Source organism: Parasteatoda tepidariorum, chromosome 2, assembly GCF_043381705.1.
Source record: "Parasteatoda tepidariorum isolate YZ-2023 chromosome 2, CAS_Ptep_4.0, whole genome shotgun sequence".
Classification (NCBI taxonomy): domain Eukaryota; kingdom Metazoa; phylum Arthropoda; class Arachnida; order Araneae; family Theridiidae; genus Parasteatoda; species Parasteatoda tepidariorum.
Window position 1 is genome coordinate 97,691,025 of NC_092205.1, and position 72,089 is coordinate 97,763,113.

General features: G+C 30.2%; 1 protein-coding gene across 1 annotated transcript; it reads right to left on the bottom strand.

Annotated features, from left to right (window-relative positions):
- Positions 1–6,328: 6,328 nt before the first annotated feature.
- Positions 6,329–43,984, bottom strand: LOC107449753 (UFM1 specific ligase 1). The gene is made up of 17 exons (XM_043051739.2): positions 43,768–43,984; positions 39,480–39,625; positions 34,218–34,344; positions 32,135–32,249; positions 30,042–30,172; positions 29,904–29,962; positions 27,753–27,899; positions 25,689–25,858; positions 23,322–23,504; positions 20,850–20,979; positions 17,311–17,563; positions 14,532–14,689; positions 13,647–13,780; positions 12,047–12,127; positions 9,664–9,755; positions 7,393–7,604; positions 6,329–6,575 (listed from the first exon to the last, which is right to left on the bottom strand). The coding sequence occupies exons 1-17, from the start codon at positions 43,842–43,844 to the stop codon at positions 6,424–6,426; spliced, it is 2,367 nt and encodes a 788-aa protein (XP_042907673.1). The 5' UTR covers positions 43,845–43,984; the 3' UTR covers positions 6,329–6,423.
- Between the last annotated feature and the right edge of the window lie 28,105 nt (positions 43,985–72,089).

Below are 72,089 nucleotides of genomic sequence, written 5' to 3' on the forward strand. Positions count from 1 at the left end.
TATGTTTAATTTTTTAATAAAACATTTAGTTTTTATTAAAAAACAACTTTAACATTTAATTTAACATGCGATTTTATTAAGTGAAATGGAATTTCAAATCTAAGTGGATGATTGGAAAGAAATGATAGTTAAATACAAATTTTTAAGAATAATGAACTAAGGAATCCATTTATCTGTTCGAAAGTTTGTAGTAACGTTGTCTATGATTAAATATTTTTTTTCAAATCTAGTCAACAAATGCTATTCAATATCCCATAAACAAAGCTGTATTCAATATTTTTTATTTAATTAATACAACTCTGCTTGTAAATAACAACCAAATTTTTTTAAATTTTTTCTGTTATAACATTTTTATTCAACCCTATTCTTAAAAATTTCATGAAAATCATCCTAAAAAGATGTCACAACTCGCTTAAAAGTTTTATTCATTTATTTTTAATTTTTTATTTTATAACCGTCGTTGAACAGTCGATCAAAATTTGGGTTCACGACTATTAATGTACAACTCCTTAGCCTTGCAATCTTGAACCCAATCCAGAAGACAAGAGAACTCCCGGATCGAGTATTCGGAGAAATTTTGCCTTCATGAAGGACATTTTGATGGAACAAACCCACATTTGCGTTACATGGAGAGGAAAATCACGTAAACCACCCTCGGTTAGAGCGACCACAAGGGGACTCTAACCCATGATCCGTATACCACTGAGGATATTTTACATCAGGCAGCCAGGTGTGGAATCCGAATCGACCAGCTATCGGTGAAATTCGAACCCGGTTCACCTCATTGGAAGGCGAACGCTCTATCAACGATGTCAAAATGTTTTTTTTTTAAAGAATTACACAAATGTTCAATGGAGATGAGATAGTATGGAGGGCCGGTCACAGTAAAACCTCAAACAAATTCCTAGCAATCCCAGAAGTACAGCAGGACCCGGTATCTTTTTGAAAATACCCCTCGGCATTGTGATACGATCATCAGTATAACAAAATTAGACAACTATGCATTCAAAATAATACCTTCAAAGTAAAGCGAGAAGTTATTTCCTTCTTTTTTTTCTTTTCAATTCTACATTAGTTTACCAGTGGCTGGGATAACCTAGTTGGCAGAGCGCTGATCTACCATTCGTAAGAACAGGAGTTCGAATCCAACTGTCCGAAGACCTCCCGTGTAGTTAAGTGTGACTGGTGCGCGTTAAATCTGTCAGGTCACAAAGTCCTCTATGTTCCTATAACAAATAATACCTCTGGGGGTGCAGGATTGGAGATTGATCGGTCTCTGGTTCAGGTCAAAATTACTACCATGTAAATGAATGGATGTATGAATGGGTACACCCTATAATGCATGGGTATGGCAGAAGTAGAATTCTTGGCCACAGATGACGTAACTTTAAAACAAGAACAATTGCAATCATTGCCTTAATGGCCTGCGCAACAACATTAGTTCTCCAGTGGCAACGCTGTGACGCAATAGCTTATTTTCGTGAAACTCTAAGGATGATTAGCCACTCAGTGTTTATTCAAAAATAGAAAAGAGTAAAATTTAGTTTAAATATTTGAATTTGTTAAAAACATTTCTGCAGTTACAATCTAGCAAGGTCTTTGGGCTATCCATAATTCAAATATGTCACATTCTTTTTTGTCTCAATATTTTTAGCATCCCCCTTTTGACACAAAGAGTCATACTTCACTGTACTTCTTTTATCACATGCCACTCTATAGGACATTAGCATTCTTATGAATATATAAAATTAAAAAAAATAGTAATGCATGGAGCTTGCAGTTCAGAAAAAAAGTACTACGTTACAGATCGTATTTCAAATTTTATTTTAAAATGCTTTTTTTTAATAACATTTTGTGATCGTAGCATTGAAACGATATCAAATATTTTTTTTTCTTTTTGCTTGACTCTTCCCCCTCATGTCACATTTTCAGAAACCCCCCTATCCCCTTGTCATATGTCACTTTATATTATGTAAACAAAAATATTGTCTGAAGCTCAAAATATTGTCTGAAGTTTTAAAATGATTGAAATTTTAACAGAATTACTTTTAAATTTGAAATTACACCGCCGGACGAGTGGCCATTATTTCTTTATTACAATGTTTAAATATGACTGATATTTTAACAGAATTACTTTTAAATTTAAAAATACACCGCCGGACGAGTGGCAATAATTTCTTTATTGCAATGTTTTAAAATGACTGATATTTTAACAGAATTACTTTTAACTTTAAAACTACACCGCCGGACGAGTGGCATTAATTTCTTTATTACAATGTTTAAAAATGACTGAAATTTTTACAGAATTACTTTTAAATTTAAAAATACACCGCCGGACGAGTGGCTATAATTTCTTTATTACAATGTTTTAAAATCACTGAAATTTTAACAGAATTACTTTTAACTTTAAAACTACACCGCTGGACGAGTGGCAATAACTTCTTTATTGCAATGTTTTAAAATGATTGACATTTTAACAGAATTACTTTTAAATTTAAAACTACACCGCGGCGAGTGGCCATAATTTCTTTATTACATTGTCTAAAAATGACTGAAATCTTAACAGAATTACTTTTAAATTTAAAAATACTCCGTTTGACGGGTGGCAACCAATTCTTAATAAAACTATATTAAAATTTTAATAGAACTACTTTCAAATGTTTCTCTGTTATCGTCATCTTATTGATTTCAGTGCTAAATATTTCCGAAAGCATTTTAGCAATTCCAGTAGTTTGCAAAGTCTCAAAATAGGTATCAGTAGATCATGTAGGCAATCTACACATTATGATTCGTTTAAATTATTTGCATCGAGGAATGGTTGACGTTATAAAGAAGAAAAATTTCTTTAAAATAAAACATGATAACAGCCGTATTTGAAAAGATTTTTTTTACTTTGCACTTTTAGCAACAGATTTTCCATTAAAATTTGCATAATTTTCTATTTTTAACAATAAATGCATACTTAAAGTGTTTATTTTGTGGAAGTCACAGGTATATAAATTTTCTCTATCATACAAAACTTTATACTTTTAAATAAAAAAAAAAGCAATATGTCTTAAAATTTTGGACCGCTGTTAGAAAGCTACTAGAAAGTTTAATATTTAATAAGTTGTCTTCTTTTACTCATCTAAAATAAATATTCGGACTCCAATTTCATTGAAAAACAAAATTTTTTTTACATAAATAATTACTTTAAATAATTCTATTGTCATACCTTAATCCAACTGCTTTAATTAGTAAAACGAGACAAATTGTAGCCTATAGCTCACACGCAATTAAATAAATGGAATTTACCTACTTTTATTATAACACCAATCCCTGCTAACATTTAAAAATGCTATAAAAGATATCATTTTTTAAAAATAAAAATAGTAATAAAAATAAAATAATAATTTTAACTGTGCAGGGACTTAATATTTTTAAAAGAACTTTCGTATAATGCTTAAATTATTTATATGAAGTGGTGGTCAAAATCATTTATGAATCATCTTTATTAAGTAAGTATCAAAAGACTACAAAAGGTAAATATAAGGAAAACAAATAAATAAACAGAACATTGTTTTTATTAGGTCTGCAAGGACGCCAATGCTACTAGTATTTGAGGAAAGTCTGCTTTCAGCTCTGCAGAGAAAAAAAAACATAGGTCGACAAACAGCAATCATATCTGGCAAATTTTTTAAATTGTAAGTTAATATTCGCTCGTCGGAAAAAATTTAAACTTAAAAAAAAATTGTAGCTATATTGTTTGAATTTTATATTTTAAGCCGATGGACGCACTTTTTTTGTCAAATTGAGAAATTAGCATTTTGCCGAACATAATTCTTCACTTAAAAAAAAAAAAGAATCATATAGAGAAATTTTAGAAGTCTATATTTATTTACAATACATATTAACATCCGAGTCCCCTGATTAAAATAATCCTTTTTTTGGTCGTAAAATTAAACTATATAACAATTTAAAAAAAATAGAATTTTACAATTTAATGGGCGTAACCATTTCGAAGTTTGTATAAAACGGGGTATGATATCTTTAGAAAGAATACGCGGTTGCCAAAAATATGATTTTATTTACAAAACTGAACTATCACGAGACACAGAAGAGAATATTGAATTTAATATTTAAATTATTCTAAAGTCATCAATCGATGCATACAAAAGTAAAATTTTCATATCAAAATGTTCTTTAAACGTTTCGTTAAATGCAAGCGAAATTTAAAATCTTTTTATTATCGAATAATTTTTGCGTTATGAGAACGAGACGTGAGGAAAATTCCTGAAAGAGCGGTGAATGCGTAATTTTTTATTACAGAACTAATTTTTAAGCTTGCAATGTATGGTAAATTGCACCACAGAGTACTAAATACATCGATCACAGAAAAAAATGCGATCTTAAATTTACATTAAAAAGTTGTTGTAGTTAATTAACGTCACACTAGAGCTGCACAATGGGCTATTAGCGACGGTCTGGGAAACATCCCTGAGGATGATCCGAAGACATGCCATCACAATTTTGATCCTCTGCAGAGGGGATGGCACTCCCGTTTCGGTAGCGCGGCGACCTGCACGCGAAGTCGAGCACTTTACGGTAGAACAGTTTAACGAGGACCAATACCGAGGCACCCTCGGTCCCTACGCTGACTAATCCGAGTGGTCACCCACCCGCACACTGCCTGCAACCAGTGATGCTTGACTTCGGTGATCTACCTGGAACCTACATTAAAAATAATTTGCATATTATGGTATAATAATCTGTGATTATAACATCTCAAAAACATACTTCAAAAAATGACGCGAGAAAAAAATGATAAAGTATAAAATACGTTTTAATATAAATGTTTTGAATTCATTTGTTTGAGCCCCCAGTCGGGGAAGACTTGACTTCCTGCCAGGCAAAGTCTGGCGTCATTCTTGAATATGTTAACTAAGAAGTGCGAGCCGTGGTGGCTCTCACTTTTTAGGCATTTATATACTACTAGCGTTTAAAGGGCAATGAGAGAAGTCACACAAAACATAAACCCAGCCATTGATTCAGTCTGATTTTTTACAGTCTTGATCTACAAGAGCCGCTGTGACTCAAGGAATAGAGCGCTCGCCTCCCAATGAAGTGACCTAGGTTCGATTCCAGCGTTGGCTGGTTGATTCGAATTCTGCTCGCGGCTTGCACCCACCACAATGCGGAAGCAAAAGATCACCAATGGCAGACGGATCATGGATTAGAGTTCCCTTGCCTCCAGGCTAACAGAGGGAGGTTTTCCACTGCACGTAACGCAGATGCGGGTTAGTTCCATTAATATTATTTTAAGATCTCTGATTTTTAAGAAAATATTATGCAGATATATATTTGTTTCTTGTTTGTTTAAAATCGAAATATAGTTTGCACGCGAAAGGATTTGTACACTAAAAATTGTTTGATTATTATTCATGATAATTCAATTACCTTACTTGATCTTTTTTTTACATTCACAATGTAATTCTTCATTGTCATCACCCTGATCGTCACAATAGCTGTTGCGGATAGCGGCGTCGTTTTGGAGGACGAAACCCTCCTCGAAATGAACATTACTTGACTAATGATTTATTGTGTGGTGAGTAGGATGTAGATAGTTAAGTTTTCATTATTCATTTAAACGTTTAGACATTTATATATATACATTAGAAGGAGGTAACCAATAACCCCCCTTGAACATACATTAAAACTACGTCACTGGTTGCGCTAGTGCTTAACTTTTTAAGAGTTAAATGTGAACAATCCATAAACTAGACTTACTGTTTTTACATATAGCACCTTTTAATTACTTTTCAGGAACTAAAAAATATTTTTAAGCACTAAGCACATAAACAAAATATTTTTTAAAGACTTTACATGATCATGATAATATAACTAGTTTCTGACAAAGAGCTCTTTTTTTTTATTACATTAGCCATCATAAAAAGAAAGAGAGATTTTTCAGTTCAATATCAGAGGGAGAAAAATGAAGTCAGAAATTGCGAATCTCTTGCAAAATGCAGCGGAGTTGCACACAATTCCCACTGAATCCAGGTCAGTATATGCCGATGCGGGATACGCTACGAAACGACAGTAAGCCGAAATGCTTGAATGATTTGTGAAAAATTTGAATAGAACAATGTGAAAGCCACGCTTTTGCATAATACGTGACGAAAATCGTCATAGTAGAGAAAAAAATCTCATTTTCGAAAAGGGAGAATTAAGCGCTTTTTAAACGAAAACGCTACGCACCCTGATAAATTAAAGAAAAGGAATCATCCTTACTTTTTAAAGGTAGTGTTAGTGTCAGATAATTAGATGAAATAATGAACAAATAAAAAGATTGAATATAAATAGATAGCTTTATTAAACAATAAAATAAATAGCTCTATCAAATGAAAACGCCTGGCTATAAAAAATTTATTTATTTTATATCATTCAATGTACAGAAGGGTCAGTCTCAGATATGGAAGACTTTTTATACGTAACGGCTACCTCTTTGATTTTCGACATTTTCTCAACTAAAGTAGTTTCGATCGTTTTCTTCTCTTCTTCATCGTCACTGGGTGTCAGTTTCTTTATGACGAGTTCTGAAATAAGGGAAAAAAAAGATATATAACTAGAGAGAACACTTTCATACACTTTTCTATAATCATAAGTTTTTCTAGAATCATTAGTCATTTACATACCCACAGAGTAATTACTGTATGACAACAAGATTTTTTAAACCAGTAAGTATATTTATTATGTAACAGGGTGCGTAGCCCAATCTTTCAACAAAAAAAATGAACCTTTTTAAGTACTTTTTAAGCACTCAAAAAATATTTTTAAGGACTATACAACACTAACAAAATGCAAAATAATTTTCAAAGACTTTACATGATCACGATCAAATAACTAATTTTTAATTCAAATAATTGTTTTCTTGATTATATTAGCCATTAGAAAATGACCGAGAAATTTTTCGGTTCGATATCTGAAAATGAAGCCTGAAATTGAGAATATCGAGCAAAATGCAGCAGAATTGAAACATATGAGCGCGACAATCTCACGAAACACAGCTCAGTGGACGCACATGCGGACATGCAAGTATTTCATCAAACATGCAAAATGATCGGCCCTTTCATACGCTATGGACCGACGGCACGTTGAAATAGATTGTGGTTGAAGGGATTGGATAAATTTTGAAAAGAACAATTTAAAAAGCACCCTGTTGCAAATCACGCGGCGAAAATCGATAGGGTAAAGAAAAAAAAATCTAGTCTTCAAAAAGGGTAATGTAAGCACTTTTTAAAAACACCGTATGAAAAAAAGCACTTTTTAGCATTTTTTATAAACGCTATGCACCATGTATAAAACAGCAAAGAAATAAGTAGCATTAAATAGTGAAAGGCGGCAGTGTATTACCTTGATAGGTAGCCAGGAGCTCGTAGACTTCGAAAGGCACTTGCCTCTGTAGGTAGACAATGATGTGTGGGACAAACTTCCCAGATGCGTGCAGCATGTTGTGCGTGTGGGTCTGGAAGATGAGAAGGACGGCCACGTGCAGGCACAGGGCCGGTTCACTTGCTTCTGACAATTGGGTGAGGAGAGACTGCCTGTGATTGGCCAACACTAATCTGAAAAATAATTACTTTCTTCATTCCTTATAGTAGAAGATGTTAAGATAAACATTTTACAAAGGATTGGAACCACAATGGCTAACCATCGAGGCGTGATGGCTCGGGGGGATAGAGCGTTCACCTTCCAATGAGGTGAACCGGTTTCAAATTCAAGCGATGGCTGGTCAATACAACGACCACAATGCTGACGTAAAATCAGGGCCGTTTTATCCATTAGGCACTGTAAGCAACTGCCTAGGGACCCCGTGCTACAGAGAAAAAAATTGACAATGTTTCTTAAACAGTAAAAATTGAATTCGAAATTTCAATGACGATTATCTTGCTCTGTACATTACATCGACGCTATTTTAGTACATTTCTGAACGCATTCCAAATTAGATATTAATAGTATGGTAGTTAGTTCATATATAACGCAGTAATATAATCGCAAGCAATTTTATCGCGATAATTTTAACGCCGACTAATCAGATGACTATACAGCAAGAGCAGCTTTTTTAACACAACACGCTTGAAAAACGAGCAAAATTCTTTGTTGTGAATGCACACTTACTGTTCTGATACCTACCATAGGTACGTATATTCTATGGCCAAGCTACCAAAGAGTATGTAAAAATAAGGTTGGCAGTACTGGTTCGTTCGTCGCATGATTGGGGAATTCCCCGATCCACTAAATACATACGTTGTATTGTGTCATAGACAACATTTTTGAAACATTTTTAATGTAATCGTTGAATTTTCACTTCGTGCAATTTGTTTGCGAGTTTTACGGCTGTGAATGAAAAGAGAGTTTTACAGTTTGTGTTTCAAAACTTACGAATTTAGAGCTAAGTATTGGATATTNAAAATGATGTATTGGAAAAGGTTAACTTTCAGGATGTCTTGAACGATTTTGTAACAAAAAAAGTTAGAAGAGTTAATATTTAAGCTTATTGTATGATTTTTTTTAAATGCATATATTAATTACTTATATTCTTTTCGTTTGATTCAATATTTTTATTGAATAATGTGATAATATACTATATATAATATACTGTGATATATAATAATTAGGAAGTTAGAAGACGGTAGGGGAGGGGGCCCCGAGACGAGCATTGCCTAGGGGCCGCGACATACATAAGCCGGCCCTGCCTAAAATATCCTCAGTGGAAGACGGATCGTGGGTTAAAGCCCCCTAGCCACAAGGCTAATGTGTGAGGTTTTTCTCTTCACGTAACGCAAATGTGGGTTAGTACCATCAAAATTTCCACCATGAAGGCAAATTTCTCCCAATACGTGATCCAGGAGTTCCAAATCAGGTTCAAAATTACGAGGCTACGGAGTTGAACATTAGTAGTCATAAACCCAAATATTGGGTCGGCTATTCGACGATGTTTAAAATAAAATAAAATGGCTTACAGTCATTTATTTTATATGGTATATGAAGTGAAAGCATTTCCAACGTTACTAATAATATTCGGTGGAAAGGTTGTAACATAAGTGATGAGCAAAAGGTTAAAATAATAATAGTTTTTTTTCATTGGCAGTTTTTCGTAAAATTATTTAAACTTGTCATAATGTAATCAGTAAAAAATAAGTATATAAATAAAAGGTAAAAATAGTAGGTATGGTTAAATTATGATCATTAATATTATACTAGATGGAAGATAGATATTTATAGATTTCAGATTATTTGAACTAATTTTGAGAATGAATATCTTTTGAAATAGTCTAATAGTTATGAATCTAACACATGTTCTAAATTATCAGAAAGTATAATAAGACACGTAATAAAATTATTTCATAGAAAAATACTGAATTTAAAAATAAAAAAAAGAAACAAAAAAACCCTAAATCTGTTTGCAATCAAATTATGAAATAGAAAAACAGGTTAAACAAAAATATTAACACAAAACGATAATAGTATTTTTATGAGAAAATAAAAGAAATTGGTTAAAAAGAAAGCAATGTGTTACAAGATCAATGTAAATCATATCAATACTGATAAAAACAATAAAAAGCGGTTGGTTGTCTTCATTTTATTATTCTTGCATACAATAAAAATAACTTCAAAAATTACCTTTCCTTCTTTTTGTCTGGTTTTCTGACAATCATATCACAAATTCCAGCACCTAAAACAGTTTCTACTGCAGGATGAAAGTCCTCCAAATTCTAGAAATGACAACAAACAAGAAATAAAGAAAATTTATTAAGTTAACTTATAAAATGAAGAGAGGAAGTGGTGGGAAAAAAAAACTTAAAATTTATATTTTATCTGCCTACAAAATATTGATTGTAACAGTTTATTTATATGGGCCTCAAAAATTATTTTTAACTTCAAAAAGATTCCACAAACTTGTTTATAAAAATATCTAAATACAAGCTGTCGATTATAAGCTGGTAAAGATTAAGGCATTTCAGAATGGCTTTGAGTTTCAGTTTCTTCATAAAATTTTCGAAATACATTTTAACTTGCATTTAGACACCATTCTGAACAAGAAACAATTCCAAAATAATTAAGATGACTGAAAATTCAAGAATTTATTTATAGCAAAAACAGAAGATCTGCATTAATTATTTTTTTTTAAAACCAGGGTAGTGTTTTATTGGGTGAGTCGGTTCTTCTACTGGAGTAGTCGGTTTGAAGGTTGGATTATTCCAACACCCAGGTAAGAGCGTTGGTCATACTCCAAAAGGAAAGATAAATTGATCAAGGTATCCTTTATTTTTCACTTTGGCGAAATAAATGTTACGAAAATACATGAACTGGCAGAAGGGTATATCTCCCACGTGGGTCCAGGTTCTCCCTGTTTGCTTCAGGGAGAAGATATTACAATAAGCATTAGAGAGTTATTTAAATTTAATATAAATTTATATTCAAAAGATAATTGCAAATTAATAAAAAGAAAGATGAATACGAGATCCACAATCTGTGAGCGCACAGGGGGAGAGAGGAAAAAAGGCAGAGCCTTGGTAAGAGCTCTACGGGGTAAACTGGTCTATCTCCAAAAGATAGTGTATAGCGGTTGTGAGAACCTCTACAGTCAACACACTAGGGGGTAAGCCCTTGAGATTTCGCAAACGCCAAAGAAGTCGCTTCAGTTGGAGACAGCCCAGTAGGCAATTGGCACAACAAACATTATGATGATCACCTCACAGGTAGGAGGAATATATTATATTCTGAACACATGTTTAACTGATAAGTATCTATGAATTTCAACGATAAAATGTCCAACATTTAAACAGTTTAAGAATTACTCAGTTTAAAAGATCAGTGTTGGAAAAAAACATTTCAAGAACCTTGCTTTGTAAGTTACATGATTGTCTTTTTTGTTTCTAGATGTTTAATTATCAACAGGAACTGGCACATATTGATATTAATAAGTTTTTTAAATTAGTTTGACTCAAAGAAATGAAGAGGTAAATTAGGATAGATATGAGAAGTGATTGCTAGAATAAGAAATTGTCTGTTAATTTTTCGAAACTTAATTAGAGATTCGGACATTGAAATAAATATATTGAAAATATTAGGTTTTAAAAAAGAAGCCAATAGCAATAATGACTGAAAAAAAAAGATAGAATCATTATGTTACAATATTATCGTATAAAAAAATACTGAAAATCAATAGCAATATTAGCACAAAAAAAATTAAAACATTAAAATGCAGCATGAAGTGATTATTTAAAGGCACACTTCTTATTTTGCGTGTAATAATAATATTGTATTAACATAAAGGAATTTTAAAAACCATATGCAATTAAGATAGAGGTGAATTAGGAAAGATATGTCAGGGGATTGTTGGAGTAAGAAATTAGCTACTAATTTTCAGAAACTTATACTAAATTAGAAATTCGGGCACTGTAATAAATAATATATTAAAAATATTAGGCTTTTAAAATGAAGTGAATAGCAATAATGACTGAAAAAATGATAATATCATTGTATCAAAAATAGAATACTTAAACGATGGGATATAATATGAGAGGATATTGACATGTTACTTTATTGCATGAAAAACAAATTGTTTAACGCCATCAAAAATTAGCTTCATAATATCATATTTTAATAAAATATAAGTTGAATAAAAAGAAACAATTTTCCAAACGCTTGCAATTTCAGAATTACTTTTTACATAATAAATTTTACATTCGTTTTTGTCATGGAATAAATTCTGGCCAAAGCCATTCATTTCAGAATTTTTCTTTAATGCTTTGATTTGAAGTTAAGGTGAAATTGCACTATTACAACTCTTGTAGGAAAAAAAAGGTGTTTAAGAGAGGCATAAATACCTTGTTAAAAACATTTAACAAACTTCAAAATAAAATTTTATAAAAAATTTGAATTATAAAAAATTTGTCGGAATATAATTTTTGTTTCGCATAATTCCAAAAAATTAGCAGAGAAAACACATGTCTGAAATAACTCTAAGACGTTGAACAAATTAAATCAATAACTCACATACCTTTGCATTTAAAGAGTTGTGAAGCTTTATTAGTGGCTGTCGTATGTCTTCAGAAAATTTATTTATAATCTTTAGACGTTGCTAAAAAAAAAAAAAAAAATAATGATAATGTAACAATATAAAAATAATAAATAGTCAGGCAAAATTTTGATATAAGTAAATGTAAGTTAAGATATTGAAATAAAGGCAATGACATAATTAAAAAATAATTTAAAAGCTTGATATGTACCGAGTTGAAAAATTTATGCAAAATCATGAAATATGATCATTCCTTACCTGCAAGTTGACAAATGTGTCTATATTGAAAAACTTTATTTTTTATTTTATTTTATAACCGTAGTTGAACAGCTCATGCAATTTCGGGTTTATGGTTATTAATGTTCAACTCTGTAGCCTTATAATATTTGAACCAATACACAAGACAAGGAAACTCCTGGATCAGCACCCACTCAGGCATGGTTTGTTATGGGAACATGCGTCAGTCACCATTTGCTACAAGGGGAGTCTTCGGCTGGCGGGATAAAACTCACGGCCTTCGGACATGGACCAAGTGCCTTACCAATTAGGCTAACATGGCCCATAAAGCTTAACATAAATATTTAATAAAATAAAAATTTTATGAAAAAGTATTCTGAATTTATTTTTTTTAAGTGTTTAGTTATGCCAAATTAGAATAATTTCGATTAAACAGTGTACATGATTTAAAATTTAGAGAAGTGATTGTAATATTAAAATAAAATTTGGTTTTGAAGATGGTGCACAAAAATTAGAAATTGGCAGAATCCCCGTGGCAGAATTGCAGTGATATGGCAACATTGTTGCAGAACCTTAGAGTTCTTGCAAAAAGATTTTCCTCTTGAAAAATAAAAAAATTTAATTTTTTTTCTATAGAAATTGACATGTAATATTTGAATCCTGCATTTAGATAATTAGTTTTTGGTTACTGATATTGATTTTCACATGGTTTTTAAATATCCTGATATATTTCAAACAATATGGAAAATTTAAATCTTGCATTTGAGTACTTATTTTTTAAGGCGTTTTTTTTTTGAGGTTTTGGAAGTTAGCGGTATTAATTTCACCACAGTTTTTACATCTGATATTATTCATTACAAAACCTAATCACGAATTGAAACATGCATTTGAGGAATCTGATTCCTGTGATTTCGTCATTGATCTTTTTTTCGGCAATTACTTCTAAGGAAAATGCAAAGAAGCAAATAATTTGCACATATCTCCCCTCAACAAAATGCAAGAATATCACCCATAATATTAGAACAAAAAATGATTATATATTCAGTAAAAGAAATATATGTATAATTTTTTTTTGTAAGCACAACACTTTTGTTATTTTAAATCAGTAATATATATATTTGTTATTATTAAAAGTATCTTGTAGAAAGATATTAGTGGATAGTTTTGTCGCAGATAGCTCGAAAAAATTCTGCCACAGGGGATTGGATTTGGAAATATGTTTTCAAAGTTAAAGCTCAATGTGGTTTAGAAGATGGTGTTTAAAAACTTAAAATTGATGATTTGGCCGTAAAATGGGTTGGAGAGAACGACTAATAATCTGGATAATAGAGAGTGAATGGAGTACCTCAATAGTGAAAGATGTTTCCGATTGAACAGCTGCCACACCATGTTCCTGGGCAAGGTAATTGACAATCATGTTCACCAGGTCAGAGCACAGAGTTTTCAAAAGATGTTTTAGAAGTTGTGCACAAACATCTTCTGTGGAAACAATAAAATAATATTTAGCTGCATAAGGGTGTTTTAAAATTGTATATAAGTGTGATTAATATTTATTTTATACTGGTGTGTAGCCAGATTTTTTTACAAAAATTCACACCTTTTAGGTATTTTTTAAATACTCAAAAAATATATTTTTAATCACTCCCCCCCCCCAAAAAAATCATAACTAGAATCTGCACAGTAATGAAAAAAAATCTCTATCGTTTAAAGTAACATTTATTAAGATAAAATAAATAAAATTCAAAAATATTTTCAGTAACTTGACTTAATCATGATAAGATAACTAGTTTCTCAAAAACATTGCAAAGAATGTAATTTAGAACAACAATCGATACGGCAAAGAAAAAATCTCTTTTTAAAAGATAGAAAATTAAACACATTTTACTAACCCCGAATAAAAAAAGCACCTTCAAGTACTTTTTAAAAATGTTACGTACCCAGATTTAAACATTTTTTACATCTTCTAACTAAATTATTTTTTGCTAGATGCTTATCTATAAAGAGATGAATTTAACATACACATCAAAATAGTGAGTTGTTAAATATTACAATTTATAAAAAAATTTCAAAACTTTTTTTCTAATGTTTCCTTCTCCCACAAAAAAAAAACAAGTCCCTTTTTAGCCTTTATTGCAAACCACTGTTAATTAAAATCAAACCACTTTGCAATCATTTTTGAGACAGTTATAATGTTTTTGACAAAGACAACTTAAAAAATATTTAGAAATACCTGAAAATAGCTCTGTTGCTTTTTCAAACATTAAAATGTGGCTTAAGAGAGTTGTAAAATTGTTTTGATAGTCAGCATGTTGCTTACGACGGCTGGATCCTGCAGATGTAGATTCAAATAAAGCTTTTGCAACCTCTTGGTACTTCTTTTTAAGAGGTCTGAAATCAATATTAAACTATGTTAAAGATATTTAAAATATATTTGAAGAAAACTAACAATTAAAAAATTGTTAGTATTTATATCTATATTTTTAATGAAAAAAAAAGGTTTATTCTCAATCACTGATATATTCTTTATAATGGGTATCGGGTAACAAATATAAATGAAACAAATGCATTAAAGATAAATAATTTTTTACACATCTATTTTGGACATACATTTCTCGATAAATTTTTTTAGTAATGATTTAAACTATGGATAAAAGAAAAAAAAAACAAATTTAAATTTAAAAAACAAAAATAAAACCTTCAGTTTCAATAAATTTTATATTCATACATGCAACTTTTTTTAGGGGGAAAAAAACTAAAAATCAGGAACAAAGTAACAAATTAAAATACACAAATATTTACCTGGAAAAAAAACATATTAAAATTGATGTATTCTTGTTTTCAATTCAAATCAAAAGTTTTTTTTTAAATGATTAATAATAAAATAATCAAAGTAGCCAAAGAAGAAAACAAAGGAAATAAAAAAAAGTATTAAACAAAACATAAAAAAGTGACATAAAAAAATTATTATACAAAGTATTGTAAGTATTAAAAAAAGTATTATACCAATTAAAAAATATGAATGACACGCTTATTACCAAAATAAAAAAAAAAACAGTGTACATAAATATATATATATTTTTTATCAAATCTTTTTTTGTTTCATAAAATTCAAATATCCTTATAAGCTAATAAGTTTATTTGGTTTTATCACCACATTAGAGCTACAATAAATAGTAAGTAGAACTTTGAAAAAAAATTTAAAAGAGTGTGTAGCAAAATTTTTCAACAAAAAAAAGCACCTTTTTGGTACTCTTTTAAGACCTCAAAAAATATCTTTACACACTTTTTTAAAAATGTATATAACTAAGATATGCACACTAATAATTTTTCTTTCTCCACATTTGAAAGTTCTCCATATATATATAAACACATACAAAGATTTCACAACATAACATGATAAAATAACTAAGAACTCAACTCTTACATACATATTTAAGTAGAGAATTAAGCAAACTAAATAAAAATTTTAATAAATTTATATCACAAACGTATGAATGGTTTTGTTAGTTTTTTACTTGGTACAGTACTTCTTTAATGAAATGATTGAAATGTAAATAGAATGAGGATTGAAGATAGAGAATTTTGTAGGAAGTAAATTATTATATTCACATTATTTAACAAGGCTGAAAAAAATTGAATTTTTATCTTATATTGTTTTTAAATCAAATAATAAAGAGTTTTTTGAATTGATAAATCTGAATAACAAATTTTTTTTACTGAATTTGCTTTAAGTTTTGGTAAAGAAAAGCGCTTCACATTATACAAATGTCTTACCTCTAAAAATTATTGAGTTTTTTTTTCTTCATAAAATAACTCAAAAGCCCTAAAATTTTAATAAAAAATCCAGTAAAATAAGATAACAATAAAAGGTTTATGCATTTAAAGCAATAAGTGGTCAGTCCCTCAGGTAAAAACTCACTGCTTTAGACTCAAAAAAAATTGGTGAATTATGTCACTAATTTATGTGACATAATTCCCAACCCCCAAGTCAAGTTCAATTGTGGTTACTGATCTATAAATAGAATGATGCGAGAACAGGGGTCTGTCTAGGTTTTTCTGAGAGGTACCTATTTTGTGAAAATTTAGGCATAATGTGAAAAATTAATAAATTATATTAAAAAATCAACATAAAAGCATAGTAAAAATATAGATTTATCGTTTCTTAAGGATACAAAATAAAATTTTAAGATAAAGTATTTTGTGAAACTACCGTTTTTCCTAAAGTTGAATTTGTGAAACTACCATCGTTCCTAAAATTTAATTTGTGAAGGTACCGCTAAACGGTAGTAAATTCGGACTGGATAGACCCCTGGAGAACGTCATCAATTTGCCAGTGAGGAGGACTATGGTGCTTCACCAGCAAAGAAATTTTTAAAAAAAGAGAACAATTTTTTTTTCTTTGTTTGTATTAAGGAAAAAGGTGTAATAATCCCTATGATCAGATAAAATTCGTGAGATTTTCGGTTTAATTTCAGGGGACAAGAGATAAAACCTGAAATCTCTCGAAAAATGTAGAAGTATTGCATGAGAGTGTGCGTGAAACTTTTTCAAGGAATCTAGCTCAGAGTTTGTGCTTGAGGAGCCATGCGTGATACAGCCAACAAGTAAAATGATTGATGTTTTCACATGCCGAAATGTATTGTGGTTGAAATTATTATTAAAACGTTGAATAGAACAGTGAGAAAATTGCACTTTTCACAACATTGAAGGCAACTATTGGCGTGGTAAAGAAAAAATCTAATTTTGGAAAAAGAGAAAATTAAGCACTTTTCATAAACATCCAATAAAAAAAGCACTCTTAAGAGCTTTGATAAAACAAAAATAAGTACCTTTAAATTTTTTTAAAAACGGTATGTAACCTCTTTTATCCTAAGAGTAAACCATAAGTTTAACTATCACATAAAATGGTAATTCATCTCGTAATTTTGAAGAAATAGTGCACAAAAAAACTAAGGGTATTATAAAATCACCATTTTTCTGTATGTTAGTCGCATAAGGGTTAGCTTTACCTATGTATTTCAACTGCTATATCCGTGATTAACTCATCCGGGCAGTCACGAAATTGTTCCAAACTCTTCACGTGTTTCTCTACTTCACTCGCAGATAAAAATTCCAAGTCCAACTTCTGAGGTTTAGATTGTGACTCAGTTTCTTCATCGCTTCCATAATCATCAGTTTTTTTCTCAGTGAAGTATTTACGCTTCACGTTCTTAGTTTTCGTCTCCCTTCCTTGACTTCCAGTTCCACTACCTGATTTACCACCTGCTCAAAAAGAAAAAAAAATCCTTTATCAAAAAAGACGACAAAAAAAACCCACTTAAATCATTATTTAAAATAATAAAGTTAAATAATTTTGGAGAGAGGAGTTATCGACAATGTCAACATTCATCTATGAGAAGCAACCTTGCCAAAGAATCCAGTTAACATATCTAATATACTAGTGAATTGGGATTATATATTTGTAGTGTAGTAAATAGGAATTATATTTTTGTAGTGGTAGAAACACTACAGTACTCCTCCACCAGAATTATACCTGTGATAGAATTCGATGAAGGGATACCACTAGTTGATTCATTGCTGTTTTGTGAGAAGCCTGGAGAGCTGTATTAAGATCACCATACTTTTTGAGTGCTAATCGTGAGAGATGTATTAAGTTCACGATAGTGGTCACTCCCGAGTTGCTTTTAGCAGTCGAGTGCATATGCTTTACATCGTGTGTTATCGAGACTGAAAAGCAACAGTGTGAGAAGGACAATGTCACAGTCAGAATTCAACTGTTCAATGTGGACCATCCATTGAAGTAGGCACATTCAAATCAAAGTGGGAGTTTCTATTAAGGTAGGCGTGTCTACATCAGGTCCGAAAGTCACCAGTGTGGAACATTTGTTATCGACAATGTCAACCTTAATCTATGAAAAGGTACCCCCCATAGAATCGAGTTAACATGTCTTATATACTAGTGAATTAGAATTATATTTTTGTAGGGGTAGAAACACTACAAGTACAAGTAAATGTTTTTTCCTTTTTTGCAGACAATGCTTGTCAAAACTTAATGGAATACTTCTCACGAGTTATGTTTCGAGACAACTTAACAACTAACTTTAGTTACTGGACAAGCACAAATAAGCTGAGCTAAAAAGCGAATAGAAGGGCTAGGTCACTACTTTGAAGAGACTTGTCCCGCTCTGGGCACCTGATATTAGTCATTGAGGTCACGGCAACGCAGTATCAACTTTTCGTTTTAAAAATAAATTGTTTTGCATGTTCATGTAACTACCATTCTTTTTTTTTAAACTGATTTCAATACCAAAATATATAGATATCAGAAAATATAAAGATGCCATCAAATGAATTATAAAATGTACTAGAAGAATGCATTTTATAATTCATATGTTCATGGTACAGACGTTCAAACTCAGAACTCTATCGGGCCTTTAGAGAACCTGATGTTGTCAAGTATGTAAAAATCCAAAGAATTAAATGGGCTGGTCACATCATTCGAATGAACAGAGAGCGTTCGACAAACATAATTTTTTCGGCTCAGCCCATCGGATCAAGGCCCAGAGGTCGACCAAAGCTGAGATGGGCCGACTGCGTGGAAAGAGACTTTTCAGTCTTAAAAGTCTCAAACTGGAAGACAACTGCCAGGCGGAGGCAGGCCTGGAGGAAGTTGATTGAGAAGGCCAGGGCCCACCCGGGGCTGTCGTGCCATTGAGGAAGGAAGGGACTAGAAGAATGCTGTGAATAAAAAAAGGATTATGTTATCTGATTAGATGTCACAGAACTTTTATTAGAATTTCACCATTGAAATCGATACCCTCTGGCAAATTTAAACAGATAAGAAGAAAAAAATGTACAAGGTCAAGAAAATAAAACCACGAAATTCAAAAATATTTATGTGCTTTAATTACAACGCCTTAATTTTAAATATTTAGGAGCAAGTGTAATACTTTCATTATTATATGCCCAAAGATTATATTTTTACTTATTAGCATTTGAGATTTTTGTTTCCTAGTGATAATGTATAAAAAAATTTGCTATTATGCATCAAAAAATAGATTAAAATTAGTCATCTCAATTCATAAACTATTGTTATCGGACAATACGTAACCACAAAACTGTTCATACATGCTCTCTTTCATCTAACAGTAAAAGTTTAAAACCAAAATTAGAAAACAATAATGCTGATGACTATCACTGAGATATTTTTCCAACTTTAAAATGTTATTTTTTAACACCATTAGGAATACCAAGAAAATGTATGAATACTATATTTTTGAACAGAAATGATTTGTTAGCAGTGTAAAGTTTGACAGCTATTATCAGAGAAAAGTGTCGAACATTTAACTCAATTCTAACTGAAAGTATAAACAGCAAAGTTTTCATATCCTTTAGTTATGATTATCGAGATGTGTGTGAGGTGTGGAATCATAGTTTCAGCTTTGAGTAAGGAATGGACCAGCCATTCTCTTCAGCCCTGACAAATAAGTGTATCTGCAAAACCAGCCATCACTATTTACAGTTAGGCCATCATACGGAGGAGTATTTTGCAAATTTAGAATAATATGATATTGAAATATATTTTTTTCGGACAACGAAGTACAATAATTGAAAATTATGTTACTTTTCAATTATAGCACTTTAAAGATTAAAACATCAAGAGAGATATTTACAAACTATCTTTTTATGGTTTATTATTTTAACAGAAATGGAATTTAAGGATAAATCCCAACTGCAGATAAATGGGGTAGTAAAAGCAGTCTGGGCACACTTCTAATCACTTTGCCACAATCAAGTTGTCGACCCTTATCCTCCATAACACCCCAGGCCCACAATTAAGCTCTTCATATACAAGTTAAAATTATAGAGAAAACAGGGAAATAGATAAATATTTTTAAAGGAGAAAAAAAATTTCACAAATCTAAAAATTAAAAAAAAAAAAATTGGAAAATGAAATAAGAAAAAGATATAATCTCGTCATCAGCTCAAACGCTTATATCCAAATAAAATAGTGTTTTCTAATATTGTATTAATATAGCCGAACTAAAATACATCAATACCATAGAACAGTGTTTCCCAAAGTGTGGTAAACATACCGCCAAAGGTATGGGAACAGTTTAGCGAGGGTACACGTTCTTATGCAAAATATCTTGCAACAAACAAAATTTTCAAAAAATTTTATTTAAAAACAAAGCTAGCCATGAAAATTTACTATTGGTATTTTTGTATTCAAGAGTCGACAAACTTAGTTAACTTTTAAATTTTTTTTCCATGTTTCCTCTATATTTTTATATTTTAAACTTATTTTATGAGTTCTATGTATGTGCAGCTTATGCGAAGTAAATAAAACACTATTTCTCTCTCTCTCTCTATATATATATACACAACATTTAACATATATATATATATATATATATATGTCAAATGTATATATATGTAAATAGATAATAACATATTAAATTTTTATAGGTTGGTAAAATAGTATTAAAATAAAATTGTCTGTATTTTATTTTAAAATAAACAAGAAAATAGGAAATGAGAGAATTACCAGAGGATCCTTTCTTTTTCTTATCTTCTTTGAATTCTTGCCTTCCTTTTGAAGGAGGTGTTCCTTTTTTTGCTTGAGCACTTTGGACATTTTGAGGAGTAGTAAAAAGATGTGGTTTATTTGCAATGTCCTACAAAACATTTAACATACGGAATAAAAATATAAAAAGGGAAATTACACTTGTACATCAAAGCAAATTATAAATGACACCAAAAATAAATTTTCGTAAAACATAAAAATTTCATGAAATGTAAGAACAAGAAATTAATTGAAATTTGATTTTAAAGCAAAGAAACTTGTTTAATAATTTAAAAATGAAAATGTTTTAAAATAATTTGAAGAAAAAAAGGTTAATTGTCTTATAAAAATAAATAAATATCATAAATGTTAAACAGAACACTATTTATTTATAATTAGAACTTTTTGAAAACATGCTAAAAATCTCATTAAAAAACATAAATATAACATATTTAATAAGAATGTTTTGAAAAAAATAATATTGTTAATAAGAGCAAAAAACATATAATTAACACATTTAATATATAGATGAATTTTTCTACTTTTTATTAATTATACCATTTAGTTAATAATATATTTTATAAAAAATAGAAAAATGCATAAGAAAGTCATGAAAAAGAAATCCTATAATTTGGCAGGAACAAAACACATTATAAATTTTCATAAACATCAAAATTAAAGTGAAAGCATAAAAATAAAATTTTAAACCACTAAATATAACTAATTAAAAAAATATCGAAACTGCCTTATGTTTTTAAATCATCAAAATAAAAAATAATAATAAATAAAATTAGCAGAAATAAGTTGTTACAATAAAGTTCTTCGTAGACTGTAGAGCCAAGGAGTAAGTAAGTAAGTTGTTTACTGATAAATACAATAAAATATGAGTGTAAGTAATTTTTCAATTTGATTTCAACTTGAAAATTTAGAATTAATTTGTGAAAATTAAAAATTATATAAAAAATCAGCACAAAAATATGGCAAAAATATAAATTTATCATTTCTTATGGCATACAAAAATAAAATTTTAAGAAAAAGTATTTTGTGAAGGTACCGCTAAACGGTAGTAAATTTAGCCTGGACAGACCCCAGAAATTATACATAAAATTAAAAGCTACTTCTGTTTCAGAGCTTTGGTAATACTTTAACTTTAAAAAATATTTAAATAAAAAAGGAAAAAAAATCAAAATTACATAGAAATAAAACTTGTGAAGATCCCCAACTGAGCTGGTGTTTTACAAAGCTGTGATTTCTCTATCGAAACTAGAATTTCTATTTTATTAGTTGCTTTTTTTAACCACTCACAAACCTCAAAAAAAGGTTGGGATGGTTTAAAGCATCTTGAAGTGCCTAATAAAACACATATTTATGTGTTTTTTTTATTTCGTTTTACATTGGGCAATGCTCTTTTTTTTGTAATGACTACTGCTATTTTTATAATTCCACACAATTTTGATTCATTTTCCTAAATCAGGGTGTCCAGCCAAATCTTTCAACAAAAAATAGGCACCTTTTAAGCACTTTTTCAGCCCTCAAAAAAATATTTTTAAGCACTATATATATTAACAAAATACAAAATAATTTTCAAAGTCATTACATGATCATAATAATATAACTAGTAAAAAAAAAAACTATTTCAGTCCTGAAATTGAACTGTTTTGAAAAACACTCTCATTAGAAACTATTACATAAGCGTCATTGAGCAAACTAAGATTCAGGAAAGCCACTACCAATGAACACTCTTTAGTTACTTTTCATTAAATAATTAAATGTTTTTCTCCTATACAAAACTACAATTAATTAATTAAATTTAATGAATGAGTTAATATTTTGCATTTGAACTGGAAAGGATGAATAAAAAGCATGTTATTAACGATTGAAAATTTGAACAAGACATAGATAGAGATTGTGAACTAATAGTAAGAATTGAAAAAAAGCTCATAAAATTTTCTTTCAGCACATTATGGTTTGCTCATTACTGAAAGAGTTAAGCGTGATTTTCAGGAAGGGCTCAGTAATATTTTAAAATAACATTTCTTTCAGTTATTGCATCAAAAATAAGTCATGCTGGTTAATGTAACAAAACTCTATAACTTTTGAAAATGAGGGTTATTTTTGGGCGCCATTTACCAACATCGCATTGCAGATTTTAAGAGCTTTTTGGTGTAAATAAGTCGTCATTTACACTCAACTCCAATTTTTAATACCTTCTATAAATTTAAAAAATAACGCGCATAACACAATATGTTACAGCTAATTCTTGTACAATACGTAACAGCTAATTCTTGATAATTTCAGTTCTTTATTGTTTTTTAAAAAAAATTAATTTCTAAAGTAAAAATGACACCAAGATTTATTTTCACTCAAATTATTTGAGCAGTTTGAAAATACAACACTTGTAGATGGTGCACTTTTACAGATCACGCATGAGATTAAAATGAAGTTGTAACTCACATCTTTTGCTTTATTTGTCATGAGTGGTTCAAATGACTGTTGACAAGACTTGATGAACTCATCACTCACGACGATTGTATCACAGTAGACATGAACAACGCTCCCCTGCTTTGCAATGGATTTAGTCACAGTCGCAATTATTCCCTGGATATCCTCTTGAGTGAACACTGATGGTAACAGAGACTGAAACAGAGACTCTTTTTATTTACAGAGTATTTCTTTATGTTTCTAACACAAACTATTGCCTTTTACTACTGTTACATTTTTTAAATTTTAAAATTTACTACGTTTGAATTGCTTAAGGGGACGCCACCCTGAGGAAGAAAATTTTCCTTTCAGATTCCCTTTCATCACTAATTTAAGATTTAAAGTGTAGAAAAAGACAGTTCAGACAAACCTAGAGTAAGCCGTGAAGTTTGAAATACTGAAAAGAAAATTTGAATTATACAAATGAAAATAAATGATGAGATGATAACTTAGGATTACGCAATGGAGAAGTTCTCATCTAATAATTTGCTTGTTTGCTGAACTTACTCTTTGTTTTTAAAAATTAGTAATGATGGAGATAGAGAATTTGCATCGAAAATTTTCTTCCCCGGTATGGTGTTTTCTTAAATAAAAATTAATAGCAATTTTGAATATTATACAATTTTTTTAGATTCAGTAATGATTTTAACCCATAATTATGTTTACATCAAGATTGGCAAGTTTTTGACAATTGATGGTTTGAACCATCTTATCAAAAACCCATTTTTTTAGATAATTTTTGACAATTGCAAAAATTTAAACTTATGGTGCAAAGATAATTTTTAAGCTAATGTGAATATGAAGTTTTTATAAATAAACATGCATATAGAATTACAAGAGAACAATTATGTTTTTGAATTATTTTGATGTTAAATTATTTTTTGTTTTAAGTATTATTGTCAAAAACCCAAATTTAGGTTTAGAAAAAAAATTCACAATTGTAAATAAAAATGTGTAAAATTTCAAATTTATACGATCCACAAATAAGTTTATTTATTGAAAATAAAAATATAATTTTATAAACATTTAACAATTATCTCAATCATTATATGTAACATTGATTTTCACTCACTCCTATTTTAACTCCACCTTTCCCCAAAGCGATTGATTGAAAAAATTGTCCTAATTCAAACAAACATTTATATTTTTATATTGTATTTAGATCTTTTTATGTTGTTTAACGGAATATAAAGTCATGATTTATACAAAATATTCATGTACATGTAAGCAGAGTCGCGGAAAATTCTCAAAGTCTAAAATTTTTGGAAAGTAAAGTTATAAAAACAAAGAAAAGAATTAATTTGATTTCACACAATTCTTGTATAAACGAGCATGTGTGTTAAAAATAATAGAAATAAAAATATTTTTAAACATAATGATTTATTAAATTAAATTTGAATACAATAAATACTTATAAATACACAAGTTGACACATAATACTTTTTTTAGGAAGAAAAATTTTGCAAAGTGACACTTTTTTTAACAATAAAATTTTTCTGTAGGAAATTGTTTCCCACAAAGCCTCATTTACGCCATCAGATATATTCTTTCCCCCAACGTATAAGTAATAAGAATAATTAAGAATAAAAAAAAAATTATAAGCTGAGATCAGATAATTATTACTTATCGAGTTAGGATTCCCACAAAAGGAGGTCAATCATTTAAGGTTTCATAGTCAAAAATAACTTGAGAATATCCGATCTAGACTAGAAAATGCAAGTAGACCTTGAAAATTATTGTAAAACAATCTTACGACATAATTAAGCCTCAAAACTATTTTTTTTTTCTTTCAAAGAACTAAATGTCTTTCGAATAATTATTATTCTGCAACATTCTTGAATTTAAGTTATCTTTCAAAAATGTAACTACAGAAAAATTTCCCGAAATAGGGATGTTTAGCCTATCCAGGCTATGCATGAAATAAACTTATTATTTTAAAAGCAATGTTTAGAATGCAAGTAATATTTTGAATCTAAAATTAAATTTTAACAATTATTTGAAAGAAAATCTAATCAAAAAACTAATATTTAAGATTATTCAGAAATTAAATTGTTTATTTTTATTTATCACAATTGTTTACTTCAAAAATTATTAAAAAACAGTTTTGTTTAATATTTTCAAAAAATTTAGGTAAATTAATTTTTAAAAGAAAATTTCCAAACAGAGAGTTTTTTTAAAAAAAAATTAGATTATGTTACCATAAAGTGAGTTTAAGGCAGAAAACTTTCATTAGAAAAAAGAAAGCAATCATCAAAGTAATGCGATGTATAATTTTTGTGAGGAAGTTTAACAGATGAAGAGAGTTTCTAAAGTATCGAAGAAAAAAAGCGTAAAACTTACTAGTATATCCACCCATGTTTTTGTGTTGAGGGCTTCATCTATTGCAGCTTCAATTTGAGACAGAATATTCTGGCCAACACAACAAGAATTAAAATATGTCAACTCTTTAAACTTCTTTTTAAGATAGGTTTTAGGATCCAAAATTCCAAGCCTGGCAACAGCATCATACTCTGTAAGAACAGAAATGAATCAGATATTTCAAAAATATACCATTTCTAAACAAATTCAAATTGCAGATAACTCTTTAAGGACCTGGTGTTCCAAAGTGATTTAGTCTGTTCAACACTATTTACTCTGGTAGTAGATACTACTGATGACAAAATGTGTCCTGAATTAAAAATCGGACTCTGGCAAATAGGGCTGTCTATGGGTAGAGAATATTTATTAAATCTAGGTTTCTTTCTAGAAAGTTCTTAATTTATAAAACTCTTGACATATGCTTCTGAAGATTGGATAGTGACAAAACTGGAGGAAAATTGTATCGCACTATTTTAGAGAAAGATTTTGTGGAGTATACTCAGTGAGATAAATGAGAACAATAACTGGAGAAGGAGATATAACTTAGAACTGCACAAGATTCGCAAACAACACGATATTATTAAATACATAAAAATAAATAGAATGAATTGGATGGCTCACGTGATTCGAATGAGTGATGACAATACAATAAAAAAGACGCTGCTTTTTAGACCCACTGGAACAAGAAAGCGGGGAAGGCCGTGGTTGAGATGGGCTGATTCGGTGGAGTCTAATTTTCTTGCAATTAATGAAAAGAATTGAAGATCAAAGATAAATCGGAAGCCGTTATGGAGAAATCCTCAGAGGAAGACATTAGCCCACATTGGGCTGTCTGGGCAACTATGATGGTGGTGATTACTAGAGGAGTAGTCGAACGACGATGAAAGTCATTAAAAGCGAAAAAGAGGTCACGCTTATTTTAAGAACATGTGGTTTTAGAAAACCGCAAAATCCTGTTTATTATGTTACATAAAAATTTTGTACTTAGAGCTCTTTTTTTCTTCTTTGATTAAATATACTAATAATTATTTATAGTAGTAATATTGCACAAATTTGCAACAGCCTCAAAAAATTATAAATTATTAAATCCATAATTTATCTATCTGATTCCAACTACTCTAATTTTATTAACTAATTAAAAATGTAAGGACTGAAAGTTTTTGTAGAAATACATTTGATATTCCCTGAATCAAATTTCTTAATATGAAAAAAGAAATTCAATTCTTGCTAAATAGTTTCTTTTCATTATAGTAGTCCAAATTCAAGAAAAGTATCAGGGCGTTCTGTTGTTGTATAATTTTTTCAATTATTTAATACACTATTTCTATAAGATTAATTTATCATTAATTCATATCGAATCATTAAGAGAATCTTAATATCTTTCTATAAAAATTGATTTCACTCTAGGATGCATCTTTAAGGTCATAATTATAATATTATGTATTTCATACAGTGATTCTGTGGGGCAAAAAACTTATTACAAACAAAACGAAAATTAGTGAACAATGCTTTCCATAGATGCATCACATTTTTTAATGCAGACCAAAACCTAACTTTTAGGGTACAAATTTAAAATATTAATATCTTTTTTTTAAAGATTTACAATGAAAACTAAATATTATATGATTATAAATTTTTTTTATGAAAAAAAGAAAATAAATAAATAAAAATGCAATTAGCAATAATTTGGCAAAGAGATAAAATCAAAATTTTCATATAAATTCAAAATCTGTTGATATTTTCCTAACCTGATACATTCTTCTTTTTCACATGCACACACAGACATACATAATGCCATAATTTAAAATAACAATTGATCCAAAATAACAAAATGATTCAGAATAAATCTCCCATGAAGAGTCAGTTCACTTTGTACAACTAAAGAACATCAAAGATCTATCAATAGATTTGGGCCTCAAATTTTTGATTCATTTTTGTCATTTAAATACAGCATTTTCATACACTGACAAGCAAAAAAAAATCATATTTGCTGATTTTTTTAACAATAAAATACCGAAACAAATTGTAAGAAGTTAAGATACTTACCCAAATAACCATTCTGCTTGAAAAAAGAATCAATATACTCGTTTTGGGACTTAGCATAGATGTCTGGCACATAAATAGCCCTTTCTGATCTTCCGCCAGATATGCTGCCAGCTAACCTTCCCTCGTTAATCAAATCTTCAACAACACCTGCAAAGCAAGTATATTTATGCAACTAAATTATGATCAATATCGGTTGATTACAGAAAATTAATAAAAAATATTTATCAAATGATTAAAAAAGCTTTCATTTATGAAATTCTATACAGAATTTGGATGTATTGAACAAAAATAAAAGTATTGAGCACAAAAAAGGATAGATGAAACATTTTTCAAGAATATTAGTTTTTAAAGACATGTTGTAAATTGCTGCAAACAGAAAAAAAACTAAGAAAAACAACGAAAATTAATAAATGTTGCCTCCTTTGGTTGAACCATATTTTTTAGTTATTAATTTGAGTCTAGTTCTTATTTGAACCCCCGTTGCGGAATTGTGGTGACAGAACGTTATCAAGTTCATGCAGAAAGATTTTATCTTTTATTCAGAATTACATCCAAGTGGGGAAAAAAATTCCTAGTGATTTTTCTTATCTCGTTTGAGAATAATGAAAAATAAATGAAGTAAAAAATTTTGTTTTCTGTAGAAATTTTCGTTTTATTTTTTCATGCAGTTATTACTACTGATTTCCTCATAGCTTTTAAAATCCGATATTTTTAATACGATATTATTTATTACAACAACTGAATCTTGAAATGAAAACATGCCCCTTTTTGAAGAGTTCGATTAGCGTGATTGTGGCGTCGACCTTTTTTTTCTTCCTTTTTCGGTAGTTACTACTACGGATTTCACGACTATTTTAATGTGATGATGAATCACAAAAAGCCAAAAAAGGAAATAAATGTGTTAGCTTCCTACAAAATGCGAGAATATCACCCATAATATTAGAATAAAAAATATATTGCATATTCAATTAAAAAAAATATTTTATTTGATCTGATTTTATTTATTTACTTTTTGAACTTAACGTTTCGGTCACTTTAAATTAGTAACATGTATATTTGTTATTTTTAAGTATCTTTCAGAAAGATATTAGTATTAGAGAGGTATGTTGCAAAGAGGTCAACGATTGATCACAAAGATTTTGAAAACAAATATAACTAGTACTTTAGCCTTAATTGCATACACAGGGTGCATAGCCAAATCTTTCAACAAAAAATAAGCACCTTTTTAAGTACTTTTTAGGCACTTAAAAAATATATTTAAGCAGTATACACATTAACAAAATGCAAAATAATTTTCAAAGATTTTACATGATCATGATAAAATAACTAGTTTCAGACAAAGAACTCTTTCTTTTATTACATTAGCAGGGATCTGTCTAGGTTTTTCTAAAAAGTACCTATTTTGTCAAAATTTAGACATAATTCGTGAAAAATTAAAAATTATATTAAAAAATTAAAAATTATATTAAAAAATTAAAAATTATACTAAAAAATTAAAAATTATATTAAAAAATCAACATCAAAATATGGATTTATCGTTTCTTAAGGGATACAGAAATAAAATTTTAAGAAAAAGTATTTTGTGAAACTACCGTTTTTCCTAAAGTTGAATTTGTGAAGGTACCGCTAAACGGTAGTAAATTCGGCCTTCACAGGCCCCTGATTAGCCGCCATAAAAATATAGAAAGATTTTTCGTTTCGGTTTCAGAGGGAGGAAAATGAAGCCGGAAATTGTGACTATCTTGCCAAATGCAGACGAGTTGCACATAACTCCCACTGAATCCAGCTCAGTATATGCACATGCAGATCCACAAGCATTTCATCAAACATGTAAAATGATTGGCGCTTTCATATGCTACAGAACAACAGTATACTGAAATGCATTGTGTGTGAATGATTGATGAAAACATTCAATTAAAAAAATGTGAAAACCAAGCTTTTGCATAATACGTGGCGAAAATTGACAGGGAAAAGAACAAAATTATCATTTTCGAAAAGGGAAAATTAAGCACTTTTAAAAGCAAGTAATAAAAAAACACCTTTAAGGGGATTTTAAAAAAAGAAAATCGAAGATAAGCAACTTTAAGCACTCTTTAAAAACACTATGCATCCTGATACAAAATAAAATGTAAATATGGAGCAAGTACTTACAATAGAATAACTTCTCGGGGAACTTGAAGTGATTGATTATACTAGACAAAGGCATCGGCCTGACAACAAAATATTAAAAAATAATTTCAGCACAAAGTTTTAAAATAGGAAAACAAAACATGATTCAAAAAAAGATACCTGGTGATGGCTGATAAAGCACCTCTTATCCTGGCTGTATGCTGAGAAACATACGAATCTGTGAAAAATGTTCTTGAATCATTGGTGTCAGCCTGACCATGGACTATGGTACCAAGTCTATTATGAATGACCTAAAATAATTACAGAGTTATATTTAAAGATTTATGTCATCAACAAAGTTACTTTTAAAGACAATAAAGTTTCATTACTGAGATTATTACCCGCAACAATGAATTAGCAAAACTGATAACCTACATATACAAGGTCGCTACTCAAATCTGGAAAAAAAATTCTTCATGTTTTCCTTGTACGTATTATACACAATGTATTAAAAGGAAAGGTTGCTCTTGTATGAGCTTTATTGGGCTAATTATACTGCTTTTAAAAACTTAAGAGTAAAAAAGGAACATACTTAAATTATATATAGTTAATAGTTTAGTATAGCTGGCATATCTTTCTTAAATATACTTTTGAGTGGTTACCATTTTTTAAAAGACGAAAATAAAAATAACAAAATTTCCTGTATTTCAGCAGTTTGTAAAGAAAAACTCAAAGTTCCTGAGATTTTCCTGTTAATTTTAGTGAACTTTTAAATTTTGGTGAAATTTGGTGATTTTTCTACTTCTTTAAAAGGGACATAGAGACATCTTTGAGAAATTTTCTTTTTATTGTGAGAGTTATTTTGAATCTCTTACGCTGGAGAATATAAAGCTTCATCTAAACAAAATTTCTTATCTTTTCTTCATTTAAACTTAACTTCACATTTCTTTAAATAAGTCTGAAAAATTTTTGATTTCTGTTAAAAAATATTATTATAATTTTCTGCTAAAAAAAATTACACTTTATAAAAACACCCTATGAAATAAGCACTTTTAAGGGCTTCTTAAAAACGAAAAAAAAGCACCTTGAAGCACTTTTTAATAACACTATGCTAAATATTAATCAAATTTCGAATTTGAGTTATTACTTCAGGAAGTGCTTGAAAAGAAAAAATTTTGAGACTTTGTTTCAAAAAATCTTGACTCTTTAAGCACTTTCATTTTCCTTTTTTAGAAGAATTCGTGACTTTTGTGATGGCTGGACACCCTGTTTCACACATTTCTTTAAAATTGGAACTTGGCAGTAAAATGAATAGTGCATATCTTCTAGTTAATCGACTGGTCTTTTCCACCTTCAAAAACGAAAGTTTCCTTTTCCACGTAATTGCTGGTTTATCAGTATCTTGCCATGTAAACTATGAATATTGCTATTTAGTGTATGGCAAAATTAATGATTGCCACTAAATATAACAAAGGGCGATGAAAAATACTGTCTGCCAATCACCAGATTCTCTGTCTAAATTACATCTCATGCATATTCAATTATTATTATTATTTTGGATAAATATAGAATCTCATAAGGAGAGGGTATACTTTGTTTTACACAGTAAAGAGACTGAAGTAAAAAACGTGAATTAAGCACAAATAAATGGACATACTATAGTTTCGGTTCCATGAACAAGATCCTTCTTTAGTGTCTAAACCACCCCCCAAATAAATAATAATTATTATTTGGGGGGTGGTTTAATTTAAAAACTAAAGTATTTTTTGAAACTGTAACACGTCTTTTTCTGTCTGTTATTTGTGCTTTATTCGCGTTGTTCTGCACTTCAAAATACAAAATTATTATGAATATTTTTTAATCTGTAATTTACCTCATTTTGCACTTGTTCTTAAAATTTCTCTTCATTTTCTAGAAACGAACCTTGTAACGTTTACTACATTTTGAAAAAAACTTCAAAAGAAATGCTTTAAATTATTAATATCAGCAGTTTTGAATCATTTTAAATTTTTGAAAAAAGGCCAGTGGTTTTTAAAAAATGGCTACAGTTAAAATGCTGCGAAGCAAATGCAAGAAGCAAAATTCCCTGATTTTATCTTATAGAATTTAGTACACAAAAATCTGATCATAAAGTCGAAAGTTATTTAAACTGTAAATACTTTTTTTAAAATTTTGAACACTGTACAATTGTGATGTTTTTTCAATGTCAAATACATTAATTCTAACGAAACTATTAATTGCATTTTCTAGATACATTTAAAAAAGAAATATACCTCTGTCAAGAAGTCTCCAGGCAAATCGTACAATTTAGTAATTTCAGCTATTGTGATCTCCCCCACTTGATGTAGCTTCTCATTTACTTCTTCTGCTAAGTGATCCAGATAATCACTAAAAAGTTTTACAAATTTTAGGATTTTTGTTGCTCTCTAATAATATTTGTTTCAGCAATCAATAAGTTCAAATGAAATGAATGAAACCTCCAACAAAACTAATTTTACAGGAGAGACAAAAGACTGAATAGGTAAGTATAAGCTTGATAAACAGATTTTTTTAAATTTATTTCTTGATTTTAAAATATGGTTAGTTACAGAATATGCTATTACAATTCTGAGATAACATCACTAATATTTTTAATTTAAAAAGTGATTAGAACTTGTCGAAAATATATCCTAAACATTATTGTTATCAAGCAAAAATATTAATAATTTGTTACTTAGAAATGAAATTAAAAATACTTCATTTAAATGTCAGACTACACATTCATGGTATTTATATAGATTAAGAAATCTCTTAGATCATGAGTATCTAAATATTTTGGAAATACTATCTGTGCTGGGCCACTTACAAATTTCTTCATAGAAAAACAAAAATACATTTGCTTTACTTTATAAAAACTTTTTTAATGTCTCCAATTGTTCATGTGGTTTATGGTATTTTTTCTAAAATATGCTTCTATAGCCTGAAAGTAACATTTATGATGTTACTTTTTTTTTGTACGGGAGTAGATGTTAATTTGCATAAACTACAAATGAAAGGAGAGACTTCACATTTAGGAGTAGTGTTTTTATAAGTAAAATTGCTATAAGGTGACACCTGAAACTGTTGTTTCTTCTGTCTTGATTTTCCATAAAGCATATTGATATCACATTTTTTTAGTAACGTTCTGGCCAGCAGCTTTTCAAACCAAATAATAATAAAGAAAAAGAGCAAAACATTGCAGAAATATCAAGAAAAAATAGACTTTTATTTTATTATTCCCCGTCTTGAAAATTTCACTGCAATTTTTCATGCTCGTGTACAAATATTTTGATCAACAATTTATAAATCACCAATTTGACAAAATATTTCCCATTAAATTAAAAAAGCTAATAATTAATGATTAATTTGCATTTTTTAAGGACTATGCTGTAATGGTATAATTTCTAAAAAAATTAGAACAAATATTTTTCATTTCGATGAAACTGTTCATTTTTTTATGTTGAAAAAAAAATTAGAGAGAGGAAAACGAAGTTGATTGCATATTCTGGAACACATCAACAATTGTGAAATTATTTTTTTAAGAACAGTTGTTTGAATTTTTGGGGTATTTCAAAAATTCTACCTAAAGTGGGAAGAATCTAATGCCTGTTTAAGTAAAAATTAAGATCTAAATTTTCTTTCAAAAACTTTTTATGATTTAAATTTCAATGACAGTTGTGGGGAAAGGATCGTTTGACTATGTTAACCTTCATCTAAGCCAAGAATAAATAGAGTTAGCATATCATATATACTAGTGAATTGACGTTTAATAATTGTAGTGGTAATTACCCCACAATACTCCCTCCCCACCAGAATTTTATGAAGGATAGAATTCGATGAACGGATACCACTATTTGCCGTATTTGCAAAAGACCGGGAGAGCAGTATTAGGTTCACCGGGTTTTGAGCGCTCGTAATAAGAGCAAGCTGCATTGAGTTCACAATTGTATGCGTGGCCTCTCTCCTGTTGCTATCAGCAGTCGAGTGTGTTCAGAATCCCATTGTTAAGAAGGAAAAGCGCGAGGACGATGGGGACACAATCACAAGTAGCAGAGTCAACTGTTCAATATGGACCATCCTCATATCACGTCCTTATTTCACCAATGTGAGGAGGATGTTATCGACAATGTCGACATTCGTCTATAAAAAAGTACCCCAAGATTGAATCGCGTTAGCGTGTCATATATTATTGAATTGATGTTTAATAATCGAAGTGGTAGTTACCCAAGAACAACAATGCTCTCAACAAACTTAGAGCAATTTTGGTGCATCTAAATCATTAACAATTAAAAAAAAATGAATACACAATAGAAAAAAAAAGATATCTAAATAAAATACCTCGTGATGAGTTGTCCCAACACCATCCATGTATTAGATTCACTGTTGAGGAACTCGTTTGCTTTTGTTTCCACATGGCTGTAATCAACACCAATGATCTGAGCAAGGTCAACCAAGTTGATACGTCCTTAAAACACAAGCATTACAGATTAACACTGATAGTCTCACAACACACCATGAAACAGACAAGTGTTTGTATATTTCAGCTCTGACACAAACAATTAACTTTCAGACTCAAAATTTTAAAATATAGTTGTTTTTAACAGAGTTGGCAAGGTTTAAGTATATTAATCCATGGTTTAAACCGACCTGTCCAAAACTGTCTTAAACTGCTCAAAACCATTTTATTCAAACTATGCCAAAATTTTAGAAAAAAATATTGTGAAAATAGAAGGTTCATTTTTGAACAAGAAACAGAATGAAGACAAGTTTTTGTTCTATTAAAAAATATCATTATTGTTAATATTGCATTATTTATCCTTATGCTAAAAAACAAATTTATCAGTATTAAAAGCATATTTATTCATAATTAAAGGATAAGGTGTTCACTTTCGTTGTTCATTGAATTGTGGAGCTTCAAAAGTTATAAATCTTTTCCTATTATATTATACTATTTTCCTCTAATTAGTTAAATCAAATTGTATAAAAGTATCAAATATTTATTATTATATGTAATTATTATGTATACAATGGTTACATATATAGAATTTTTATCTTTTACCAATGTTCAAGGTTTTGGACACTTTAAGGCAGTTTTAGTCAGTTTAGGACAGTAAACCCGTGTGACCTGTCCAAAACCAGTTTAGGACGTCCAAAACACCAACCCTGTTAAACATAACACATAGTGGACATATTAAAAATAAAAAAAACTTTTACCCTCATACAAATAAAAGCTGAACCATGTCATAATTCTGTTGACACAATTTTTACTTCATAAATGTCTACAATGTTATGAATCATCCGTTTCAAACTGTCTTATATAGTATGAATTTAAGTAATGTAGAGAAATGCACTTAACTCTAAGATCATTAAGCTCATCAATATCTCCAAAAGTACAGGTACTAATGTTGTTTGATGTATCAGTTAAAGAAATTATTTAAAATACCCAAGGCTGGTCAACAAATATGCACTTCTAATTTCACAGAGGTAAGCATATACTATAGATCAAACGCCCCTGTTTAAAACCAGCCACTTCCAAAAACAGTTCAATTACCCAAAAAAAGTTGACATTTTTTTTTTCCTAAGTAATTTTAAAGGGTCCACACAAACATCAAAATTTCAGATTTTCTTTAAAAACTAATAAATTCAGCATTTTTTAACACTCATTTATATATTTCACTAAAAATTATTATATAATGTTCTATCAATAATTATCAGCATCAATGAGTTATATTGTTTTCGAGTTTCTCCAACAGTATTTACATTCACAGAGTTCTAACTAGGAATAAAAAATAGGGCACTTTCAGTTTCGAAAGAGCACTTACTTAACACTGTAAAAATTTATATAAATGTGTAATATTATGTAATGACTGAATTTGATCCTCAACAGTTTTAAAATTACCCACCTCTACGATATTATATGTATATTTCAAAAAGTAATTTTCATTCATTATCAAAATAAAAGAAAATTTGTAGTTTATAATTAAATTAAATAAAGGCATGTCATCCCAGTATATCACATTCCAAAACAAATTAACACCCCATCTTTACAAATGACTTTTTTATAGCAACAATTACACCGGTATACAAGATATAGATCAGTATTCCTTTATAGATCAGTATTTCCTAAATTACTTGGTACAATGAAATAATATTTCATAGTTGTTCACAAAGTTTCATAAAAATCCGCTGACCATAGGTTAACTGCACTTTGGTTGGATTGTTTGACTCAAAATGGACTAGAAGAGATGATACAGCTGCCTTCTTGGAGTAGCAAAGTTCCACCGGAGGAATAGGAAGTTTTAAAACCAGTTTAACCAATATTCCGGTTAAAATGTAAAGTAGATATAAAAACCAAACTTAAAATAAATAAAGCAAAGATATTCCAACTTAAATTTCATATGTCTCCAATTGTNTAATACACTAGAACTTGACTCAAAACTTTTACTAGATATTTCAGAATGGAGTAATTCTGAATCTTAAGTCACATCATTTATAAAGCTGCAAACTTTAACTAACTAAACTAACCTGTCTATGCATTTGTAAATTTAAATTGCAATATTGTATACAATACAGAATATTCTTACAACTTCAATTTTCTTTTCAGGGAGGCTGTTAAAAAAAGGCGAAACCATAGGTTAATAAAAAAAATATTAAATATAATTATATCTTATTTTTAATTAGAGCACTGAATGTTAAGATTTATTAAGAGGACGCCATACCATGAAAGAAAATTTAGGCGCAAATTCTCTATCTCATTCATTACTAATTTAAAAGAAAGAAAAAATAAGTTCAAGCAAATCTAGAGTAAGTCCATGAAGTTTCAATTGTTGAAAAAAATACTTCAAAATATTAAAATGCAAACAAATTATTAGAAGAGAACTTCTGTGTTGTGTAATCCTAAGTTATCATCTCATAATTTATTTTCATTTGTAAATTTTCGTTCCAGTATTTGAGACTTCGTGGTTTTTTTTAAGTTTGTCTGAACTCACTTTTTTTACACTTTAAATTAATAATGAAGGAAAAAAAGAATTTGGAACAAAAATTTTCTTTTGTGTTATGGTGTCTTCTTAATACTAGTTCAAAATAACTTTTTGATGTGACCGATAGATTCATATATCAGAAGATTTCCATTGGTACCTACACCAAAATAATTGATATGAATTGCCAAAATAAGGACTAACTTGAAAAGTATAGCCAATTCCGGGCAGCATTTCCTTTTTCAACTCTTTGGGAGATATTTCTGCATTGTGATCTGTTATACAGCAACAACAATTGCTAAATAGACTTTAAACTTGCAAATGTATTTTTTTTTTTAAAAAATGTAGAGGTTAGCCTGAGGGTGGTTATAAGTTACTTCCCTTCTGTGATTCTTTTCTTCAGTTTCTCATGGCTACTGCCCAGAAGTCACCAAGACTTGGTGATTATTTTGTAATACTGAATTTTCGAAAAAAATTCCCACTGAATTTTCGAAAAAAATTCAAGGACTTTTCAATGACTTTAAAGGACCTAAAATTAAATTTTTTAAGGACCTATTCGGTATTACAACTATATGCTAAATTACATGTCAACTAGATTTTACAATTACGTAGAAGCAGAAATTGTATATTAAAAATATACAAGCACAATATTTATTTGACAACAAAATTTTTTTATTAAATTTATCATCTAATAATACAAATGGTTGATAGTAACATTGCTGTTTTCAAATCACTTTGAAAACCTCCAATTGACATAGGATGCTAGCCAACATTTAAAAGCTAGCATCAATTAAACTTTTCTTGAAAACTTTAATGAAGTGAATTAGAATTAATGAAATTGAGTGAATGAATAATGCATATCACAATAAACAAGAATAGTAAATATTGATAAAGTTTGAGTAATTGCACAGTTAATAAAATATAAATAGTCTTTTTTCAATATATTAGATCAAATTTTAGGTTACAGGAAATGTATATAATTAGATAAAGTATCAAAATATATCCATTTAACATACCTGTTTCAATTTTAATAACAAATTAGCTATTTTCTTACTTCAGAAAATGAGTAATGTATTTTGAACATAAAATCTATTGTAGAACAATATTTTACAGAAAACTAACTAAGACTTACCAAGCTTTATTTTCTTTAAAATATATCCATAAAATGTGAAGAGTGATTTTTAAAATTTTGTGAATAAACGTAATTTTCACTCAGCATAATTTTTAAATCTAGATGTACTATATGTAAATCAAAATTATAAGAAAGGTGTAGTAAGTCTCAAAGATTACGTAAATCACGTATCAGAATGTGTGATTTGTAACTTGAAATTGAATTGCGGTTTATGTTTCTTAAATCGAAACAATATGAATAGCAAATTATACAAAACGCACGAACTAACAAGATGTAAATCACAGTGTGATACACAAATCACTTCAATATGAATTCTGTTGCATAATTAGCTAATAGTTTTAATGTGAATTGTGATCATTATGATGCAAACTGCAATTTGTGAATCAAAAGGTGCTTAATATAGAACAGCTATGTGTGATTCTTAAATCATTTTGATGAGAATTGCAAGCGGTAATTCTTAAATCTCTCTTTTGTGAATCGCAACGCGTGATTTGTAAACTACTGGAATGAAAATTATGAGGCATGATTCTGAAATTATGTAAATCATGATGTGTGAATCCTGATGAGTAATTTGCAAATCCCTTTAAAGCAATATTCAATAAGTGCTTCATTAATCACTTTCACTTAAATAGCAATTAGTAGAACATTTTATGTGAATTCCAATGTTTATTCATAATCAATGAAACCTGCAGAACTACATTTTATTTATTAGCAGTAAAAACTAAACATAAAAGTTTGATTATAAATGATAAAAAAATTTATTATCCTTCGTACGAAAATTAAAAGAACAAACAGGATAACAATATTAACCTGTGGTAATAACGAAGTTAACACATTGAACATATTTCTAAATCGATATACATCATTCGAAAACTATGACTACAAAACCTAAAATTTGCTAGAAATTTCAGCTTTCAAAATATCTGAAAGATGAACAATAATCTGGTGTGAAAAATCCAGGAGAGAAAAGTTTTGCATCTTCTTTAACCCCTTCTCACTTCAAGCATTAAAAATTGCATCTATCAGAATTTCTATAATTTTCCTTTGAATTTATTTATTATTTTTTTACAGCTTTTTTGTAAGAAAGATTAGTATTATTTTAATTCCTAAAAAATCAAGCACTTTTCAAGTACCCTATGGCAGAATTCAAGGCCCTGGTTGTTTCCAACAAAATTCAAAGACTTTCAAGGTTTTTCAAGTACCGTGGGAACCCTGTAATAGATAGCAACAAGGAAATATCCCACCACTTTCACCAAACCATATTATCATGCTTTACCAGCAGATCAATTGCCATTTTACAATTCTTATGCAAAGTATATAACAATTTTCATATTTCTTACTTAGTTTAAAAATGCCTGGCATTGTATACAATGCCTAGATATGTCCTGCTTTGAAGTTAAATAATTTTTTTTCTGTACTTGATCCTGAGAAGAGAAATGGTTTATTGTGTCACAACAGAGAGAAGGAAATAATACAATAAATGAGCTATACCTCCATGAACAATGAGTTCATCTTTGATTTCTTTTAGCAATCGAGAAGGAGTCAAATATTCTTTACCATCGGTTGTAAATATAACTTCTATCAACTTCAGTTCAATTAACTTTTTCACAATTTCAATACAGTTTCGTTCTGAGAGTCTGTAAAAGAAATTAAGGATTAATCTTGGTAGTCAGTTAAAAGTTATTTCAACTAAGATGAAATAACTTTCTAACTCAAGAAGAACTAAGTCGATAAAAAAAGTTATTTCAACTTAATTCTAATTTACATCACAGAATTTATTAGACAAAATGGCAATATTTGGGAGGGTTGTTAAGTTCGCAATCTATAAATGAGATTTGGAGCTTTAAAAAATAAAACTTGGCATAGGTTGTTATATAAGTAGTGCATAGGTGCTCATATAGAAATATTGTGTTTGTGATTTTCACTTTCTGCATTTTATTTCGTTATATTAAATTTGTTGTTACTAAAAGAGTAATTTCGATGACCCGTTTTAAGCATAAACACTAAATAAAATTCTTACTTTATAGTTGAAGATTCTGCGAGATTCAGTGGGTTTTGCTATTTAGCCATTTGCTTTTTTAAATTTAAGACCAGATTTCATGATTGAGCTTGAGATTTGTAAATTTGTGAGTGTGTTAAGTTTGTAGTTCATGGGCATTTTTGTGAATTCACTTATGATTTATATGTCTTTTTTTTCATGATATGCTTATGTATTTGACCTTTTCAGGCTATAATTTTCTATGCTTTTGCCTATGCCATTTTATGGTGAGGTATTTTATGTTAAAAATATGTAACTTCCACCATTTTTCATTTTATTTATTCTTTGAAATAAAAGAATTGAAAAGCAAAAGTTTAATTTTTTTTGCACCCAGCTAACTGATAAGCACCCTTAGTGACAATTGTAAAAACATCCCTTTAGCATTGGCAACATTGCCAAAAGGATGTTTTGTGTCATTTCAACATTGACAACATTTTTCAAAGTCGTGGATAGCATCTAATGCATTATAAGACTTAATCTAGATTAAAAACCCATTTTTAAGAGAATAGTTTAAGGGTGTAATGATCTGAGGCAAATTAACCGCTAAATCTATGCAACTTCCAGGCAGCGGCCAAAGAGAAATTTTAAAAAAATATTGAAGCAGGCAAACTTCGAAATTTTTTTAAAAAAAGGATTTACGAGTATTGATTTGCACAGTTTTGGAACAGTTGTGGTTGACATATAGATTCAGGATACATAAAAATCCCCTTTAACCCACTGGCGGTTCTGCACGTAATAAGTTGTATTTTAACCTGCAGTCTTCTCCACATAGCAAAACCGGTTTTTCCATGTTAATAGATAGGGGGATTGTGTACGGGGGAGAAACATTTTCCCAATTTTGCTAAACCGCAAGTGGGTTAAACTCAACAAAGCAGAGAACAGAGATATTTCAGAGCTGCAGTAATTTTAATCAACAGGGTACGAATTGAATTTTAAACTTTCAATCAAAACAAAATAATAACATGTAGAGGATATGAGACTACCTCTTGAGTGTGTCTGGTTGATTGACTTATTTTAGTTCCTCGACAGACAAAAAGTCTGCTGCAGATCGCAATGGAAATCTTCACTTACATAACATTAATGTACTTCAAGGGTTCTGAAAATTACCAGCTAGCATATGCATTAATAACAAAACAACACAAGACACAAAAATACAGAGGTAAACAATTATGAAACCTCTGGGAGATATTTTTTGTTGAGATTGGTTTAAATTTATTTTAAGCTGCATACCAGCCTGTTATGGAAACTAGATATCATATAAGTCTTTTTTTTGTTTTGTTTGTTAAATAAATCTTTTCTTTTTATAAATATTGTCTCATCAGTACAGCTTAAATATATTTCAATGGAAGCAATGAGATTCATTTTAGAAATGTTTTATTAAGCTTTCAGGTACAGGGTTGCCACAGAAAAAAATAAACAAAAAGTAGCTTTTAGTAGCCTAAAGCATGAAAATCGTACACAAAAACTAGGAAAATTCTTGCCTAAATAAGAACAAAAATTCGTCAAAATTATGACTAAAATTTTTGTTAATGACTTAATTGTCATATACCATGATCCATTCAAGTTGGTGGCAAATATGATAATTTTTATATAANTGTGAAAAATTAAAAATTATATTAAAAAATCAACACAAAAATATGGATTTATCGTTTCTTAAGGGATACAAAAATGAAATTTTAAGAAAAAGTATTTTGTGAAGCTACCGTTTTTCCTAAAATTGAATTTGTGAAACTACCGTTTTTCCTAAAGTTGAATTTGTGAAGGTACCGCTAAACGGTAGTAAATTTGACCTGGACAGACCCCTGTATACATATATATGAAAAGTGATTTTCTCAAATTCGAAATTCACGCATCGTAATATCATCTGAAAGTTCTTTTATTTTAATTCATGCGGAATATTAGAGTAATAATCATTGAAAAGGCAATTGAGAAATGAAATAGACTTACAATGGAATAGGTGCAGATTGATCGAATTAAAAAGCGAAAACTCAAATTTGAAATTCAAAATTTTCAACATTTAAAAAAAAAAAGAAAAAAAGTTCAGTGTGTGCAGAAACTATTTTGTGGGTGCAGATTTTCTACTCAATTTATGCAGCTTTTTTTTTTTTTTTTAAATCGCTTGGAGTACAAAAAAGTCTCCCAATATTCTCTTCTTCCTGAAAATAGTTGCTTTTTTAGCCTTTTCAGGCAATAAAAAGTTGCTATAGTCACCTCACGCCAAATATAGTTGCATTTTAGTCACCTGGGGCAACCCTGGGTAAGAGTTGGCAATATTATTATAGCTTTCATTGCTCGAGCACACAAGTTCGATTTAGGAGAGTTAACAACAAAGTTAAAAGAGTTTGCTACAAAAAATTTAGTTACTGTTGATTTGAAAAATTTTATTAGGAAATCTAAGAATTATGATAAAGTGAGGATAAAGGCAAGATGTATCAATTAAGGAAAAACGAGTTAAAGAGTTACGACCACAAGAGGAAATCAACCAAGACAAGAAGAATTTGAAAAGTGAAAAAGACAAGACCACTTGGCATTTGAAGAACAAAAAAAAAAACAAAAAAAGAGAGAAAAAAAAGAGAAAGCACAGCGGCTTAAGGAAAAAAAATTTGAAATAGAAAGTATAAAATTTGAAGAAGAAAATGTGAACCGGAAAGAACCAACTTGAAGTAGAAAGAAATTGTCAAATTGAAGAATATTAATAGAAGCAAAAATGAAATAATATGAATAAATTTGCAGGACATACGTATAGAAATAACAATGATGATTTTACAGTAATTATTATTCTATTGAAGATTAAAGTTAAAAATTGGGCATCCTGTTTACATTTTATAATCAATGCAGAAGATTTATGCAAATTGAAGTTTAAGACGAATTAGCATTATTTACCTAAGGGAAGAAGAAATGAAGTGTTCGAATTATTTATTACAGTATAAGGACATACAGAGAAAATCCTCTTAATTTTTACTTAAATAACATTTTTTTTTTAATTTTCTTTATTATTTTAGCTGTTTTAAAGATTGTCTAGTTAATTGTAAACAGTTCTTTTGCCCAATTTCAATCTTATTTTTATTTCCTTAAGTTAAAATTCATTCTTAGAAAAACTCTGCCAATTTATTGTTCAAATTTTTAGTAGAGAAGTTTGAAATGTAAACATTAAAAAATTTTGTGCTACTTATTGTTTTGTTAAGTTTCATTTAAATGTATTTTTATACAGAAAATTTTAATAACAAAGAATTTTAAAATATTAATGTGTATTTCAGACATTCGTTGCAATATTTTTTACAGGAAATTTCTTTTAAATGCATAAAAGTGCTGCTAACTTTTTGTTCTTTGGGTGCAACATAATGCTTACGTAGTATAGATTGAGATGCCTAAAAAAGATTTATTCTTTTCTTTAGAATTTGAAATAAATAAAAAATTTCCCCATGTACGACTTAAAGAAAATTTTTCAAGATTAAAAAAATTACCAGCTAGCATAAGCATTAATAGAAAAACAGTACAATGAGATAAACTAGATAAAAATAAATTACTAAAAAAGAGGCAGACAATTTTGGAACATTTGAAAGTTAGATTTTTTGTTGTTGTTAAGATTGCTTTATTTATATTTTAAGATGTGTACTTATCTGCTACGAGAATTCAAATTATACAAGTCGATTTATGTTCTAAATAAGTCATTTTTTATACATATTCAGTAATTAGGTAAAGGGCATACACATATTTTAGGTTATTAAATATAAATAATACTTTTGAATAGTAGAACTTAGCTGTGCACGCTGAAAATCAGCTGCTAATCGCTTAACTTCATCCCAATCAGCAGACATGTTTTGTTTTCGTAAACGTCAGCAAGAGATAAATTGTTTCTTACTGCAGTTTTCAGATTTTTTTTTACGGTTGAAATATGAAGTTGAAGTATTTGATTGGATTTTAAGGTACCGTTCCCACTGCATTCAATCTATTTGCCTGCTCTACTTCCGTTTAGAAAGCTTACAGCTGCTTATTACAGCCTATTTTACGAAACGATATTTTCAAATACTAGATAATTTTGTTTTTAGTAAAAGAAGATAAATTATATAATTTCTGAGTTCATATTTGCTGTATTTCATAAGATAGGGATATTGAGTACTTTTGAGGAGTTTTAAGTGAAAATTTGTTTCAGTTATAGTATTATTAAAAAAAGTGAACAGGTTTCTCTAATTGGAAAGAACTCGCTTTTTTGGCAGGCCCGATTTGGCCTCTTTTTACTTTTGTTCTAGACAAATATTTAGAAACATTTTCATGCCTACACTAGTTTTCTGAGTCTTAGTGAAAAATCGAATTCAAACAAGTAGACATCGACTGTGAAATTCTCCCTACTTACAAGAATAAGTGCTTTTATCTGATATACATTTGTTTTCCTTCATTACCCTTGAGAATTGAGACTCAGAGTGTGTTCTTTGACGCTCAATTTTTATTAAACTGCTGATCCCCCCTTTTGCTGCCGCTCACCGACCCTGATGATTGCCTCGCAATAATTATTCCTTAAAAGAAAAATGTTTATATTCTAAAGTTAAAATTATTCATTTACATATACTTACTAAAAGTTCTTCCGTTTGCTTACGCTTCACTGTGGACCAGAAAACTATGATCTTTGGCCAAAAGTAAAAAATTAATTCTTCGACTAAAATATGTGTAGACAGTTTTAATATAGCCCAAAATAAGCATTCATAATGATTCCAAACATTATAATTTACTTTTTGGACCGACGAGAGTACAATTTAATGAAAAATAGGTTAAAAAAACTGTTTTAATTGTAACTTTTAAATTTTTATTTCAGAAATATATATATAGGAATTTCACCTTACTGTTACATTTTTATCAGAGTAATTAATCTGAAATTATAGTACAATTTTTCCGTTTGTTGGATTAGTTAATACTCTTGGCAAACTTATAGTTTATATCTCATCATTTGACATTTTACAATGTTTGAGTGACTTTCGAAAATTAGTTCCAAAAAATTCCACGAGGTAATTAGCTGAACTTTTTTTTTTTTTGCTGTCTTTGATGTTTCTTTCGAAAAAAACCTGCCCCATTTTGTCCGTATTGCAAAGATTCACTAAATATACCGAAAAGCAAAAATTATGTTTGCTTTTCATGTTTTCGCGTTATTTCATAATTCGCGTTATTTTCTAATATTATTTCAGAAATATAATTAGCTTTTCATTTTAATATAAAATTACGAAAAATATTATATTTTCATTGATATATTTAATTATTTAAAAGTGCTATATTTTTACTCGTCATATTTCAGCCGCCTTTTTGTTTTTGGGGGCATTTTTAATGTATTTCAAAATTTAAACAATGAATTCAATTTACCTGCACATAAAAACCTCTAAATACAAATTTTGAAACAAATTTTATCGAAATACTTATTTTGGCCACGAAACCTTGGATGCTGGCCCACTGTGCGCTTGTGCCTCCACTTCCATGTCCAAATATTATGTATTAGTATCTATAAATATTTAGATCTATTGGTGAACAGAAGTACTTTCTCCAAGTAATCATTTTTTAAACTAACATTTATATTGTTCAAACATTATATTGCAAATTTTAATTCACAACCGTAATTTAATATTTTCGCTTACCAAACTGGCGGATATGTTAAATACCAATTTTGCTTGCATCACATTGTGTATGAAGCTGATCGTTAGGTTCTAAATCATTTAAAAAAATCTCTAACGGTGATTTATAACAATATATTAATGTTTGCACAAAAATAATTTTAAAACTCTTAAGATTAAGACACTTTTTCAATAAACTTTATTTTAAAATGTAGTCCAGAATTGCGCTGAAATAATAAAAGAAATCAATTCTCTTAGTTTTAAATTCTTGAATTAAAAGTGTAATAATAGCAGTAGAGAAAAATACATCTTAAATTAGGTATACAAACATATTTATAGAAAAACAATACCTTTTGACTTTTTATGCTGATAACAATATGGAAATGAGTGAGGAAAAACTGCATCCTACCACGTGATTTTTCCTGCCAATAAAAGTGCACCGACAACAGTGGAAAACTGTGTCAAAAAATTATGTTATATAGATATATTTCATACCTTTTAATTGTATTAAGTTCAAAACGAATGGAAATATATTAAGCATTTTAATTTTTTATTATAAAATACAGAATGACACAGCACTTTTTGCTACTGTAAAAGTAAAATGTTTAACCCGCGGCTCACTTTCATTTACAAACTTGCTTTTTTTTGCAGTTAATTAGATCGAAGAAACAGTTATTCATCATTGAAATTTATGTAATAAATAAAATCAAATTTTTGAGGTATGAAATTTTTTTTAATTTGGATTTTTTGCTTTAGTATCAAGTACCGATAAAATCTAACAGATTTTTTAGTAACTATTAATTTTTTTAGAATCAAAAATACCAAAAAATATTTTTACTTGTAATTAGAGAGCTTGAAAAATATATAAGAGGGATACCGGTGTTCCGTCTACGTCAAAGGTTAAAGAATTTTTCTCACTGTGTATTAGTTGGTTAACGAAATAAACTAAATTCCGTTTCTTTATCTAATTTTATTCATTGAAAGCTCTTTTGAAACTAGTTACCAAATTTAAAAAGTTTTTATTTAAATGAGATTAATAGTTTCTTAAATTTTAAAGCAATTTAAAAACTTTCAAACTTAAACTTCAAAAAGTTAAGTTTTATGAATAGGTTAAATAGAACAAAATTTAAGGAATAAAATCAACTGTTCAAATGGTTTACTTAGTTTCTTCAGAATTCTTATTTTCCAAATGCTGAAGGGCTGGAAAGAGACCTTGTCAAAACCTTTATTAAATTTCAGTTTTAATTTTCCATTATTACGCGAACGTAATATTTTAGTTATATAAATTCTCCATTATGATAAGTAATCTACTGACTAAAGTGTACACATTTCCAATAAAATTAATAAAGTGTTTTTAATTCTTTGAAGGAGAATTTTTATTAAACATGTCGTACTATAACTTACACTTATTTGAAGTTGATTAGATCTAAGAAATAGTAATTTATCACTGAAGTTTCCTTAATTAACAAAATCAAACTTTTGACTACAAATTAAAAAAAATTAAAACTGCTCTTTGGATTATATATTTCAATATAGATTTCAGATTATTTAGTTAAGATTAGACTTATTTTATGATTAAATATACCGGTATATATTTTTACTCTCAATTAAAGTGTCAAAAATATATAAAAGGGAAACTGGCTCATCTGCGTTAAAGGTTAAGGAATTTTTCTCATTGCGTATTAGTATAAACTAAATTCTGTTATTTTACGTAATTCTTTTTATTAATTGAAAGATCTTTAAAGTTTTTGCATTCAAAGATTAGACTAATAAAGGTTACTTACAATTTAATTTAAAAACTTGCAAAAAAATTTTTGAGTAAAATTTTGTGACTAGGTTCAATAGAGCAAAATTTAAAGAATTAAATTAACTGCTCAAATGGTTCCCCTAATTTGATCAGAATTTTCCAAATGCCAAGGTGGAGGCCAGAAATCTTTTTAAAACAATTATTAAATATCAATCATAATTTTCCGATATTACAGGTTGTTCAATATCTCAGAAATATAGCGCCTACTTGGCATATTTGTCTTGGCATCCTCGCCACCGTTTCTTGTAACCAGTGTTTCCAGATAGGGCTACAAGTAGCGGATTGGGCTACTTTTAAAAGTCCCCGCTGCTGAAAATCGAATTTGGGCTACCCGCTATTTTTTGGGATACTCATTATTTTTCAAACGCTACGAATCGTAAAAATGCGCTACTTTTTTTTCTTACAGAAATATTTTTTTTTTTTTAATTTTTTCCCGTTCCCATTATAAAATGATTCCGAAAAGTGTGCAGTTTCTTTACCTTTTTTAAAAATAAAATTTTTTATTGTTGAAAACGCATATGCTTCAGTTGTGGATTCATGATTTGTTTTGCTGCTGGGAGTCTATTATCTTTCCATATCTATGTTTCGAATCGCAAGCTCGTGAAAGCGAAAGGATATATGGGTGATTCTTTGGAAACATGACAATTCGGAGAAACAAAATTTCTTCAAATTTAAAGTCTTCAAAATAATTTTTTTTTTGTATGTTTATTTAGTTACATTTATTAATATCTTACAGACGGCTGTGGTTTATTGACATTTTCTGAAGAAAAAAATAAATAGAAACTCACCAAATTTTGAATGCCAGGAAAATGACTAAAAGGTCAGTAAAATGACATTTGCTTAGAAGTTAAGAAAACAGTCATTTTAAGCTAATAGTAAGTAACACAACTTAAAAAACTAAAAAAAAAAAATTTAAGAAGTTAATTTTAACTTTTTTATGTAAATAAAATCCAAAAATAATTATTGGGAAAAATTTTAATAAATGCTTTAAATACAATGAAAGTTAGAGAGCACACCCAATGAGTTAGTTTTTAATTTTTCAACACTTTAATTTGCAAAGAAACAGTTAAAACAAAGAAAACAAAAAAAAATTTGTAAAATTTCATTAATCTTGAAGCTTTCAGANCATAAAAGTGGTGCTAACTTTTTGTTCTTTGGGTGAAACATAATGCTTACGTAGTATAGATTGAGATGTCTAAAAAGATTTATTCTTTTCTTAAGAATTTGAAATAAATAAAAAATTTCCTCTCGTACGACTTAAAGAAAATTCTTCAAGATTCAAAAAATTACCAGCTAGCATAAGCATTAATGGAAAAACAGTACAGTGAGATAAACTAGATAAAAATAAATTACTAAAAAAGAGGCAGACAATTTTGAAACACTTGAAAGTTAGATTTTTTGTTGTTGTTGAGATTGCTTTATTTATATTTTAAGCTGTGTACTTATCTGCTACGAGAATTCAAATTATACAAGTCATCTTATGTTCTAAATAAGTTATTCTTTATACATATTCAGTAATTAGGTAAAGGGCACACACATACTTTAGGTTATTAAATATAAATAATACTTTTGAATAGTAGAACTTAGCTGTGCACGCTGAAAATCAGCTGCTAATCGCTTAACTTCATCCCAATCAGCAGACATATTTTGTTTTCGTAAACGTCAGCAAGAGATAAATTGTTTCTTAACTGCAGTTTTCAGATATTTTTTTACGATTGAAATATGAAGTTGAAGTATTTGATTGGATTTTAAGGTACCGTTCCCACTGCATTCAATCTATTTGCCTGCTCTACTTCCGTTTAGAAAGCTTACAGCTGCTTATTACAGCCTATTTTACGAAACGATATTTTCAAATACTAGATAATTTTGTTTTTAGTAAAAGAAGATAAATTATATAATTTCTGAGTTCATATTTGCTGTATTTCATAAGATAGGGATATTGAGTACTTTTGAGGAGTTTTAAGTGAAAATTTGTTTCAGTTATAGTATTGTTAAAAAAAGTGAACAGGTTGCTCTATTTGGAAGGAACTCGCTTTTTCGGCAGTCCCGATTTGGCCTCTTTTTACTTGTTTATTACTGTTTTCTTTTAAATCAGGGGTGGCGAGCCTTTATACATCAACGTGGCATTTTTTCTAAAAAATTGTTTAATGAGGTCATAAACGTGCAGCCAAATAATTTTGACTTCGTGATTATTGTGAAAATAATAATACTAAAAATACTATCAACTCAAAACTCTTTATTTATATTGAAGAAGAAAAGAAACATTTTGCAATGTCTCAGTTTTATACGCGTAATTCAACGTAAAGTAACAACAGTGTGACTTCTGTTGTTGCAGATTAATAATTATAAATAACTTATATTAGGTTGTAAGATGTTAGTTTAAGCAGGACTGTTAATTTTTGTTTTGCTAGTTATTTGTTGTTAGCTTGTTTTTTATGGTTATTAATTGTTCTTGTAGCATTAATTTTCAATTTTTTTTATTAATAATGGTTTATTATTTTGTTTGTTTCTTGAGAATTTTAATTTAATTGGGTATAATATAAAAAAATCACAACAACTTCCACTTCGTGGTTGTTGTTTAATAGTGGTTGTTGTTTAATATTTTACGTGCGCTAATTTAATTTAATTTGAAAACATTGATTTTTTTTAAAATATGGATTCTATGGAATGATGTCCGTTAAGTTTAATTGGTTTGATGTCTCACGTTGTCAGAAGCGAAAAAAGAACTTTTTATTTGATTAATAAACTGTAAATATGTTTACTAAAAACATTAAGTTGCTTAGATGAAACAACAAAATCAATTATTACAAAACGAACTTTTCTATTTAATACAATATAATCTGGTGAGCAGCTATTTAAAAGATCGAACATTCCGTTTGTTTATTTGTGGCTTGATGTCAGGCTAGCAGAAAATGCCGTTCACTGGTTAAATTTAGTGGGAATAACACAACCTGTGACGTAGGTGATAGTATACCCAATTGTTACATATGCTTCATAGTGCAATGACTGTGTAATAACAATTCATAGTGCAATAACAATTGTGATCGGTACCGTGCCCAAAATATTTTGTCACCTGCCATTGGTTCGCCATCCCTGTTTTAAATGTATTAAAGGGGTGCTGACTTTTTGTTCTTTGGTTGCAACATAATATTTACGTAGTATTGATTGAGATGTCTAAAAAGATTTGTTCTATTCTCGAGAATAAAAGGATTTGAAATAAAATAAAAATTTCCCCTCGTACCACTTAAGAAAATTCTTCAAGGTTCAAAAAATTACCAGTTAGCATAAGCATTAATAGAAAAACAGTACAATGAGATAAAAATAAATTATTACCATCAATATTATCTTGGTCCATCAATAGAAAGCGCTTAAAAGTTTTGACTTAGGTACTTCTGTTTTTGAAATTTTTAAGCTTAACAGAAGCTGAAAAACGGATATCGATTCCAGCGTACAAATCTACAGAACTTTGTCTTAAGTATGAAATTTAAGTCGATCCGCAGTTCTGCAGTCTAATTTGCAGTTGAATGTCACTCGCTTTTGTGGATTGTCGGGAGAATCGAAAAGTATAATCTTTTATGGTTCAAACACAAGCGTTTATAAGCGTAAGGTAAAAATAAGCTTTGATAAGTATGATTGAAAATTTGATAACTTTTTTTTTAAAAAAAATAATTAATTCTCACACATGCTTACGCTGGCTTGCGTACTCATTAGGAAGTACGGTTATTCGATATAAAAGCATTGAATGCTGATTTTTGTGTCGTCGAAGATTTTCAGAGATTTCGGGGAACGAATCTGTGTTAATTTCTCTATGAGTAAATTTTGTTTCTTTGCTACCATTCTCTTGCAAAACTTCATCAAGTTGAATGATACTGGAGGAGTGATTTGATTTAATTAATTTATTATCATGCATCAAATGAAAAGCTATACCTTCCTACATATAGATTACCATATCTTCACTTTATTCGATTTGAACCTTGTCAAATCGAAGAACAGATAGCACAAATTCGATAAAGTTACAATCAGGTCTAGAACGGAATTCGAACCCGTTATCTCCGCGCTTCAAGGTATTTGGCAGGACCATGTATCTTGACTAAAACGATTAGAGAAAAAGCATAGACTTAATGGGAAGGTAATTGAGTATCTGATGTGTAATGAGAAGCTGAAAGCCTAATGTCTCAGTCGGCAAAAGAAAAGGTTGCAAGTTCGTGTCTGAAGTCACTGGAGGACCTCAGCTCTTTAATGGAGTAGAACCAACAGCAACTGCATGAAGATAATAACTTCAAGTCGGATAAACAGCAGAAATCAAAATCATCACCTTCTTCGCACCATAAGCATTGAATGAAAGGTAAACCGAAGTAAACCAACAGCAACAGTATATTTTATTTTATATTCGTTGTAGAACACCCGACCCAATTTTGGGTTTACAACTACTAATGTTCAACTCCGTAGTTTTGTAATTTTGAACTAATCAAGAAGTCAAGCAAACTCCTGGATCAGTAAGTACCCTATGGGTATTGATTTGTTATGAGAACATCGAGGACTTTGCGACTCGACAGATTTAACGTGCATCAGTCACCATTTACTACACGGGGAGTCTTCGGTCTGCGGGGATCGAACCCACGAACTCTTGGACATGGGTCTAGTGCCCTACCAACCAGGCTAGCCCGGCAATATATTTTATTTATCATCTTACAATTTTATGCAACACATAATTTCCAAATCTTAACTTGAATATAATGTCCCTGTGGCTTAACATCTGGAAGAGTACACACATGATTAAGCGGGTGGGGAAAGTGGTGCAAAGATCGGGTGATTACTTCCATGTGTCCGATTTAAATTATGGTAATGCAATGCGCGAGAATTCGAATAATCATTGAAGATTAATCGCAGACCGTCACCATTACCACATTCGTGAAGCTCTAGTATGATTTTAACTACCAAACTGCCGTTCTGCTTTCTCGTCATTTTTCACACTCGTCCAGCCGTTTCGAAACTTCTCGATTCACACATGTGCGCTTTTGTAGTGGATCAGTATCCTTGTGCTGTGTAGAAACCCTAAATCTTTGTAACGGTAGTATCTTGTTTAAAGCACTTGAAACTAGTTATTCTTTGTTGATATGTACTCGTTCAGCTTTGACTCTTAACAGAATAAATAGATACAACAATAACTTTTCGAACGCAAGATTTGATATCTTCAGACGCTATACTGATCGTGTTGTTAAAAATCAAACTTTATCTATTTTTTGCTCAAAACACTAAGTAGTAGTAAATCTTCAGGATTTTAATATACACCAGCCTAAAGGTGAAAAAAATCAGCTCTTAGAAAAATGTAGCTAATTTTTGATAAATTTACTTTTTTAACTGTGCCCTCTTTTGAAAATTATAAATTAATAGTTTAAATTTTTTACAAGCTTGAACTGAAAGTAAAAGGTAGTGTCAATTTTATGTAAAATTGCAGTCGAAAATTTAATGTAGTGAAAAACTCAATGCGCAAATCTGCCTTTCATATAAAATTGTTTTAAGCTATATTTTGTAAAATTAAAATCTTAAAATTTTTCAAAAATTAAGTTTCAGGTGCAAATAGAGACTTCTTAATTTTAAAATAAAATCATTTTACAAAAATAAATTTTTTGAAAATTTTTTAAGATACTATTTAAAATGAAAAAATTTAATTTTAATGCATTCAGGTTCAGTTTTTTTGTTCCGATACATATTTTTATAAGGAGAATTTTCAATAGATTATAAATATTTACGACTCTTGTATGTTAAATATCAAAGATATATGATGGCTTATTGTACACTTTAAGAAATCCGTGTTAATATTTCGTTTGATGTGTAAATAAAGCGCAAGTTTAATGTGAAATGTTGCTAAAAACTCCATTGTAAATGTCATTAGAGCTCCATGTAAAATAAGGAAAATATTGTATAAAACTAATTTGTAAATGAGAGTGACATGTAATGCCTAGTTGCAGTTTGAAATATGTGTAATTATAAAATGCTTTAATAAAAATATTTGATCGACAAATTGGTTAGTTTCATTTTTCGTATGCATAAGAATTTTTTTTTTCCGGACTAATAAGTTCAGTTTTAAATGTACCACTTTGCAGATATGATCGATATTTATCTTGAGATTTTATTTGAAATTTGTATTAGGGAAATGCTGTGTGCGTTGAACTCATCTCTAAATACTTTACGGATAATTATCAAAGCAAATGTAGATTTCATCAATACCGAATTTAGTTAAATGTTGAGACACTAGACAAATATTTAGAAACATTTTCATGCCTACACTAGTTTTCTGAGTCTTTGTGAAAAATCGAATTCAAACAAGTAGACATCGACTGTGAAATTCTCCCTAGTAACAAGAATAAGTGCTTTTATCTGATATACATTTGTTTTCCTTCATTACTCTCGAGAATTGAGACCCAGAGTTGAGACCCTTTGACGCTCAATTTATATTAAACTGCTGATCCCCCCCTTTTGCTGCCGCTCACCGACGCCGATGATTGCCTCGCAATAATTATTTCTTAAAAGAAAAATGTCTCTATTCTAAAGTTAAAATTATTCATTTACATATACTTACTAAAAGTAATTCCGTTTGCTTACGCTTCACTGTGGACCAGAAAACTATGATCTTTGGCCAAAAGTAAATTAATTTTTCAACTAAAATATGTGTAGGCAGTTTTAATATGGCCCAAAATAAGTATTCATAATGATTCCAAACATTATAATTTACTTTTTGGACAGACGAGAGTACAATTTAATGAAAAATAGGTTAAAAAAACTGTTTTAACTCTAACTTTTAAATTTTTATTTCAGAAATATATATAGGAATTTCACCTTACTGTTACATTTTTATCAGAGTAATTAATCTGAAATTATAGTACAATTTTTCCATTAGTGGATTAGTTAATACATTTGGAGTAAGTGGTCTCGCGACTATTTGAACAATTTACAACAAAGAACAAAATGGAAAGTAGAGAAAACCAACATAAATTTAAATGCGATGGTTTTAATAAAGGAGGATAATCTTCCTGTAAATCAGTGGGTCTTGGGACGAATTTTAAAACTATTTCCTGGAACGGATGGAAAGGTCAGAGTAGCGGAGATAAAAACAAGCAAGGGAATCGTTAAACGTAGTATTAGTAAATTGTGTATTTTGCCATTGGACAATTAAAAAAGATGTATGTTAATTTACTCGTTATGTGTACCTATAGCATTTATTCAATCTTTGGAAATTTTATATTGGAATATGTTTATATACCATTGTTATGGTAATTTGTATGTTTATTGAATATAATTCAACGGCGGGTGGATGTTCAATATCTCAGAAATATAGCACCAACTTGGCATCTTTGTCTTGGCATCCTAGCCACCGTTTCTTGTAACCCCAAAACAATTGAAAATTAGTTGTTCATCTTATAGCAATAGCGTGCTCGTAGCACCAATCATAATAAAATCTTAGTTTCTTATATCTATTTTAATCATTTGTTATCAGCGAACCAGCATAGAATTCAAATCAATTGGTATCGAGCACAGGTAATTTATAAAATCAAATTTTTGAAATACGACTGAAAATTTTGTATTTGGATTTTATATTTTAGTATAAAGTACCGATTCTTTAGTAACTATTGAATTGTTTTTTGAATTCAAAATATATTTTTCGTTATAATTAGAGAGCTTGAAAATATATATAAGGAATACCAGTGTCCGATCTGCGTCGGTTAAAGTTTTTTTTCTCTTTGTGTACTAGTATGTTAACAAACTAAATTCCGCTGTTTTATGTAATTATTTTTATTTATTGAGAGCTCTTTATCTACCTGGTTACCAAATTTAAAAAATTTCTGTATTGAAAAATAAGACTAATAAAGTTTCTTAAATTTTAGAGCATTTTTAAAACTTTCAAAATGAAAAACATCAACAACAAAAAATTTTTAGTAACATTTTGAGAGTAGGTTCAATAGAACAAAATTTACTGAATAAAATTAACTGTTCAAATGGTTTACCTAGTTTCTTCAGAATTCTAGTTTTCCAAATGCTGACAAGGTGATTGCATTGACAAGGCTGGGGAAAGACCTTGTCAAAACCATTATTAAATCTTTATCTTAACTTTCCATTATTACACGAACGTAATATTCTAGCTATATAAATTCTCCATTATGCTAAGCAATCTCGACCAAGATAACTTTCTACTGACAAAAGTGTACACATTAACAATGAAGTTTTCTAAACTGTTTTACATCCTCGAAATACAACTCCATTAAAACAGCAAATAGTTCCCATTGCGCTTAAGACTTTATAGCTTTCAAAGCTTTTAATTGTTCTACAAACGCAGATCCTTATCAAAGTATTAATTCCTTAATTGAAATTCTTATTTCCTGGCATTTCTGAGGCCAATGGAAAACACACCTCAGTGACCGGCATTAAAAAAAAGAACGATTTGTTTGCTGGAATTTTTAATCTAAAAACATTTTCAAAAGGGAACAAAAATTAATGTTTTTGGCTGTATTAAAAAAAAAAATCCGGCACGTAATTTAAATATTTATTTTCAGAGCGACACATAAACGAATGATAAACGATCTTTGAAAACCGTGGTATAAATGAAAAGGACGCATAAAAAAAAGTGGCGCATAAGCGAGAGGTCACTGTATCAAAGTTTTATCCCACCTATAACAGCATTCTTTTAAAAAAAAGTACGTTTTCTTCATTGCTTTTGCACCATGGCCGTCGTTAGAGAGTCCCACTCTATATTTAGACATCTCTAAAAATCAGGGATGGATTACACATTAGGCCAGACTAGGCCTTGGCCTGGGGTCCCCAACTGTTAGGGGCTCCCTTAAAAAAAATTTTTTGAAAATAAATTTACAAAAATTAAGAAAAACAATGATTTTTTTTAGAAAAAATCAATTTCAAATATTCTAAGTTCTAATTTAACAAAATTGAGTTCTAATTTAACAAAATAGAGTAAAATTTAATTTATTATTATTTATTTTTATTTAAAATTTGTTTTCTTAAATGAAAAGATGTATAAATACTTTTATATTTGAATAGATAAAAAATATACGAGAAAAAAATTAATCTAAGGGTCCCAAAAATTTGAATGGCCTAGGGTCCCGAGTGTGCTTAATCAGGCCCTGCTAAAAATATTCGTCAATATTTCAGACCTATGTAGAATAGTTTCGGAAATTATCATCGGTTTAAAGTCTTTACTGTTGAACAAATTAAAGACTTTAAAAATTATTATATATANGAGCTGAAATGATTTGTTTTGATTTGTTAGTTACCAAGGATGGGCCCAAAATGGATGTGCGCAAGGTAATATTATACTGGATAATTTTAAAAATTGATCATAAATAGTATTAAAAGATAGATGTTTATTTAAGAAAAAATATATAAAATAGAAAAGAGAAACATGAATTGCCTGTTTTGCAAATAATTTTAGTCGCGGATTTGCACAATGTGGATTAGCACATAGAAAAATTATTTAAATTTTTTTTGAAAATTAAAAAGTTTGTTATTTTTAACTTATTATTCCCCCCCCCTTTTTTTTTCATATGTCTATAATTTTTCTTTGTTTTATTCTTCATTTTGAACTTATATATATATTTGCGGGTATTTATCGCATTTAAGATTTTTATTCCCTTATAAGTAAAATTTACAGAACTATCATGATTATTTCATTTAATTTCGTCCCTCTCGAAAATTCGGCTCCTGTGACGCTTATGTTGTTGCAGATAATGCATAAGGAATGGCCCCTGTAAAGACCAAGCATAGACTTTTCCCGAAAAGGCACTTTTTTCCAAACAACATACTTTTGTGCAGTAACAGATTTTTCCTGACACTTTCACCATATACGATTTTTATCAAATACATTTTTCTCGGGTTGAAGACTTTTTCTCTGAAAAAGACACTTTTCAAAAACCTGAGACTTTTCTCTGTCGAGAGGCGTTTTTTTGTTTTAACATGAAAAATGTATTTCTGTAATGAAATATTGCATTATTGTCCTTTGTTATGTACAGTGAAACATCCGACCTTGTTGTTATATATTACTTGTTTTATCGAAATTTTAATGGTAAATTCGCTTTGCCAATGATACGTAAAATACGCAGAAACATTTTTACAAAATCTAAATAGAAGACTGACTTTGTCAATATTACGTAAAAAAATACTAAAACATTTTTCCCGAGATAAAATGGTAAATTTATTTTGTCAATATTATGTACACTAAGCAAAATCCTTTTACCAAAATCTTAATGGTAAAATGCACATCAACATTAAAATATACGAAAACCTTCGAATCGAAATTTAAATGGTAAATTTGCTTCGTCAATAATACGTGAAATACAAAATCTAAATGGTAAATTTTTTTTCGTCCATCTTCTGTAAAACATATGAAAATAATCTTACCGAAGGGCTGCTGGTAAAATCTATTCCGTTAATAATACGAAAAATATACCAAATCTTTTTTATCAAATGTCGCAATGTAATCATTCACTGTAAAATCATTCGGCCAATGGTGAGCAAAATGTACGTAAACGTATTGACTGTACCAATTTACTAAAAATTAACGCTAATTTACGTATCATGCTACATGAGTAGAATCTTCTAGAATAAGCTCTAGTATTTCAACAACTTGGAATACATCGGATCTAGAATTCTAGAACAAATATTTCACCAGTTTGAAGGTACAAGATGCTACATTCGAAAATTATTATTTAAAACTGAATGTAATAAGATTCACAGGTCAAGGAAATAGTAGTTAATATATATTTTTATAAATTTCTTGTTTCATTGAATTGTGAATCTAAAAATATTATATATTGTATTTTATTATAATATTAGTTTCAATTGTTTTGTAAAATGATTTCTCAAGTTTTAGTGGGAATACTTTAGTACAATATTTACAATTTCTAATAATATGTGTTTTTAAAAAGGTTAATTATGTATTCTGTGTTTTAAAATTTATAAGTAATGGAAATATAAATCATTCAATGTATGAAGTTTGTATTTTATTCTATTATATATCTCGAGCTGATTTCTTAATAATAAAATACACTTACGAAAAAAAACCTTTACGGTTTCTTTCGAAAAATCGCCCCCGGGTTTTTTCGGGTTGGGATTAAAATTCGATAAAATCACTGTAGCAGGTCAAGTGGTGTGATTTAAGATAAATAAACTGCGTGATTGACAAGAAAGCAAAATCTAGTGTTTCTCCATTGGTAGGCAACCAGGTTGAGACAATAAAAGAGAGAAGAAAAAAAGAATGATTCGTTTGATGACAGCTAGGAAAAGCTGATTTATTAATAGAAAATTATCTCGAAGTTTCTCGATATTTTTTTGCCTGATTTCTGAATCTCTTTTGAAAAGAAAATTTGAATCAATTAATAATTTATTTATGATCTTCCAAGATTTTGAAATTTAAATACATGAGCCTTTTTCGCTACTTTATTTATGTTTCTACGTTGTACTTTCTTTAAATAAATAAATATTTCATTTTAAAACCAATTTCAAACTAATTAATAGAGAGTTATTGGGGTAAACATTTTTACACGTTTTATTCAGTGTTCTTCTAGGCTAACTAGTTTAAAGAGACAAGAAAAAAGTCCCAGAAGAAAATGTAGATTATAATTAAAGAGTGATTATACATAACACATTATAAGCGATCATAATTATAATACACATTCCCAAAAATTTATATGTTTTAAGATATTTCTTTTATCTATAACTGAAGAAATTAGTTAATTCTAAGAGGCATTTTAAAAACATTGAAATATGTGTCTAAAAATATTGTAATGATTAAAAAATTGCTTCATTTTGCCAAATATTTTAGCCACGTGGTTTTCTTTAAACAAAGAAGATTTTCACAAATAGTAATCTCCTGATGTTTCGCTAAATTTTGAAACTGATTTTCGCACATTCGCCATAAAACGTCGGTGTTCTTTCTTTACAATTTATCATTAAATACCATTACTATAATTTCCTACATTGCTCATTATATATTTCTTTATTGTCTATTGCACATTATTTATTGCCTATTCCTTTATTCCAATTCCCTTCTGTACCGCCAAACTGTTCATTAAAAAATCTATTCGAGAGAACTTTTGGTACAAGATAAGAGAAGCAAATAAAGACAAGAAATGGATAGAGGAAATCACAAATGTTCCGCAAGGGACAAATATGTTGCTACTTTTCCCCTCGCTACTGGCCACGATTGCCTCTTCAAGTATTCATATCGTATAAAAATTCTTTCAAGTCCCTTTTTTTTAACCATCGTTGAATAGCCGACTACTAATGTTCAACTCCGTAGCCTTGTAACTTAAAACCCAATCCAGAAGACAAGGGAACTCCTGAACCAAGTATTTAGAGAAATTTGCCTTCGTGGAGGACTTCTTGATGGAATTAACCTGCATTTGCCTCACATTGAGAGGAAAACCACGAAAACCTTCCACGGTTAGCCTGACAGCAAGGGGACTGAGGATATTTTAGTTTATCAATGTGGTCTGTGCGAGCCGGGTGCGTAGTTTGAATCAACCAGCTATCTCTGGGATCGAACCCGGGTCACCTCATTGGGAGGCGTGCTCTCTATCCCCTGAATCACCACGGCTCTCAAGTCCTTTCTTGCAACATTCGGGAAGAAATGGACGCGAGCCATTTGATAAATTGTCCTGCACTGAACTCGGGACAGAGAAATACCGGAGAGCTTTGAGAACAAGAAAAACGTTATCTCTGTTTCTTGTTCCAATTTTAATGTTTGTTATGCTGTCAACAGTTGTCTTTTAATCTGCTATTAGAAATTTTTAAAAATTCCTTTATTTGTTTATTTCCTACAAACTGTTTTATGATTCTCACCATCACAACAAATCTGATACGATAGTCTCTGTTACGAGACTCTATCAGAATGTGCAATATTCTGTCGTGCTTTATTAATAACAAATACTGAACTAAAATAAAATTATTCTGAGTTCATTTTTACAAAAGAACAAGAAGCAGAACACTTCATTTTAACACAAAAATTTGTTCTAAATTATCACCATAGCAACCTATGATACAAACTCTAACTTACAGCTTACATATACTAAAATAACAAGTAAATCAAAATCTAGCTTACATATACTTAAATAGCAACTAAATAAAATCTAGTACTTTTCACAGACTCCTTTAAAACAGAGTTTGTAAAGTTCGTGAGAAATTTACATGGTGGCTGCGATAAAATTTATTTAATTGTATTTATATTCACTACGATATTCAAACTCAAAATATCTTTTAGCAAAATCATAAGTAACGGAATTTTAAGGTTAAAGATAACTTTATAAATATAATAGGGGATTTCGTTCGTACTTTTACGTCAGCTTCCACAAGCTCCCTTACACGAAATTTGAAATAACTGTGCATGCTCACGTTAATTTCAGATGCTGCGTATCTTTACGTTATGTTGGCGCAATTAACGCTACAACGACAAAACTACAAGCACCTGTTTGTAACAGTTAAATGTTTTCTGTTTAAGCCTACATTCGAACTAAAAACATGAACGTGGTATGTGAAATGTATTGATGAAATTTAGAAATAAATCGTGTTAACTTAGTCTATTTGTAGATGTCCATTGTAGCTTAAAGTCAACTACTTTAAGGTATGGTTATTTGTTCTTCATTCTTCTTCCACAAATTTATCTAATAAGCTTCATTCTTTACCGCTGAATTCATCATAATATCTTCCAAATTTTTCTGCTCAAAGAACCACAGCTTTACGCAGAGCAAAGCATCTTGAGTAATCTGCCACAGTTTTGTAGATGTCCGTTGTAAATGTTTGTTTTGATTTTGTGGTCAAAGTTAAATGATATTTCACTATGTTAGCGTTTTTAACTTACGGATTCTCGCAAGATCTCTTATTTCCTCTTACGTAAGACTGATGTTTTTTCACGGGCACATGGACATTTCACCACGCATGCGCACTAGAATGGCGCGTGTGCAATTGGGTATACTATAGCCTACGTCACAGGTTGTGTTATTCCCACTAAATTTAACCCATGAACGGCATTTTCTGCGAGCCTAACTTCAAGCCACAAATAAACAAACGAAGTGTTTGATCGTTTAAATAGCTGCTCGCCAGATTTTATTGCATTATAAAGAAAAGTAATTGATATTCGATTTTTGATTAATAATTGATTTATGTGGATAGTGGCATAGAATTTAGCATTGCGTCATGGTAAATGTTATTCCTACTAAGTGGAAGTAGTTGTGTTTTTTTTATATTATACCCAATTACTTAAAACCTCACGTACGAGAGTATACCCAAGCTAACGTAAATTGGTGAAATCTCCCAATTCTTCATGTCTTTTACGGACCGAAGTGAACGTGAAGCCTGTCAAAATATTAATCTACCCAGGTGTCTGCTGCCACGCAAAATAGTGACCCAAACCCAGAAAGCATGTAACCTTGTGTCGGAATTTTATTTTTATTGTCACGAAAACGTTTCTACTAAAAACCTTATTTCAAATAAAGTAAAAATATTGCACTTTCAAACCTTTTATCCGAAAATGATTAAAAATTATTTTTTAACCTTTTTTTTTTAAAAGTATTGTCAGTTAAGTAAAATGGACACTTAGATCCATAATGACACTAGAGATAAGATCAAATTGCATTGTCCATTAAAATTTCATGACAAGGTGGATGCATGGTGAGCATACAAGACGTTGCGAAAAGAAACCTTATAATTACCTAGATTTAACATTATTTTCACCTCGAGACTATCTTGATTAAAGGATTTTTTTCACGCTTAAGTCAACCTCGATTTAAGGTTTTTATATAGAGGTTGTTTCGGATAAGGGTAATGTGCGTAGAATAGAGGTCACACATCTCGTTTTAAGGCTAGAAAGTTTACACATAAATCGCATAACAAACCTTTTTAGGTTTACATTAAAAGGTTTTTGTTGGGTGAAAATAAACCTTATTTTGCTATCTGGGAAATGGATCCTCGGAATTTCGAAACAAACTAGTTACGTAATGCTTATTGATGTATTTTCAGTACTTAATTACATGAGAAGAGGTCAATCAAACGTTGCTTAAAATAAAATAAGCATATTCAATACTTTTATACTTGATATTCCTTCATTTAAAACAAGTACACAAATATTCATTATTATTGTTATGTTCACAAATGACACTCGTAGTTCATGTCAAAAATTTGAAATATTATAACGTAGTGCTGTTGCTATGTTGCATATGTTTATGCAATATTACTTTACACGTAAAGTGCTTAGTGGAGTCAGGTATGTGACTCCACTAAGTAAGTGACATTTTTAGGGGCATGTACCAGAGAAAATAACTTGCATAAATATGGCTATGTTTAAAGTAACAGAATTGTTTTTGCTTTCATCTTAACATAACTAATCCACATTAGTTTGAGTGATTTTCATTTCAACTTAGGCAGTGGTTAATAACAAAAGAGCTTATTATAAATCGGTCGTAAAGTAGTTCGGATGACACTTTTCTTCTTCATGTAGCCTCTCTTAAAATTTCTCTTACCCGATTCTTCCACTAAGTTCTTCATGTGGTAGTGAAGTAGGGCACTGGGTGTCAAAATGTTTTAAAATGGACCTTCCATTAAAATGTGTTTCGACAAATTATGCCTAAAACAGCGAAACGATCCTCAATCATTCTCTAGTTCTTGACCCCTTTTGGGACTTAGGTCATCATCTCCTACATCAGAAACCCACCACACGTTTTTTTAATGAGTAGTCTGCGCAGACTACTTAAAAAGTGAACCAGCTGTGCTCATATTAGTGTGTCTACCACTACAAAAATAAAACTCTAATTCACTACTATATAAAACATGTTAACTGGATTCTATCTTGGGGTATCTTTACATAGATGATGGGTTCACATTGTTGATATCTACTCTCCCTACATGGATGAGCTTCGGACGTGATGTGAACAGTGATCTCGACAGTAACTCTCACTTCGATCTGAACGCGCCTACTTCGATGGATGGGTCCACATTGAACAGTTGACTTGCTACTTGTGACATCGACATGATCCGCCTCCTCGCATTGTTGCTACTCAGTCTCGATCACACACAACGTCAGTCTGCATACACTCGACTGCTGATGGCAACACAGGAGCGACCACGACCGTGAACCTAATACAACTCTCACGATCAGCAAAAAGTACGGTGATCTTAATACAGCTCTCCCGGCTTCTCACAAAACTACAATGAATAAACTAGTGGTATTCGTTCATCGAATTCTACCACAGCTATAATTCTGGTGGGGGAGTACTGTAGTGTGTCTACCACTACGAAAATAAAACCCCTATTCACGAGTGTGTAAGACATGTTAACTCGATTCTATGATGGGGTACCCTTTCATAGATGAACATTGTCGATATCTACGACATGAACCTAAATTCTTTTTTATAAGTAATTGGGAGAATATTATCTTATATGTTCGAGATTTGTGGTGGTTGACAAGTAAATAAGACCAATCTATCATAAACATAAATTTTAACAAATTTTATTAGGTTTTTTTTTTGATACTACGTTCTTAATTTTACTATATTTTCTATTAAATGGTCTTTTTATAAACTGGTATACCTTCATAGTGGTCTGATCGGACTACATTTAAGAAACAGTGTGGAGGCTTTCAGTTATAGCAGACTTTGCTTAGCTTAGGCCCACAATTCTTGACACCCCCAAAAGATCTTTTGTTTGATTTCTTTACTTCCAATTTTTTTTTAATCAATCTGCTTGTCCTTGACACTTTAAAAGAATATCAGTTTTTAACCATACGATAACCTCCAGTATCAACATTTAACCTCATGTTTTGTATTGAAGTTAAGACGCACTTTTCTTTTTTTGCACACAAAAGCGAATATATTTTCTGATTGGGGGGTTTCGTATTTTGCGAACTATTCTTACACGTGAACAGGTTGTGATTTTTACTACCACTGATCTTCGCCCTTAAGCAAGGTCAGCAAAGAGAAGCGATTGCGACGTTGGAAGAAAATATTGACTTCGAACAAAAATATAGATTATATAAAAGGGGGCAGCAGTTGTCCCGCCTCCCCTCTAAGTAAACCAGAGTACTAGATTTAATTATTAAATAAAGAAATAGAAAATTAATTTTTATTAAAAAAAATTTAGCTCCCTGAGTTATAGACGTGAGTACCTTTTTATTTTAACAAATTGTTTTATAGAATCGTAAACGGAAAAAAAGCACCATTAAAAAAAATCGAAAAAAAAACCCTATTTGTTAGTAATTATATGAATTTAACAACCGGTTCAGTTTGGGTCATATGAATTTATTCAGAATTGAGTGTAATTAAGTATTTATTCGAATGAAATTAGACTTTGTTTTAAGAAATAGATTAATTTAGATATGAAGTTTACGGAGAGTGTAGTGTATCTACCACTTCAAAAATACAATTCCAATTCACTAGTATATAAGACATGTTCACTCGATTCTGTGTGGCGAGGTACTTTTTCATAGATGAAGATTGACATTGTCTATAACTACTCGCCTAAAATTGGTGACCCGGATGTGAAGTGAACACGCGTTCTTTGTCAGAAACGCCGTCATCGATTTGAACACGCCTCAGGCTGTTGCTACTCAGTCTCGATCGCACACACCGTCTGCCTGTATACACTCAACTGCTAATGGCAACATGAGAGCAACCACAAAAGTTAACTTAATACAGTTCTCACGGTCAGTACTCAAAAGTACGGTGATCTAAATACAGCTCTCCCGGCTTCTCACAAAAACAACAATAACTCAACTAGGGGTACTTCATGCATCGAATACTATCACAGATAAGGTGGGGGAGTACTGTAGTGTATCTACCACTACATAAATACAATTCCCTAGTATATAAGACATGTTAACTTGATTCTATGGTGGGGTACCTTTTCATAGATGACATTGTCAATAGCTGCTCCTCGCCCCCACAGAGTGAAACTTCATTTTATTCTCCACTTCATATTAATTTACAAAATGATTACAACTAAGAAGTTTCAATAATTGTACTTATTTTATTGTGATGTAATAATATACAAATAATACTTTTTAATGTTTTTTGTTAATATTTCAAAAGATTAAATCTCTGAGAGACTATTGATATTTGGTATATTTTCTACAGCATTGTTGCGGTATAGTATATGTAATTGCATTAAAAATGCATAAAGTAATAAAAGTTCCCTTCTGTTAAGGATGGTTGTATTCTTTCTGAACTATCTCCGTGTAAAAGGTTCCAAACAAATCAATTATTTTTGGAAAGAGGCTCTTCATTCCAGAGAACTATATTTAAGAAGCACAGCATATTCTGAACTACATTGGTAGTCGTAAACCAATTTTTGGGTTTACGACTACCAATGTTCAACTTCGTAGCTTTGTCATTTTGAACTCAATCCAGAAGACAAGGAAACTCCTGGAGAAAGTATTGGATGAACTTTGCCTTCGTGGAGGACTTTTGATTGAACTAATCAGCATTTGCGTTACATGGAGATGAAAACATCCCACGTTCAGTCGAACGGCAAGCGGACTCTAATCCATGATCCGTCTATCACTGAGGATAGTTTACAGCAACACTGTGGTCGGTGTGAGCGGGATGCGGAATTCGATCAGCCATCGCTGGGATTCGAACCCGGTTCATCTCATTGGAAGGCGAGTACTCCATCCCCTGAGCCACCACGGCTCAAAGTGAATGTTTGTACATATATCTGTCTCACTTTAAACTTTGAAATGCAACTATAATGTTAGTGTATGAGTCTTAGTGACGCAAGAGACAGAGAGTTCGTTCTCCAATGAGATGAGCCGGGTTCGAATCCCAACGATGGCTGGTTGATTCGAATTCCGCATCCGGCTCCTCGCACCAACCACAGTGATGCCGTAAAATATCCTCAGTGGTATACGGATCATAGGTTAGAGTCCCCCAGTCTTCCGGCTAAACGTGGGAAGTTTTCATGGTTTTCCTCACCATACAACGCGAATGCGGGTTAGTTCCATCAAGAACTCCTCCACGAAGGCAAACTTTCTCTCAATTCTTGATCCAGGAGTTCCCTTGTCTTCTGGACCGGGTTCAAAATTACAAGGCTCGTAATTAAACATAAGTTGTCGTCAACCCAAAAATTGGGTTGGCCGTTCAACGATGATTATAAATAAAATAGCCCCTTGTGGCAGCTATTCTGCGACGTACCTACCTTACGTTGAATTTATTTATTATGCATTTTTTAGAAATGTGTATCTTTTTCATTTTTATACAATATTTTATCGACAGATTTTTTTTAAAAATTTTATACTTTCTTTTTTCGCAGGCATTTAACTGAAATATGAAATGTTTATTGGACAGAAATAAAATTAGATGTTTCGAACATCGTCAAAACCCTAAAACGATTTCTAACTCATAACCTCTGTGACCTCTCCACGGAACGCACCGGAATCCTGAAATGTTAGTGAAAGAAGAAAAAGAAGAGCGAGCCTTCTTCGATAATCTTTTTATCATAAGTTGATGGATGTGTGTCAAAAAAAACTGTGCGTATTTTTCTTTTTAATTCATCCTCGTGCCTTATCTCTCTTCATAGTCGCATTACCAAAAGGAGAAAGTCAAAAGGCCGCCCTAAAAGCACACGATCTCTTCACGACATAGCTCCATGTATAGTGAGGTATTTGACGGATAATGAGCTACGGTGGCTCAGGGTTCGCCTTCCAATGAGGTGAACCCAGGTTCGAATCCCATCGGCGGCTGGTCGATTCAAATTCCGCATCCGGCTCACACCGACCACTGTGTTGACGTACAATATCCTGAGTGATAGACGTCCCATGGGTTAGAGTCCCTTGCAGCCTGGCTAACCGTGGGAGGTTTTTCTCTTCATACAACTCAAATGCGGGTTAGTTCAATCAAAAAGTCCTCCACGAAGGCAAATTTCTCTCAATACTGGGCCCCGGTGTTCCTTTATTTTCTGGATTGGGTTCAAAATGACAAGACTACGGAGAACATTGGTAGTCGTAAACCCAAAATTGGGTCAGCTGTTTAACGACGGTTATCAATGTCTTCTGGGTTGGGTACCAACTTAATAGGCAACGAAGTTGAATAAAGATAAACTCAGAATTGGGCCAGTTGTTTAACGCCGGTTCTAAAATAAAATAAAATTCAAAACTAATAATTGGATGGTTAATATAATTGAGGATCTTTGTGCTACGTATGAATGCAAAACAACGTAAAATAAAGCACAAGTAAAAGTACAGAAATGTACATAACCATAGCTTCGGCTCTATTAACAAGAACCACCATCAGTGTCTAAACATAAAATGACAGTAGAAAAGTAACGAGACAAGCACTTGCGTATACTGGACAACCTGAATGGGCCCTTAAATTTTTGTTGAAAAAACATTCCGAAGTCAGGATACAAAACGATTTTCCATCGCCCTATATGGAATAAATTCTAATCAAAGTTCGAGTTTTCTTCTGCTAAAACCATTCAACGTTGCAACTTTTACATTTGGAAATAATTTCGTATTTTGAAATATTCTAATAATTTAATGTATGATCTTTCTAATCTTTTACTACTGCTTGGAAATCAATGACAACATGAAACATCAAAACATGAAACATATGTCCAAAGCCAGGATATAAAACAAGTAAAATATGAAATATATTTGAAGCTGTATATTAAATATTTCACTCAGTGTACCGAAGAACGTTTCGAAATTTAGATCACCTTAACGTTAATTTAACTTATTTCACCCTATCTCTAAAATTATTTAAGCGAATCTTGAAACTTTTTTGCACGCAATTACATTCTGTTTTGTTATATTCTGTTGTTTGCTATTTATTTAAAGTGAGGGGAGTGATAACATGAGAGGCCTTTATAGAGGAAATGTCAAATATTATAATAATATAAAACCGATAGAGTCGAATCCCTTTTTAGCGAATTACGAGGGACCAAAATAATCATTACGCAATAACGAAAATTAGTTATTAAGATACTACGAATTTTAGCGCTGAGCAAAATTATTTTGCTACATTTGAATTTTTCGTATAAAAAAAATTAATAAATACTTCACAGTTTTGATATATTTGTAGTCTACATTTGGGAAAATATCAATGCAATATTTGAAAAGCTCACAAAAACTATTCAATTAAAACAGACGATGAATTTATTAACACTACTTATCAGACAAATATGCATTCCGTAATTTTTTCTGTACAAATGACTTAGAACCATTAGCTATTACTAAACTTCTCCAAATTTTGTATATGTTTATACAAAGTATTGGAAAAGTTTTTTTGTGCCGATAAATATATCTTTTCATAACTTCCAAATTGGAAAATGGAAACTATAAAAGGCACAGAAGCGTTTTATTCAATGCATTGTTTACTTTCGAAGAAAGGTAAAAATCAGGAGAGAATGGTTGCTTATTTTCGTTCAATCGGATTATCCATTTTGTAATATCGCTATTTCAAATACATTGTCTCAATTAAAATTTGGGGATTCGAAAAAATCTTCGTTACTTTGAAATTTCGCTCGTGTGGAATTTGAGTCTAATTGGAAAATTATGTTTCACTTGAGGGAAATTATTTCTCTTCTTGTTCCGTCTGAAACGGAAAACATTCTTAGTTTTTAATGGCGAGAAATTTCAGCGATATACGTCGATTGCGAAAGTAATACGTCCCAAAGTTGTGCGTTGAATGACTATTGCTGGATACGGAGGGGTGCTATTGTAGGCCAGGCAAGACAGATCATAAGATTTGGCCCTCCCACACACAAGAGGTTATAAAAACAGAAACATAGCTCAGACATGCACTGGTGTGAGGAATTAAGAGAAGTTGCAGACTGGATCGTTTATCTCTCGAACTTCGGGACCGATATTAATGAAATTTGATGTGTACATACCTTGGCGAACAAAAAACAAGGTATTCTTTGGCCAAGGTACATACATATGATACAATACAAAACAAATAACCATTCAACAATTGTAATGCACGCTCATGATCGTGCGTGACACTCGTTTGAGTAGGAAGGTATGAAATTGCCACAGAACAATTCAGACCTACTGCCACAGGAAATGATAAAATAACTTATTTCAAGCATGAAATCAGGTTGCAAGACCTGCATGCCTGTAAGAGGGGACCATACCCCCCATTAACCCTTTTTTTTTGTTTATTCTGCAACCGCTGCTTCATACCTCCCGACTCCAAAGAGTCTTACGCACGATCTTGCGTGTGTATTACAATTGTTGAATGGTTATTTGTTTTGTATTGTATCATATGTATGTTACATATCAAATTTCGCTAAAATCTGTTACAGTAGTTCTAGAGATAATAGACCCAGTTTGCAAATTCTCTTAATTTCTTACGCCAGAGTGTACTTTCCTCGCATAATTTGTCACCCGAATTAATATTTCCCGAACCATAAACTTCCATTTGTTTACAAAATACAAGTATTTTCAAGAAAAGATTTTCTTGTAAATTCTGTGAACACTAAATTTAATAACGTAATCTATATTTGCCGTACATTTCGAGATAAAATATTCCAGGAAGGAAGCATATACATTTTTTACAAGTTTGTATGCAATAGCTTTTTTAGTCGGCATCTTCACAAATAACTCGATCAAAGCGTGGCTAATCTAATTTAAATGCAACCTTCAGTTTAGAACGAAAATAGCGGAGGGTGATGATGTAATGTATCAACAACTAACACTGTGGCGTCCATCATCAGAATCAGTGTATTTTTTTTCAACTGATAATCAATACTCTTTTCCCCTTTTCTTTTGATGCACTATTTTTATTCAGTTAACTGACCTTAGATCTTTGGATGGGGAAAAGTATTGGTGGACTTTCAACGCTGACCAAAAAGAAATAAATGCAAATTCTAATTTTATATGATAATGAGACGGACGAAAGAACTTTGCTTTCACTGATTTAGTGTTTATAAATTGATCTCTACTCTAAAAAACACTTTATCTCTCTATAATAATAAGATGAATAAGTATCTCTTATATAACTCCAGGAATTTTCAAAAATTTCACTTCGTCTGTTCAGGAAAAAAGTTAATTTTTGTTGTTGCTTAAATCGTTCCCTCGTGTGCAGTCCTAGTTTTAGGAGCAAAGTACCTAGGTAGCAAAATGAGGTTTATTTTCACTCAGCAAAAACCTTTTAATATAAACTTAAAAAGGTTTTTTTATGCGGTTTGTGTGTAAACCTTCTTATCGAGATCCGTGACAATCTGCTCTATTCTGCGCACACTACTCTAATCCAAAACCTTGGAAAACAACCTTCTATATAAAAACCTTAAATCAAGGTTGTCTTAGGGTTTTCAAGCGTTGAAAAATCCTTGAATAAAGCTAGTCTTAAGGTGAAAATAATTTTAAATCTAGGTAATTATAAAGTTTCTTTTCGCAAAAACTTGCATGCTCAGCTAAAATCCACCTTGTCTTGAAATTTTAACAGACAATGCAATTTGATCCTATCGCTAGTGTGACGTCAGCTAATACGTCACGATGGACCTAAGTGACCCTTTTCCCTAAGATACAAAACTTTTTTAAAAAAGCTTTAAAACATAATTTTTTAATCCTTTTAGGATGAAAGGTTTGAAAGTTCAATATTTCTCCTTTGTTGAAAAAAGGTTTTTAGTACAAACATTTTAGTGACAATAATAAGAAAATTCCGACATCAGGTTACCGTAAGGTTACATGCTTTCTGGGTATCAACTACCGAACTAAGCAGTTCGAATTTTAATCCATTGAAACTGTACTCCACCCAATTCATTGAGAAAGTGGATGGGAACTATCTCTATATTCCATACAAATAAAACTGCAACTGAGAACTCAGTTTAAAAAAATTCAACTAATCTGGTGCGTCATTAAAGTGAAGTTTTGACAGCAGAAAAACCCCATCTATTACGTTTACATGTAATCAATCGGAAAGTATCGAAACTATTTCAGTAAATTTTAACGTCCTTTTGGTAAGAATATTTTCAGTAAGAAAAACAGTGATGAGCCAACTATGAGTCAAATAGTGATCTAGTAAGTTATGGGTCAGTAACGGGTTTTAATAAATGATTAGTACGTTTTTTAGTACGCTATTACAGTAATAAGGCTTCAATCGAACTCTTCTCGACCACGAAGGCTTCAATCGCACCATTTATAAAACATGAGAAGAAGAAAGTTGGTCATAGATCCCGAAAAAAGATGTCATCTTAAAAAGCAGCTCATATAAAAGTCATGCTTAAACTTTGTAGCACGTAACATGCATGTTACGTAACATGCATGCAACTACAAAACACTAAGCTGTAATTTTATTTAAATTTAAAAGAAAATAAGTGGCCACTAGATGGCAGTAGTGATTATGTGCATACAGAGATAATTTTGTAACAGCCAAGTAAGCCCGATAGGTAAAATGATGTAACAACTGTAAATATAAGTTCTTGTAAATAAATTATAATTTACATATGATGTAATTATTATCAAACTCTTACTCCCCCCCCCCAATCGAGCTACTGGACACCTGACAGAACTGTAGAGCTGACAATCGTTTCATTTCATAGGCTTATAATACTGTTTTTATGCAGTACATTAATTTTATTACATTCCTTATTTTAGCTATTAAACAACTGTTTTTTGGATTATGCATGATCTATTTCTGTTAATTGATAGGGCTCAATATTTTTGAGCC

Bases quoted from the DNA above. Each gene is read 5' to 3' on its own strand.
- LOC107449753 (XM_043051739.2), bottom strand. From the start codon at position 43,844: ATGTCTGCTGATTGGGATGAAGTTAAGCGATTAGCAGCTGATTTTCAG. The intron at 32,250-34,217 runs GTATTTTATTTA...AAAACTTTTTAG, and splicing joins TTGGGACAACTCATCACGAG to TGATTATCTGGATCACTTAG. The intron at 6,576-7,392 runs GTAATACACTGC...CCCTTATTTCAG, and splicing joins GCTCCTGGCTACCTATCAAG to AACTCGTCATAAAGAAACTG.